The 60,948-nt window shown below is 38.5% G+C and overlaps 2 protein-coding genes and 3 long non-coding RNA genes across 9 annotated transcripts in view; 4 read left to right on the top strand and 1 right to left on the bottom strand.

Moving 5' to 3' along the window:
* Window positions 1-228: 228 nt before the first annotated feature.
* LOC145766369 (amyloid beta A4 precursor protein-binding family B member 1-interacting protein-like) lies at window positions 229-32,191 on the top strand. Its single transcript, XM_082578066.1, has 19 exons — window positions 229-366; window positions 481-586; window positions 934-1,026; window positions 4,376-4,455; window positions 7,724-7,891; window positions 7,993-8,070; window positions 10,501-10,660; window positions 11,164-11,285; window positions 20,107-20,175; window positions 20,949-21,104; window positions 23,713-23,820; window positions 24,223-24,321; window positions 24,961-25,054; window positions 28,620-28,762; window positions 29,141-29,236; window positions 29,505-29,568; window positions 29,677-30,041; window positions 30,369-30,469; window positions 31,001-32,191. Exons 1-19 carry the CDS (start codon window positions 301-303, stop codon window positions 31,050-31,052), a joined length of 2,220 nt encoding a protein of 739 aa, XP_082434192.1. The 5' UTR covers window positions 229-300; the 3' UTR covers window positions 31,053-32,191.
* A 13,107-nt stretch (window positions 32,192-45,298) lies between these two features.
* Window positions 45,299-49,124, top strand: LOC145767208 (uncharacterized). Of its 5 annotated transcripts, none has more exons than XM_082578986.1 (5): window positions 45,299-45,829; window positions 46,921-47,002; window positions 47,239-47,354; window positions 47,700-47,893; window positions 48,264-49,124. In XM_082578986.1, the coding sequence occupies exons 4-5, from the start codon at window positions 47,795-47,797 to the stop codon at window positions 48,468-48,470; spliced, it is 306 nt and encodes a 101-aa protein (XP_082435112.1). In that variant the 5' UTR covers window positions 45,299-45,829; window positions 46,921-47,002; window positions 47,239-47,354; window positions 47,700-47,794; the 3' UTR covers window positions 48,471-49,124. The 5 variants fall into 5 exon arrangements, 4 of the variants coding, with proteins under 4 accessions (XP_082435112.1, XP_082435111.1, XP_082435110.1 ...); XM_082578987.1 differs by lacking the exon at window positions 45,299-45,829 and adding an exon at window positions 46,694-46,715; XR_014288749.1 differs by lacking the exon at window positions 47,239-47,354 and having other exon boundaries at window positions 45,299-45,737.
* A 4,204-nt stretch (window positions 49,125-53,328) lies between these two features.
* LOC145767531 (uncharacterized) lies at window positions 53,329-59,995 on the bottom strand. Its single transcript, XR_014288799.1, has 2 exons — window positions 58,848-59,995; window positions 53,329-54,002 (listed from the first exon to the last, which is right to left on the bottom strand). It is a non-coding gene; the product is annotated as an uncharacterized LOC145767531 (long non-coding RNA).
* On the top strand, window positions 56,784-57,978 carry LOC145767532 (uncharacterized). The gene is made up of 2 exons (XR_014288800.1): window positions 56,784-56,897; window positions 57,744-57,978. It is a non-coding gene; the product is annotated as an uncharacterized LOC145767532 (long non-coding RNA).
* Window positions 59,996-60,806: 811 nt separating the features above from the next.
* Window positions 60,807-60,948, top strand: part of LOC145766143 (uncharacterized) — a 2,609-nt gene continuing 2,467 nt past the window's right edge. Inside the window, exon 1 of the long non-coding RNA XR_014288691.1 lies at window positions 60,807-60,948. This exon is cut by the window's right edge and continues 155 nt beyond it. This is a non-coding gene — a long non-coding RNA (uncharacterized LOC145766143).

Here is a 60,948-nt window from a genome sequence, read left to right as displayed (position 1 = left end):
GCAACTGTTTTTGTTGATTTACCGATGATTGCACATCTGGGTTAAGATAAAGTTCAATTAAGTTCACTTCAACTAGTTCAGTTAAGTTAAAAGTTCAACAGAGGTCTAATTTCTTTATCCTTATGTGTTTGTCATATGACATTGAAAATTTAAGCAGCTTTACTTTTGGTAACGTGTGGTTGTGTAACTTGCCTCATATTTTATTAGTTTTTTTTTGATTATTTTGTAAGTAAAAGATACTGCCATGCAACAAACTACACAAGTGTATTTGTATTGAAAGCAAATGAGAGTGTCGTCACAATGGACTCAGGGAACATTGATGATATGTTCTCGCAAATGCTTGGTGAACTGGATGATCTAACACAGGTTGGGATTCTTGCTTATTCTCGCTTTTTAAGATGTGATGTAAACATCAATGGGGTTACTCACCGTTCAGGAGGGTCTAATGATTCAGCTCAATAATGTGATGAATAATTTCAGCAATTGGATGCAGTCACCAATGTCCGGGTGCCGCAACCACCTCCCCCACCCCCTCCTTCAGCTAAGCCAGTTGTATTTACCGCTGAGCCAGACAACTTCTCTCCAGGTGAGCCATGGTTGTTCAATTGTTCATTGTTAAATACTTTGTTGGCAGTGCAACATATTTCTCAAACATGCATAGACCAACTGACAGAGATTTGAAATAATTCACAAGAAGCCTTAGTTGAGTTTTGTATACCAATCTGTGATGTCATTGTTGCTTTGTGTTTTACAATTATTACACTTGTGAGTTAAAAGTGACGTTCTAAGCAGTGATGTGTTCTGGAATTTAAAAATCTAAACTTGTTTTCTCTGATTCTTTGAAATTTGCTTTAAGCTTATTCATTTCTTTGGTCAAATAGCTTCTCACAGTATGAATTCCTATCAGTATGAATATATTCTGTAAATGATTAGATTTTGATGATGATGAAGAAGAAGATGTCGATCTGACGGCAATGCTGGATGATCTGTGCACATTTGAAGAGAAAATCGGCAATCAGGAAACAAGTAACTTTTTTATTGTCTGTTGAAGCATGAATAAATTTTGTTATAACATTGTTGAAAGTGAAGTACATGGTATATATTTGATTGTATGCAATATCTGATGAAGCTTGTAACAAAACCACTGGTAACAATCTTCACATTGAAAACCAATCGTTTGGTCCATCAAACTTTCTTTTGCCTCCTTGTGACTCTGATGACATCAACATACAGGGTCATCAATACCGTAATTAACGTTACAACTTCAAACAACTGTATTTAACAAATGGTAGACTATTTTTGAGTAATAAACATATAATATTATTGTCAAATAAATAAAAAGTTAGGAAAAACAAGTTTTACTCAATGTATCCGCCATTTGCGTCGGTGACAAGTCAGAGACGCTTCGAAAAGGACCTGCAAGAGTCACAAATAACTCTTTGAGGTATTTTGGTCCATTCTTTTTTGAGATTAGTCTTCAGCGCTTCCAAACTTTGGTGGTGTTTAGTCGAAACCTTGCTCTCCAGGTAGCCTAAGACCAGATGCTAAAGTCTAAGGGGTTCAGGTCTGGGGATGAAGGAGGCCATTCTTCCTTGGAAATGAAGAATGGTACATTGGCTGAAAGCCAGTTTTGCGTTCTCTTAGCTCCATGTGAAGGGGCAGAATCTTGTTGGAATGACCAATTACGTTTTTTGAAGTGTTTTTTTGCCCAAGGCAACAATGAACACTCAAGAATATCATTTCGATAGTTTTCTTGGTTCAATTTCACTCCTTGGTCCACAAAAATCAATGGACTGCGTCCTGATTTGTTGACTGCGGCCCATACCATCACTGATGCCGCCCCTTGACTCCAAGTGACTACCCAGTCCCACTGGACATCAAATTTCTTCTCATCGTTGAACACAAGGTTTGGCAGCGCGTGCCTCCTACTTTAATGCGTGAGAGCAGAATTCTGGCAACTGAACATGGTTCCATAGGCCATGCTGACCTCCTTTGCCAGTTTTTGGATGGATCTCTTGGGATTACTTTGCACCTTTTCTCTGCTTGCTTTTGTCAATTTTGAAGTTGTGGCGCTTCGTGGGTGACCTTGGCCTGGTGGATTTTTGACATTTCCAGTTTCTTTGCGCGTTTTGAGAGTTCTCCTTGCTTGCCCGATTTGAGTCCTTGTCCTTGCAAATATCACTTGTCCTTGCAAATATCACTCCTTGACTTGCCCGATTTGAAGAGCTCTGCAATCGCTATTCTTTTATTCAAATTTTCATTCATGGCCTATAAAATTTAGGCCTAAAAAATATAAAATCGAGAATTATTCAATTTATTAACATTGTAATGCTAAATAATGATGTTAAATACTGTTGTTTGAAGTTGTAACGTTAATTATTGATGACTCTGTGCATAGGCGCTGACTTTTATTTTTGCACGGGGTGGCGGATAGCACAATATGGCAAACTAATAACTTTCAAACTGCATGTTTTTGTTTGATTTTTACTAAGCGTGTTTCGTAGATGCAATTGTTATTTCACACCTGATTTGTAGCTCGACAATTTACAAAGCAACGTTAAAACAAAGCACAGGAGGTATGTCGTGAATTTTATTGTTACGTTGCTGCTCTGACACTTAACACTTGGCAAAAGTATTTTTGCGAACAGCAGCTCTGTCAATCCAACTGTTAATCAACTGGTCAAGTTGTAACCGTGAAGCTTCAGCTTGATAAACATTTACAATTAGGACGTGGTTCAATCGCTGTTGCGTCATGGTAGATCGCAAGTAGGTTTTTAGGCGCCTGAGTGCACTAAACGATCGCCTCGCAGGTGGTGGAAGGCAACGATAAGTATATTTTCACAATGCAGACCACGTTGGAAGCATTAATGAAATTTTTTCATTGCTTGCAAATAGATTAAGCAGTTGCGACATAGTTGCAAATCGGACAGAATGCTCTATCTTTGCATCTATCGTATTCTAGCCACGGGAAGTCGCTCTCCCACGATTTTTGATAGCTCCTCCCTTCAACAGCGATTATCCTGCTCGTGCTCGGTTCTTCCACCTCCCTGATAATGCTAACGCCTTTTGGCAGTGGCACACTTTCGTTTCGTTCAGGCGTTTGGTCACTTTCATGCTGGCTGAAATCCTGACTAGACGGTAGACGCAACAAAAAATGACTCAATGGAGGGCTGCAATTTTGAACGCTTTTTCAGTGGCATCTTTAAGCTGAATAAAACTGGAATGTCGGCGAAAACTTTTACTGGACGACTTTTCGTAATTTTTTCTATGATGTAATGTAACAAGCAACTCCTGTGTCAGACCAATAAATTCCCGCCTCACAGTTTGTCACGCATTGACACGGTGACGCAATATTACTGCATGAAGTAGATAACAAAGTAGAAATTAAAGCATGAAGTAGATGAGAGTACACTCCAATTGAAATCGGAAAATAATTCAAAATGCAAAATGTTGAGTAATTGAAAAAGGTTGCATTTATTATTGGGAATTGGCAGGGGGTGTAGCTTTCCTCGAATAGAATCATGTAAACGTGTAAATTTGCAGAACGTTAAAACTGGTACTTTACTAAGCGCACTTTTTAAATAAAACTCAAAAAGTTTCAAAAATTGCATTTTTTTAATGAAATTTGAAAATTGATATTCATTTAGGGGGTGGAGCTATCAATCATCGAGATAATTTTATTTCCAAGTATTTTATAGCTGGCATAATTTATAGCGATATTATGAGCAGTTTAAAAATTTTCAAAAAAGATTTTTGAAGGACGCAATGGAAAGATTGTATTTTATTGATTAATAAATCCTATTGTAAACCTAACAAATGTAACAATGACTTATGACAAGTAACAAATAAAACGATCGCAACAACAACAAGGAAAAAACTCGTAGCCACGTGTTGCGTAATCTTCACGTAGCTTGCTTGATGTTACGCGAGTATCATGCTTGTGACAAAAACAATCATTTTCTTCGCAATACTGTATTGGTTCACCTCTTCTTTACGTTGACTTGAAGCGAAAACCAATGATCAAAAAAAGATTTAAACGTCCGTTCAAATTACATTTATTAGCAGTAAGTAATGTAACCTAAACGGGGTGGCTGCCACCCCGCCACAGCGGTTCCGGGGTGGCGTGGCCACCCCGTAACCCCGTAAGTCGGCGCCAGTGACTCTGTGTGTCTTACTGTCTCCGGTGTTCTTCCTACTTTACAAACCTCTTTACAGGTCGATTGCACTGTGGAGTTTATCATGCATTAATGTTGTTGCCATGGCAATACTGTTGAGCAAAAATGGTTTGTCGGAAGAAAAACAAAGTTCCACTGAGAGTAGCGCTTCCTAGGTAACGTATTGTGCAAGGTATATAAATCATTGCGTTTTCTTTCAGGAAATGGATGCAGTGATGAGGCGATGTTTAATGCAGGCTATCGTAGACAATCACCTTCTCATCAAGACAACATCCTTGAGGTAGGAGTGGAGCTATCAAAGTAGATGGAAATACTCAACAGTCAACATTGTAATCATGATCATCACCTTGCTGTCATGTGATCAGTGGCGGCTGGTGAGTTCTAGAAATGGGGGTGCTACGAGCAGGCGAATCCCCGCTGCGTGTTTGCCGAAGACAAATACGTTAGTGGGGTGTCTGGGAGGTCTCCCCCCAAAAAATTGAAAAGCTACATTTGATTTGGTCCATTCTGAGCGTAGTTTCAGCTCTAAATTGTAACAAAAGTTTAAAATAAAACTGGGCTTATTTTGGTGTTTCGCAAATGTGCAATATTTTGAAGGGGACGATCAACTAACAAATGTGAATAACACGTTCTAAATTGTATTTAAGTGAAAACGCTTGTTTTTTTTCATTAGCCTACCTACTCGACAAAAAAATCTCTCGTGGCCTATGTCACTTTACATTTTGGATGTAGATATGTTGCTTATTGCATGACATAACTCAAGCAGTTTTCTCCAAGGATGGAAAGTAGACCTATCCTAAAAAGTATCAGTTTTTCTAGTGCCTCCCTATTTGCGTTCTTATGTTACTGAGACTCTCGTAATACAAATCAGCGAAAATGTAAACTTTTGGTTTATTGCGTAACACTCAAACTTTTTTTCGTAATACTTAAATTTCACAACGTAACACTTGCGTTCCACTTGGGATAGCATCCTGCTGAAATGTGCAGCACAACCTTTTGCTATTCGTTAGTATTGGCAATTTAAGAAAACTTGCGGCTCTTAGACGTCACAATCGAGTGTTTCTTTTATTGTAATCTTGTGCAAAATATCTCCGTAAACACGCAGTCGTATGGTTTCCAAATATTATTTACGCTTATAACAGTCAGCAATTACATTTTGGGCTGAAGAAACGATAAGATATTCGAGAAACTTTTGGTGAAAACTTTTATAGGGGTGCTGCAGCACAGCAGCACACACTAGCGATCCGCCCCTGATTGTGATCATATTGTGATTGCGAAGACAAACATGCAATATTCATGGCCGGAGGGACATACTGCTTGGTTATGATTTACACAACATTTTATGTTGTTTTGTTAGTGGAATAGAAGCAAGGCAGCTTTTCCCACGTTTTGGCATATAGATCTTTGGTAGTAATTTGTTTAAATCCCTGGAGATTGAAGCAAAAGCATTAATATTAAGCGTCATGTTGTAATTCGCCCACGGTAGCGATGAATTTATGTAGATTGCTTGAGTGATGCAGAGTAGAGCTGCCATTGTGCTGATATTCTGATCGACTTTGTCTTTCCAGTGTTTTGTGTCGCGTTCACCTTAGATTCGTTGTGTTGAGCGGAAGTTGCTTTTTTTTCTATTTTAGACTAAAAGTTTTTAAATAGTTTGTGTTTTGACGTTCCCGATATAACGGTTGTGTTATCGCGCGGTCGCCGGTCATGATGACGACTTTGCTTCAACAATCGTTGCTTTGTTTAGCTTCGCAGTGTTAGAATCCATCTTAACGAAAACCGGGTGAAATTATACTTTCCTAGAAACTAGATTGTATTGTATTGCTCCTCACGCTCCCACGTACTATGGTCAATGGCCATGTGGCGTTTGTACTTCCACCATAGCACCACTCTGTGCTGCATAACCAGTTTCCTTGCAAGCATTTGAACGACCGATTGATGCGTTTGTTGTGTTCTTCGAATAGTCACTGGGCGACGTTGGCGTGTATCGCAAACCTATAAATTGTTCTTTTAATTAGCGTGAGCGAGGCTAGAGAACTGCAAAGAAATTAAATGCAAGAAAAAAAATGTACTTTCGGTTGACCATTACTTCAAAGTTTTATTTTATTTAAGCAAGTGTGCGATTCGCAGTAGAAACTACACTTTTACGCCATGCAAGCTGTACTTTTGTGGGAATGTCTTTTAAGTAATGGTTTTTATTTTGTTTTTGCTTCATACAACCAGACACGACCAGACCCATAAAACTTGGTCAATCGTGCCACTACAACTCTATTGCAAACCGAGAAGTGAAGAACGTTTATTAAAACCGGAAATACAACACAAATACACTAAAAACGCTGATAAAGATGTAATCAAATAAAGTGGCAAACAATTCGGAACGTGGCAACATCCCTGGAACGTAATTTGAATGAACGTAGGTGGAGAGTTAACATGCATGTATTATGTAACGTAACTGAAACGAAACCCACGAATTTTTTGTGAAAGGTAAGATCTGTCAATCAACCTTTTGTAGCTGCAGCAGCATCTCTACAGCTGGGCTTTTAACTTTTTACTAAAACAAACATTTCTATCATCATCCAAATTTGTTTTTTTCCTCACTAGTGGGTGTGGTCAATTCTTTTCTTCCAGCGATTACTTTCCTTGTTCTGTCCATCGCTTTGTCTGCCTCATTCTTCACCTGTTCCTTTCATGTTCTTTTTGGACATCCCCGTTTCCTCATCTACCTTCGAAGTCAATGCCTTTCGAAGAAAACTTCCTTCCTCCTTAGTACATGTCCGATTGTCCATATCATCCTACTCCGTTTGTTGTTCAATAGTCTCCTTCATCTCAAGCACATTCATCAGTTCTGTCCTTTTCTCCCTTTTGGTTTTTACTCCTCACATTGCTCTCATCATTTCCCTTTCCGTTCTTGGAATAGCCAGTTCACTCTCTCTTAATATCTCTGTTTTGCTGCCGTACAATATTGCAGGCGCACACAACTCCAATAGACTTTTCCTTTCATTTTTGATGAAAACTTTTTTTGCATATAATATTTTTCCACATTCTCTGAACTTTGCCCAACCCAGCATTGCCCATCTTGTCACAGCTGCTTCGCACCTAACACTTCCATTTATTTGATCAAGCAAATAACAGAACTTGGTCACTGTTTCAGTTCCATAACAGAAACTTGCTTTGCAATCCTCAACTAAATCTTTTTCTTTGTCACATTTTCCACATATAATACAATTTGCCAATCTTGCTGTAGCTCTCCTTGTATTGACGCATCTTGCATATACTGTACCTACTTACTACACAGTACACACCTTGCATTGCATCGAATTTCTCATCACTCTCCACATATTGCCCAATGCGCATGGGTCGACTTTGCTCTGTACAGTTATACCTGCTTCTGCTCCACTCACTATCACTTTCGTTTTTTCTAAATTTACTTGCATTCCCTGACTCAAATGCTTCTTTCAATTTCTCAAACTTTTTTTAGTCCCTCTATACTATCACTGGTTAAGACCAGGTCATCTATGCAGTTATTAACTTGTTATGCTTCACTTTAGGTAAAGGAGGCTTTTCCTCCTCATGAGGTTGAAACAACATACCCCACTCTATGCCATGTCGCGGAAGATCGTAGCATCAGAGGTTGTTCTCTTGGTTCTGACGATGTTGAGCATCAGTTGATCCCTCGCAAGGAGTTCAGTCCCGAGGAGATGAACTTAATCGCCGTGGTGAGCTGTTCTGTGTCGGTTCATGTGATGTTGATTTCGTTGTTAGCTATGTGGCTTTAGTATTAGGAGCCTGATTGTGTTGTGACAGTTTGTGTTATTAGGAAGGGAAAGGTGATCATGATAAAGCAGAGAAGGTGAGAGTTGCTTTGGAAAAGATGAAGGAAGCCAGAGTTCAAAAGGTTTGTTTGCTTTTATGTCAAAATTAAACACAGCTTTCCCAAATATACTCTGTTGTTAAAACGACAACTAATCGTCACTTTCAAAAAGGAGAGATGCAACTTACTCCCGCGGTGTGTTTGCTGTATCATCGTAATGTTTTATCGCTTGACTTTTTCACTTGATATGAACAGAGATACAAAGTAGGCTGGCTCAAACTCTCGAAAAAAAATTTTTTTCTTTTAAATTTTTTGTCAGTTTGTAATATTGACATATTGTTCCTTTTGGTAAATGTATCTCCTATACTAAATTTCTCAAAAAAATATCAACGTTTGACCCTGGTTCACCTGGTTTGAATTTTTTTCAAAATATCGAATTTTCGCTTATCCCTGAAACTGCTCACTCGCTATCTTCTAATGCACTCTAGCATCTTAATGGACACAGTAAGAGGCAGTAACACAAACTTGTAGCAAGCAAAGTGGTTTAATTAGCAACTCCATGAACACTGACACGTGTATTACTCTCAAAATGTCGAATTCTACCACATTTCAGACATGATTTTCTTTGTGCACCGTTCACCGTAGTAAATGTCTACTGCTTTCAGTTTCTTGAATCATTTGACGATGTTTATCGATTTTCACAGGCCAACAAAAAATTTTTTTATATAAAGGCAGGACATGTGAGAGTTATTTTAAGGTATTTCGAGGCCCCTGATTCTGAAAATGCACTAAGTTTTCTCGAATTGGCTCTAGTTTTTGAGTTAGCCAAGATTCCAGCGACCACTTTTGATAACTAAATCTTTAACTACTACAGTAGGTGGTAGAAATGGTTTTGAGAAAAAAGCTTGACCTTGCTCCAAAACATTACTGAAGGTATTGAGGTTACTCTCAGTCATGCCCGTTTTCCTATTGTTTCAAGCAAATTACCACTTGAAACAAGAGAGGGCAAACAAAAAACAGAAATAGCAACGTCCACGCAATGACTGCCTTGCACACTTCATGTAAACATGATGTTCCAACTTCCTTCGAACATGTTCACCGTACAGAAGTATCAATTTTCATGGTGATTCCACGGCTCTCTTTATGCCATGGCACTCTGAACTTCTTAGCCTTGAGCCCAGAAACGGGTTTGAGTGCAATGTTTGCATACTTTAGGAGGAACCCAGAACTTGATCTTGATCACCCAGCTTCATGTCTTGTCAAAGTAATAATAATAATAATGCTTGTTTTTATATAGCGCTGTATCTATCGCAGAATGCGTTGCTCCTCTGCGTTGTCTCATGCAGTAAAATATATCTGGGTTGTTTGTACAGCATCCTACTTGTCAAAGGCATATTTTATTAGCCTATATGCCATTTATTTAGCCTATAGACCAGAAAAAAACTCCTTGCAGCAAAGACTTGGCCTTAGCAAAGGCTTAGAATAAAATTTCATTTGTATAGTCCTATGACTTTCTGGATATTTTTCTTGTGATGTAGGCCTACTGATTCACAACTGTTTTCATTGAATATTTTTGTCTCCCTTATGTTAAACATAGTTCATTTCAACCTTTGCTTGCGTTTTGAACTTTCGTGCAATATGAACCAATTGAACTAGACAAGTGCAATTATGACATCATAATGGTAAACAGGGCTGAAAATAAGTAATTTTCTAATTGAAAGCTTTTGAGTAACGATTTCAAAAATATTTTCATTGTCGAATGTCTCGAAAACTAGAGCCAATTCGAAAAAACTAAGTGCATTTTCGGGATCAGCGGCCCTGAAATACTCTAAAATAACTCTCATCTTTTGTGCCAAAAATTTCTGTTGGTCTATCATGTTATAGATTCACTGACTGCGAAAAGGCTGTAAAATCAACTAAAATGACACTAAAAGCATGCGCTATTAGTGACTCTCAGACTTGGAGTAGGGTGAAGATGTTCCATGTGGAAGTTAACAGAAGAAGTGACGTCAAAATCACGTGGTCAAATTTTGAGAAATCCCCCTCTTCAGATACTGCTAAACCACTTCGAAATTTACTAATTTTTCAGAAAAATTCAGAATTTCTCCTTGGGTGAACCAGGGTCAAAGGTCAAAACCCAACAAAAATTTTTGGTTTGCAAATATCAGTGAGCAAAATGGAACATCATTCCAAACTGACAAAAATTTTAAAGAACATCAAGGAAAATGAGCCACCCTAATACAAAGCTTAATATCTGTTCATGACATTTTGAATTCTTGGAATGAATCTTCTTGAACAAATTATTTTTCTTCAACTTGTCCGACTTATGTACGGAAACAATCGTTCCCCTTACATTACCACCACAAACATGCGGATTGGTGCATGCAGCACTGACATGTATCAAACGCTTACCAGTTGCGTTTGTGTGATGACCGGCGTGCTGGTGATGAGGGTTCTCATCGGCGCAGTGATGTGGAGTCTAGGGCGATGTGTGATTGTTATTGTTGTCGCCAGCTCGTGGTCAAAGTGTTTAACAAAGACGACAGCTCTAAGACGATGATGATTGACGAGAGGATGACGACGAGAACAGTTATGAAGCAGCTAATTGAGAAGAACCACTACGACTTTTCTCCTAACTGGGTCCTTATCGAAGAGATGCCAACATTGTGCTTAGGTACTGTACTCCTCTGTGTCTAATCTCAAGTTACTATTTTGCCAAAATGTTGAATTTTGGCTAGTTTGTCGGAATTATTGGATGTTTTGAACATTTTGTGGTCTTTATTGTTGTTCCGATGAGCCTCACATCTTACAGATATGTTGAAGTGACCTTAGGGATTGTAGATCATAGGGATGCGAAACTTCATCCGCTTTTGGCTTATCCGCAACACTAGAAGGGTTACGTTTTTTTGTAATTTACAAAATATTTTACTTTTTATGGGTTATATAAGAAGAGTGAAGTTGGTTTTAAAGTAATTTAAGGTTTTTAGTTGAAAGCAAGCCAGCAGTAAAGCGTAAAAAAAATGTTAAATTGGCAATTGACCCTTCTAATGTTGAAGGAACAACGGAGTTGCGCGTCCCGTAATGTACCGTCCCTAAAGTGACCTATGCTTCTCTGAAACGGATCAAAACTTATCCGTTTATTATTACAACTAACCTATTGGTGACGCATGATTCTAGAACGGATGTTCGAGGAGCACGAGAAACCATGCGAGATAATGAAGCACTGGACACGTGATTCCGTCAACCAGTTGCGCTTCGTTGAGCGGAAGGACAAGTACGCTTTGTTCAAGAATCCCCAGGTTTGTTGGGAGAGAGTTAGATTGTTGGGGGAGGGTTAGTGACTCATTCCTTCCATAGGTTTGCTTCTTGTCTGGTTTTTATCCGGTTCATCGTCGTCTGATGCAGCTGATTTTGTGCATAATGTTCGATCTTCTACCTTCATAACTTACAAACACAATTTCTATTTTCCCACTAAGTGTTCCTTTTTCTGGGTTCATAACTAAAAAGAGGATTTTCTGACTTTTCTTAGTTTTAAACGTTAGGTGAAGTATTTTTCAACCTTGTAATTTTTGTTCAGACTAAGTTTTGAATGTGAATTTGTAAATACAATCGCAAGATGAGTTGATTACAAATTGGTTGTGGTGTATTGTATGCAACGTTAAATTTTGGACTAGTTTTGAACAGACAAGCTTTAAGTGGTCGCTACTTTGAAATGGCATTTCTGCTTAATATTTAAAAAGGGATTTGTCAACACTTTTTTAACACACCCTCTTACCGGTCTGCTACTATTGGGAGAATCCGTTTCGGAGAATCCTATTCGGAGAAATCCCTATTCGGAGACAGCTTTTTTCGGAGAATTGTAAAATCACAGTGGCATTTATGTAATATGTGTATTGAAAGGAATTAGCTTACAATAGAGAAATGAATGATCATTCAATAGTTGAGGATTCGAATATGTACTAAGTTTGCATACTGGCGGCGACGCAGGATACATGTCAATTTTATGTGAGCAAGCATTTTAATTTAATAGTTCAAAAATAAATTTAATTAACTTTTTATTTTTCGCTAAATTTCAATTCAATTTATTTTTCTTTGTCGGAATGCAAAAAAGACGATATTGTGGAATAAAATACAAAATTCTCTAAATAAACAGTTTAAGGCGTCGTTGGATTTTCAAAAAAATCTCCGAAAAGGGTTGTCTCCGAATCGGGATTTCTCCGAATCGGATTCTCTGAAACGGGCCATTCCACCCTCTTACTGGCATAGGGATATGACATAGCCTAGTAATTGAAAGTCCCATTTTTTCTGAATCCCTGCCTTTTGTAAATGAACATTTTTAAGTTCATATGAATAAAATATTTAATTGAAAAAAATGACTTTTAAAATTACCTAGTTTGCAAGAGAAGACTTTGGTTTTACTTCATCCGTCTGTTTAATGAAGGGTTGCCTAAAGTTTTGTAGCCACGGGCCACACTTCGCTATTTGTGAGTCTTGGCCGGCTGCATTACATGTTTTACTCACTTTTTCCTTGAAATTCGGCCTTAGATTTAACATTGTGTTATATTATAGGGTAGCCAATCACGAAAAGTTATTAGTCATACAGTCAACCTCACTTCATTGGCCCATGTTTAATCGCATCACTCACTTAATCAGACCGTTTTTTGCTAGTCACAAATTTAAGTCGATTTTTCTAATAGGTTTATAATAGTTAATCGATCTTTTCTAAATAGGTTTATAGTAGAGATGTACCGATACCAATATTTTGGCCGATACCGATACCGATATCACTTTTTTAGGCCGATACCGATACTGATACCGATATTTTGGCCGATACTTTGGTGTTACAAAAAGAAGCAATTTTGGTATTTGCAAGGAAATATATCAAATGCTAAGTTTTACCTTATTTGCATAAAACTATTAAAAAAAACTTTGAATTGGCATAATTTATTAAAGATTCAAGAATCCAATCTCAACCGCATTGTTGTGTCATAATAGTAGGTTTTAGTAATGGAAGGCCACCGTAATTGAGGATTGGGGTATAAGGGAAGAAACATTACATCATAATTGAGGTTTCTGAAAAATTAATAAAATGTTTGGGCAAACTCTCCAAATAGGCTATCATAATTGATAATAAGATGTAAAATGTAAAGTTTGGCGCTTGTCGTTTGGTTGAAAAGCTTTTGCCAGGCCAAGACTACCCAGGTAGCAAAAATGCGCAATTCTGCATCGCTCCCACCCCGCCAAACGCTCAAAAAACCTGTGCAACTCGGCTGCCCCCAGCAAGCCGGCTCCACCAGTCGGCAATTCAACTTCCACCCTTAGCCGCAACAAAATCACCAAGCCCAAACAATGTCGCAGCTGAATAAGTAGGCCCAAAAAGAAAGCAATGGGACCACAAATCCTCAAAAAACCAATCAAAATGGTCCCGTTGCGCCCAAGATGACAACCTCATTGCGAAGAAAGGAGCGTCCCCCCCCGGCCACCAGCACAAGGCTGAGCACTCACCAGCACAGCGAGCTGCCGCAACCCGCCAACCACAACGGTGCAGCTTCCACACTAGCCATTTTCTACACAAAACGGCTGCCGAGAAACATATAGTTGGTTAGGTTGTCTAAATGGCTAGTGTGGAAGCTACACCGTTATGGCCAGCGAATCGCAACAGCCCGCTGCACCAGTAAGCGCCCAGCCCCGTGCCGACAGCAGGGAAGGACACTTCCCCCCACAATGAGGCCGCCATCCCAGGCGCAACAAGACCACTTATTGATTAGTTCAGTGAGGATTCGCAGTCCCACCCCGAGCCCGCCCAATCCGCCACGATATTGTTCAAGCCTGGTGAGTCCACCACAACGAAAGGCGGAAACCAAACCACAAACTGACAGAACCAGCCCACCAAAAATAACCAAGCCACACGGGTCCCTCAAACGTCCAGCAATGCAAAAACGATGCAAAACTACACATTCCCGCCACCTGGGTACTGGGTAGTCTTGGCCTGGTTTTATCCTCTGCTGAGAGTAAAAAAGAAACACAAATGAAAAACATTGGAGAAATTGAGTCTCCTTCACAACTTAAGAATCGAACAACACAAAACTGCTGAAACAAAACGTTTTGTTTGAGTGAAAGAATCACTGTAAGCAAACAATGCCAAAAGGTGCGCCCATGAAGTCATGGGAGTGTGAGGTATCAAAAAGTTGAACAGGTTGTTATTTTTCTACTTCAATGTGACGACATTGACGTTAGTGACTACTTTAAAAAATCTATATCTTTGCTTCTGCAGAAAATCCGCAGAAAACGCCTTTTTTTACACGTTTAGTATCGGCCACAGTATCGGCCAAATTTTGCCGATACCGATGCCGATACCGATACTAAAAAAATGGCCGATATCACCGATACCGATGCCGATACCGATATATCGGTACATCTCTAGTTTATAGTTAGCGTTTTTTGATTTTTGTACGTGTGTTTAGTGAGATTACACGTCAAGAGAGAGTTGATGTTGGACATTGTGCTATATTTTCGCAAAGGTATTAGTGACAAGGTTGCCAGATACTTTTTATATTTCCACTCCAATTGCATCTAAACAGTAGCCCAATCCATTTACAAGTTGAAACAAGCTCAACAGTAGCCTAAATTTGAAATTTTGCACAAACTAAGATCAAAACCGAAATTTTTAGCTAGAAGTGTATTTGTTTTGTAAAATGAAACCAAACCAAATCAACCGTCACACAACCCGCGACTGCTTTATCTTGTGCGGATTAAGGATCACAGAGATACGCAGGACAGAAGTTTAAGCTGCTTTAGAAGGAGGAGGAATGATAGCAAAAGGATTCCGTTATAACAAGCACGTAGTGAAATTTGTTCTCCCCACTTAAGCGGGGCTGATCTTATCTGCAACTCCAACTGCTTAACAAATTATGTATGATCATTACGTCAAATAAAACGTTTACAAACTAAAAGTCAAGCACGTAGGCTTGTCTGCGTTATTTTGACTCCTTAGTCTTGCAGGCTAAGATGAAATGCGGTGATGGTCTCTGAGATTGGCAAAGCTGGACCTAGTGAGAAATGATCAGAAAACGTATGCAAGTCGGAGAACTGAAAAGTAAGCTGAAAAGGATGTGTCTTAAATGGTTAGATCACGTGATAAGAAGAGACGAAGATTAATCGGCAGAAGAATGATACAATTGGATTTGTTAAAAGAAAGCGAGGAAGACCTAAAAGAAGATAGAAAGACTGTGTGACAGAAGATAGAAGTTGGAGAAGGAGGAAGATGTTGTTGACAGAGTGATGTGGAGGACTGCAATCTGCACCTGCGACCCCACTTGAAGTGGAAATAAAGCCAGAAGAAGAAGTCTTGCAGCCAGGCTAAAAAATACCACTATACTCTATTAGGCTACAAGTTTTGAAGTTTATATCGCTTCAGCTACAAAAATTCTCAAAAGTCCGAAAAATCTGTCCACAACAACTAAGTTTTCTTCATTATACGATATAATTTGAATAGCCTACATTATGAGCCCAAAACAGAGGTAGCAAGTATTGTTCCAGCGGCGCACTTTGGGCATCCTTTGTTTAATGCATCATTTTCGTTTGGAACTCCTTTTATTTTAAAGTTTCGAAAGTTAAAGCGAACTTGTAGATGGTATGGTTTAAATTGGAACCTATGGCGGATTCACTTCCATTTGTTGCTCACTCTTCATAATAAGCTCTTGTTTGTTTCCGTGCAAAAGCTATTGGTTGCATTAGCTTTATAGAGTTTATAGGTTGTACATTTTGTTTCTGTGCGCACACACAGACCATCGGAACATTAGTGAACTTGAGAAATACTTTACATAAATTATGCTCACCAGCGTTCAGTTACTAATTATTTTTCAAGGTTTTGTGGCTTATGGTTGCTGGACAACATAGTTGTGCAGTGAGTCTCTTTAATTCGTGTTTAGTTGGATTCTTTGCCGCAAAATTTCAAACTAAAAGTTGCAACGTTTGGTTGAAGTTTCTTTCGGTACCAGGAATGGATCAAAAATAGAACTAAATTCATCTTCAGGAAAATAGCATACCCGCGAAACGATCGTTTGTTGGTAGGCTATTTGACATAAATCAATATTGGTCTCCTAATAGATAAAACTTATGTAGTATAGGCTTACTGATAAGTATGAAAAATATTAGAGCTAGAGATGTACCGATACCAATATTTTGGCCGATACCGATATCACTTTTTTAGGCCGATAAGCAATTTTGGTATTTGCAAGTAATTATACCAAATGCTAAGTTTTACCTTATTTGCCCTAAATAGGCTGCCCCACCCCAAAATAAGGTAAAACTTAAAGCACAAGATCTTGTGCTAAAACACAAGCCGTGGCATCACCGCGACTGACACAGTGACAAATTAGTCTAAAACCAAAAAATCCCCTAAATTCAAAATTAGTTGTGTTCAAGTTTGGCGCTTACAGTAAATAAATTCCAAAATACGCCACAAAACCAACCAACTTTGGAAATATATAGAGGAGCAAGGGGAACTTCAAATGGGCAACATTAGGTGCCCAAAGGAGAATTATTACATCATTATGAGTGACAATGGACGGATTTGAAAGTCCTTGGCACTTGAAGATTCAAGAATCCAATCTCAACCGCATTGTTGTGTCATAATAGTAGGTTTTAGTAATGAAAGGCTACCGTGATTGAGGACTGGAGTATAAGGGAAGAAACATTACATCATAATTGGGGTTTCTGAAAAATTAATAAAGGGTTTGCGCAAACTCTCCAAATAGGCTATCATAATTGATAATAAGATGTAAAATGTAAACCAAGTCATTTGTGTAGTCGTACAAAAACTATTCAACAAGTAATGTGCAACCTAAGGGCGGTAGGCACTTTAACCTACTGACATAGGCGCCGACTCCGGAGGGGCGGCGCCCCCCGTGAATTTAGCTCGGGGTGGCTGCCCCACCGCAAATTATTTAAAAAAAAATCCTAAATCAAATGTTTCTAAGTTCAGATTTGCGTTAGTTTGACCTTCATTGCGGATCGTTCTCAATTAGAAGATCTACTTGTTGCAACAAGAGCGCTGCTCCTAAGATAACAAAAGAAACAGAAATACGGTAGCTGTTAAACGCCAGGATGGTGCCGTTGAAGCATAGTAACAATGATTGAAAAACGTTTTTCTTGATTTCTTTCGCTTTGTTTTTTCTTGGGAGTGTCAATAACGAGGTGCTGTTTGCTCAGTTTAGTATCTACGCGTATTAAGAGCTAAAGTTCAAAGTGACCAGCATATAATTCGAAGTAGCCTACAGGCCTCGAAATTCGTTTTAGTTGACGGCGGACAAATGTATCCGGTCTGAGCAGCTATCTCGGCGGACAATCAAGTCTCACGGCGGACACATCGTCATGCTTAATCACTTTATCTTGATAATAATTCTTCGCCATTTCAGAACTATAACTACGGTTTTAGAAGGCTTTTTAAAAATTCAGTAAAGTCACTCTGAAAGGCTTTCATCAGACCAACGACTTGCGCTTGAAGAGTCAAAGCGCCGTGTAGCTGGTCAATACGTCACATAACTGATTAACTTCCACCGAACGAGCTCGTGTGGCTTCTTGCGTCACAATGCTCTGGGCAGGAGTCGGAAAATTCTTACACCAATGCTACTATTTTCTGCTGTGCAAAGTTTCACAGTTTTTTTTCTTTAGGTTTATTTTTGCGTGTCATGTGAGCGAAAGTGAATTTTCCTTGGGTCTTTTCTTTCTTACTTTAATACCAAAACTTAACAAATTGTGTTGCATCTTGCTGTAATAGCCTACTCGTATAATCTAATTTAGTAACCAACCTTGCCGTAATATTACTCGGAGATCAAAGCCAGACATTGTGACGTAAGACTTGAACTAAATTGTGCGTGATTAGTGTAGAAATACCTGTACTCCTATCGATTCTTAGCGAAGAATTCACCTTTGTTACGCTGATTCAATGTCATCAATCGTTGAAGCAACGTAAAAATCGAAAGTTTTCCTCCTTGCATGGAAGCTAAGGGATACAGTATTCACATTTTTGTAGATGCGCGCTGGAAAATATATCATCACAACAATTGTTCGTGCTATGCAATGACGATTTGTATCGCTAGTTCCTGTGTTATTTCTCGGCGGACAAATATGACCGATCTAGATGGTACTTCCCGCGGACATCACATGCTGTGACGGCGGACATGTCCGCCGTGAATTTCGAGGTGTGAGCCTACATTATAAAGCTTGGCGATATACAATGGCAGATAGACGCAAACAAACATCAATGCTGACAAACAAACATCAGCATTTTGAATGTAAGCAATCAGTCGGCTAGAAAGTTTGCCCCCCCGGCAATTTTCAAAACCCGGCGCCTATGCATACTAATTTCCCATTGAACCACGAACCATCAACCAATCAGAAGCTACGCTGTTCATGACGTCATCAAGGTTGTGTTTCTCGGAACAAAGGAAAAATGCAACTTCCCACCACTGCTATTGCTCTTGTTTGTTGTGTAATTACCAAAAAAAGTTTAAAGTAATAATCAACTCTCTGACTGAATGCTGAAATGGTCACAATTGGACGGACAACCTAACATCTGATGGTTCGGGTTCGTTCAATTGGATATCAGTATGTCAAAGGTCCTACCCCTAAGGGCGCTTGTCGTTTGGTTGAGAAGCTTTTGTCAGGCCAAGACTACCCAGGTAGCAAAAATGTATAATTTTGCATCGTATTTACGTTGCTAAACGTTTAAAAAAAACTGTAACTTGGTTGTTTTTAGTAAGCTGGTTCTATTAGTTTGTGATTTATTTTCAACCTTTCGTTGTAATAAACTCATCAAGCTTAAACAATGTCAGAGTAAGTAGGCTGCGCAACGAACTCCCACAGCCACAGTTATCACCACTTGCTGCTGACAAGTCAAAGAACATCTATGTCTTTTGATGTTGCCTATTTGCGTTACACTTTTGTGTTTTTTTTACAGTGATACTTGCTCTTCGCTATTTCTGTTACGTTTAGATGATGTCACGTCATTATGCCGATTTGAGATATAATAATTTAATTCATGACGTTGTGTGGATAAAAATTTTTACAAGTTTCATACTCTGCACACAGTAAAAAAGAAACACAAATGATAAATATTGGAAAAATTGAGTCTCCTTACACAACTTAAGAATCGAACAACGCAAAACTGCTGAAACAAAACGTTTTGTTTAAGTGAAAGAATCACTGTAAGCAACCAATGTTAAAACGTGCGCGCAAGAAGTCATGGGAGTGTGAGGTATCAAAAATTTGAACGGGTTGTTATTTTTCTACATTAATGTGACGTTAATTACTACTTTAAAAAATTTATATCTTTGCTTCTGTAGAAAATCCGCAGCAAACGCCTTTTTTTATGTGTTTAGTATCGGCCAAATTTTGCCGATACCGATACTCAAAAAATGGTCGATATCACCGATACCGATATATCGGTACATCTCTAATTAGAGCTTTGCAAAAGTTGTCTGCACCATGTACAGTGTTAACAGGTGACGATGAGTTGCTCCAATAGTTACATTGTTATTTCATGTTTTTACGTTTACCCACAGACTTTCTAGGTTTGGTAAACTTTTGATCAAATTGTCTGTAAATTGAATATTCCAGCGTTTCTTAATATACAAACCTACTTTACTAGCCTTGGTTAAACTGTCAGAGTGGATACATACATTTCCGCTAGTTCTAATATTGTTGTAAACTTGTTCTTTAGTCAGTTTCGTAGAAGCCAAAGTTCAATTCGGCCTGCCATATTATTCAAAGGTTTGTGATAGGTTTGAGCCATTCGAAAATACTTTCATCCAGGATTCAATGCGTTAAACAGCCAGAGCTTAGTTGAGATCACCACAAGAAGAAACAAATAAGCTTCTCAGGCCTGGTTCGGAAGCGCCCACCGCTCTCTCTCATGCACAGTAACATAAAACCCACTATAAGTTCTTTGTAAAATATATATTTATAACGGAAGTGTTTTTAAAATGGCAGACTTTTTTGGATGTACTATAAATAGTTTTAGCGTGTCGTGAGCTAATAAAGTTTTGAGAACGACTGATTTAACATTTGGCTCGCACATTGTTTGGCTGCATTCAGTTAACGACTTGTTTGTTTCAGCACTACCTCCTGACGTCATCTGACCAGATGGATCTGATGCAGGAGCAGCAGAAGCAGACCATCATTAAGGTAAAGAGGATGGCTGCGTTTTGGATGTTTTGTTTTGAAGAGGAGGATGTTTTGTTTTCCATGACTGGATGGAATGTTGATCACTTGGTCGTTGCTTTTAGTCGATGATGATACATAATTAATACAAAATTTAGCTAAGTGAAAAATCCCCACTCTAAATGGCTTAGAATTTTTCAGCGAGTTTTCGACAACGCTATTTAATTCCTCAACAAATGAGAGTAAAATCAAGCCAGTGTTTCCATTTTTTTTTTCAGTGCCGTTGGGATGAGATAAATCAAATAGAATTGATTACCTGTATTTCAATTGCAAAACTTTTGTTTTTCGTTTTAGGAATTTTTTTCTAGATAGAATAACTTTTTGTGTTGATTTTCCAGCATTATCCACCAAGGGACAGATCTGTCGCTTCAAGATAATTTTGAAATTAAGCAGTTGTCATGTTTCTTAACAAATATCTTTGGACGTAAGGTGTTGTTGGACAGAATTACTTATTTTTGTACATGCTTCACAAAGATTCACAAATTAACCTTTCACAGTGGTGAATGATCCTGATTAAACGTGGCTGTGAGAATTTAATATAAGCCTACTATGTCAGAAACTGAGGGTGTCCACTGTCCATTTATTTCTATCTTTAGAGTACAAAATGTTCTACTGCAATAGGTTTATGAGTTAGGCAATTTTAATATAAAGATCCCAATACTGATTTCCCACTCAAAGCATCGTATTTTACTTCTCTACATTAATGTGAAATGCCATTGGTATGTTGTCGACCACAGGAGTTCTTCTCCGACAAAGGGGCTAGCCCGGGAGTGCCAGAAGTTGAGGGTTATCTTCAAATCAAGAACGGAAAGTCGTGGTCAAAGAAATACTGTGTCCTCCGTTCATCCGGAATCTACATCAGCAAGAGCGGTGAACCGAAGAAAGGGAAGAAGGTGCTTTGTGGATATTACGTCACTACACATGCTAGTTACAAGCGTGCATTATGATTTACGTACAACCATGGCTATCTGGAAGTGCGGCCTGCTTTGTCACATTTTGCAGATTTTGAGTGCTGTTACTATCTGACTGAAATGTTATGTGATTTTTTACTTTTTTCTGACTCGTAATGATATAAAAGCTTTTTGTTGCCTTGACGAAGCAGTACAAAGTGAGAAAGTAAGTTGAAAAACTTTAAATCAGACTCTTAGCAAACGGCTAACAACATAACTGAAATTTTCTGACTCAAACTGTTTTTGTTTTTCAATGCCTGTTGAAGTAAAAATCCAATTTGTGTCACTCGGGGAATTAGATGACATTAAAATGCAATTTTTAGAAAATTCCGGTGAGACAGTTACCAAAAGTCAGCAAAGTGTAACAAGTAAGGCCGTAGCTCAATCATGGGTCCCACTCGGCATAAAATCATAAAAAATCATAAAATTTATCATATTTTGAAACAACCATAAAATAGTCATAAAATTTTACCTCAGTCATAAAAAATCATAAAAATTGCAGCTCATTTGATTTGGTGATTTAAAAAAGTTAATTTTTAGTTATTTTTCCTGTGTATCATGATAAACGCCGTGTTGTTGCTTGGTTTCGTTTAGAGATGTACCGATATATCGGTATCGGTGATATCGGCCATTTTTTGAATATCGGTATCGGCAAAATTCGGCCGATACTAAACATGTAAATAAAAGGCGTTTGCTGCGGATTTTTATGCAGAAGAAAAGATATAGATTTTTTAAAGTAGTAACTAACGTCACATTAATGTAGAAAAATAACAACCTATTCAAATTTTTGATACCTCACACTCCCATGACTTCATGCGCGCACCTTTTGGCATTGTTTGCTTACAGTGATTTTTTCACTCAAACAAAACGTTTTGTTTCAGCAGTTTTGCGTTGTTCGATTCTCAAGTTGTGAAGGAGACTCAATTTTTCCAATATTTATCATTTGTAGTAGTAATAATTTTTATTGTTTATCATTTGTGTTTCTTTTTTACTCTCAGCAGAGGATAAAACAAGGCCAAGACTACCCAGATAGCAAAAATGTATAATTTTGCATCGTTTTTACGTTGCTAAACGTTTAAAAAACCCATGTAACTTGGTTGTTTTTAGTAAGCTGGTTCTATCAGTTTTTGATTTAATTTCCACATTTCCTGGTAATAAACTCACCAAGCTTAAACAATGTCATGGCAGAGTAAAAAAAAGGTAAAGGTGGGTCCCATACTTGATTCAAGCTTTGGGGGATGAGAAGATAAGGTTCTCATTGTACTAAGCCTTCGGCACTAACCATAACGCTGTAGCTTCCACGCTAGCCATTTAGACCATCCAATCAACTATATGTTTCTCGGCAGCCGTTTTGTAGCAAGAATTGACATCGACAAGAATTGAAATGGCTAGTGTGGACTGTGGAAGCTACACCATTGTAGTTAGCGAATTGCAACTGCTCGCTGTACTAGTGAGTGCTCAACCTTGTGCTGATAGCCGGGAAGAACGCTCCTTTCTTCACGATGATGTTGTCATATTAGGCGCAACAAGACCATTTTGAATAGTTTAGTGAGGATTCGTAGTCCCATTGCTTTCATTTTGAGTCTACTTATTCTGCCATGACATTGTTTAAGCTTGGTGAGTTTATTACCAGGAAAGGTGGAAATTAACTCACAAACTGATAGAACCAGATTACTAAAAACAACCAAGTTACACGGGTTTTTTAAACGTTTAGCAACGTAAAAACGATGCAAAATTATACATTTTTGCTACCTGGGTAGTCTTGGCCTGGCAAAAGCTTTTCAACCAAACGACAAGCGCCCTTAGGTTGCACATTACTTGTCGAATAGTTTTTGTACGACTACACAAATGACTTGGTTTACATTTTACATCTTATTATCAATTATGATAGCTTATTTGGAGAGTTTGCCCAAACACTTTATTAATTTTTCAGAAACCCAAATTATGATGTAATGTTTCATCCCTTATACCCCAGTCCTCAATTACGGTGGACGTTTATTACTAAAACCTTTGATATAATTCTTTGCAAATACCAAAATTGCTTCTTTTTGTAACACCAAAGTATCGACCAAAATATCGGTATCGGCCTAAAAAAGTGATATCGGTATCGGCCAAAATATTGGTATCGGTACATCTCTAGTTTCGTTTGCTTATGGTATATTAGTTAATAATCAAAATTGCTTGAAATCCCTCCCTTAAGTCGCTGGTATCTCGTCGGTAGTGTGGATTTATTCCAAACTTTTTTGGCAAATGTAACTTCAGTTAAGCAATATAATGTGGCCGGTGCAAAAGCATAAAAATAGCATAAAATAAGCAAAAAGATCATAAAAAAAAGCATAAAAAGGGCCAATTTTTGTCATAAAATCATAACAAAAATTAAGATTTGTGGAGTGGGACACCTGCTCAATGTAGCCATGGTACGTTGGTACAACCCTGTAATTTATTCAAGCCAGAAAGTTAATACTTTTTGTTAGTTTTACTGAAAAATTATTCTGTTTCTCTTTGTGGCTACTGTTTACGTAACTAATATGACGCCATGGTTTGTTTGCAGCTATCCGACTTGACGTGTTTGGTGATGTTCGAGCAGACCCTCCTCTACGTGGGGAGAGGGTGGAGGAAGAGGTTCAAGTCCCCCTGCGAGCATGGATTCGCCATCAAGGTTTGTTTCAGACCATGGCAATTTCAAACTTGAACTTCAACGACTGGAACTATTGCCATTGTCGCACTAATATGTACAGTGTACACTTAGTGTACAGTGTGGTATTACGCATTGTGGTTTAATGCTTTTATGTGCTTCAAACTTGGCACAAATATAAGTATTTATGGCAGAAGAAAATATCCTCCTTTTCTCAGCTGTTTGATCGCTTCTATGTCTGCATGATTAGTGACTGGTTATTCAGTGATCACTTATATTTTTAGTGGTATCTACTTTGCAATGTTCTGGAAGCATTCGGATATGAGCCACCCTGGCAGTGGTGGCAATGACGTCAGGCGCGACATAGCACGGTTGTTTGAACCGTGCTTATTAGGTTCGCTGTTGAAATGTTTGTACAATTTACAGCATCCGGCCATTCAGGTGAAGTCGAAGCACATTCGCTACCTCGCCTGTGAAGATTTCAAGTCATTGATGCGATGGACCGTTGGAGTCAGGCTCGCCCAGGTACGAATAAGACCAAAACATTGCCAGCTTGGTGGGTTACCATAGCAACGACAAACGATTATGCCGAGAACTTGGGTAGACGCTTTCACGTAGGACGATTTTCCGTGCGAACCAGCTGTAATGTTAAGCGCGAACCGGTAAGAAAGGTAAGACATTTCCCCTTATGAACTCATCTGATTGCAGTCATTAAAATCCTTCTTGCATTCAGTTCTCACAGAAGAAAAGGGAGCAATGTTAGGGATGGGAATTGAAACCACGTCATCGAAATGACTACTTCCCTAACCCTCAAACCGCTATGCCACGCTGCCGATAGCGAAACGTTCACTTGATTCACTTTCTATCAAAATTGTTTGGAAAAGAACGTTCACAATATCACTTTCTGATTCGCAAGGAAAGCTGCCCTACGTCTACCGAGGAATTGACGCTTCTTCGCACGACCAGTGGTGAACAATCGTGCGTCAGGTTATGCCCCATGCATGGTTGGACCGAGGATGATCGCTGTCCATTCGGTAGCAGTTATCAAAGCTGCACTAGGAAACAACAGCACTCATTGCGGCCAAGGTGTCTGGGACGTGCCCACCACCACAACACATGGTGGACGCCACGTAATCATCTAACTGCGGTAGCATTGTTACGCAGCATGGAGCCGCGTTGCTGGAGAACTACGAGATGACCAACGAAGAGGTGAAGTCAACATCAACCCTCTCCTTAGCAATGCGCCATGAACAAGCAGGTACCACCAGCTCACTAAATAATAATTTGCTAGTTCTGCTCTATCTCTACGATTTAACGTCTCCTGTTACAATACAGTGTTACAATGTTCTCTAATACGTCTCCAGGTATTGCGATTGGTATTTGTATTGTATTGCAAAGGTCGCAATAAGTGGAACGGAAGCGGAAATCACGAGAAAAATTGACCCATGTGGTGTATGTGGAAGAAGAGTGATGGCAAATACTGTTATATGTACGAAATGCAGGAAGTGGGTGCATAGAAGATGTGCAGAGATGAAGAGAGTGACATGCAGATCCGGAGATGGTTTTGAATGTGAAAGATGCAAGAAGATTGAAGAAGGAATGGTTGGTCCTGTTGAAAAGCTGAATGACAAAGTTGAATCAGTGAATGCCTTTTGGTCTAGGACAGTGCTACTCAAACGCCGGTACGCGTACCGGTGCCGGTACGCGAGCACTTGGCTGCTGGTACGCGGTCAGTTAGGAGAAGTTGTAAATTGAGTAATTTGTTTTATATTGATCAGAACGTCTATATAATAATTTTTTACACGAATTAAGCAGTTGGCTCCAGAATGTGCTTCAACGCATTGCTATATTCATAGGGAAAGTCTTGCAACCAAGAAATTGTCAACGAAGTTAAATGATGTGCTTTGCGAGGTCGTAAAAATTGTTAATTATATCAAAGGAAGTGCAGTTAATTCAAGACTATTTGCCCTTTTATGCGACGATATGCAAGCAGATCACAAGCAACTATTATTTCATTCTAGTGTGCGTTGGCTGTCGAGGGGAAAAGTTTTATCACGCGTCTATATGAGCTCCGAAACCAACTGGCAGTATTTTTGCGTGACAGAAAGCTAGATTGGGCGAAGCTATTTCTAGATGAACAATGGCTTGCTTTGCTAGCTTACATAACTGACATTTTCGTTATTATGAATGGCCTTTTAACACTTCAATGCAAGGAAAAAATGCTTCACTTTTTGCAACAGCAAATAAAATTGACGGCATGCAACGAAAGCTAAAAGCATGGAAGATTGGAGTCTCGAACAATTGTTACGATATGCTTCCTAAGTTAGCTACTGTTATTGACGATGCTGGAGACAATTTGGACGTAAAGGTGTTCAAGATACTGCCACAGAACATTTGTCAAATTTGGTGGAACGTATTCAACATTATTTTCCAGAACAAAAAGATCCACGAAGAGGAAATGAATGGATTCGAAACCCATTTGCACCAACTGTAAACGTAGAAGAGTTAAATATAAGTGTCGATTTAAAAGATAAATTGTTGGATCTATCTGCTGATGAAGGCTTGCGAAAATCTTTTGAATCAAACTCCCTTGCAAGCTTCTGCGTCAAAATAAAAGCAGAATATCCGAGACTGTGTACCATGGCTATTAAAACACTGCTTCCATTCCCTTCTACATATCTATGTGAAGCCGGCTTTTCTACCATGAGCTGTTTTAAAGACGTACTAAAGGACATTTTCAAACGGGAATTAAGCATTAAAATGCGTAAACTGAACATTCAAGAATACATTTCAAAAAAAATTACCGAAAAAATTTTGTTTTCAATGGCGCTGGTAAGGCCCAAAGTCCAATGTTTCATTTATTTTCATTTTTTTTTTCAAAATGACCAAAAAGTGCAAACACAGCTCGAGAATACGTCATAAAAGACAGCAATAACAAAAGCCACGTTACAACATCTGATGTTTTAACATCAGATCTGAGGTTTTGAGCAAACTGTCTGATGTTTTGACGTTGAAATCTGATGTTTTGATGTACATACATACATAGTAGGGTGTTTCATTTTTTCACCATTTTTGAAATTCAAAATGCCTGGGGTCGCATCTGGTGGTATTTGGGGTAAAAAGTTTACACCCCAATTTTATCCTTTAACTGTAGGACATAAATATCCTTAAATGTCCTACAGCCTACAGTTAAATCGCCGGCAGTAACAACTGTTGCGTGATCAGCTGATTGCTCGTCTTTTGTTACGAAGACTGTACAGTCGCACGCTTCGCTGCTCAGGCCCATTCTGGTGTTGAAAGCTCTGACAAAAGCACGCGCGCAATGGTGGTCAGACCGCAATGGGGCAAAATTTTATTGAAAATCGTTTTATGGTAGCAAGTTAAACACAAAGAACGTGGAAAATCGCCAAGTCAGGTTTTTCCTTTAGTATCCCTTTAAAGGGAAAACACAGAAACGCGTTGGATATCCATGCTTCTCTTTGAGTAGCATTGTCTTCCATTGAACCGCAATTGGATAAGCTGGTTGCAAATAAGCAAGCGCACACTTCGCATCAAAATTCGAAAGTCCATTAATAAAAGTGTTTTTTTTTTGTGTATTTGTTGCAAAAGTAATAATGACTTTGCTCTTGTCTCTTTTTCGCAAATTGACCGGGACGCCAAGAGATGGAAGGTGCTCAGCCGGTACACGGCATAAAAAAGTTTGAGTAGCATTGGTCTAGGAGATAGATTGAATGCCAGTGGTGGTTGCGAAGCGGCAGTGACTGCAAGAGTAAGATTTGGTTGAGTGAAATTCAGAGAGTGTCGAGAATTGTTATGTGGTAGATTTCCGTTGAAAATGAAAGAAAGAATTTATACTGGTTGCGTGAGATCTGGAATGCTGTACGGAAATGAGACATGTGCTTACGGGAAAACGAATTGGCGATTTTAAGAAGAACTGAGAGAGCGATGTGAGAGCAATGTGTGATGTGAAGCTGATGGACAAAAGAAATACCGAAGAACTTATGAACTTGATTGGGTTGAATGAGGATGTTGTTAAGTTGGCGAAAGCGAATGGAGTGAGGTGGTATGGGCATGTTTTGAGAAGGGATGAAGATGATGTTTTCAGAAGAGCACTGAAGTTGCAAGTGGAGGGTCGTAAAAAGCAAGAAAGACCCAAGAAAACGTGGAAAAGGCAAGTTGAAGAGGAAAGCAGCAAGGTGGGCTTGACAGGGCGCGTTAAACAGATGGATGTAGAGACAGGGTGTGAAGGCGATTGCGGCAATTTAAGGTGAATCCGGCCACCCTCGGTAATGGGGACATCATCGGATTAAAACTGAACTACTACACACTACACTACTGCGACGCCAACGAATGTCTCTCTGCCTAATGGCATTTTTCTATGCCACTCGGTCCTGAGGGTCGATCGAAACAGTAACCGCAGATCTTCCCGAATATTGTCGAGCCAACACTTCTTCGACGTCCATGGGAATAACTCTGGAGGATGTCCTAAGGACTTAATTTTTTGCCACACGACTTCTTCCATGCGTTGCACGTGGACATACCGACGCAGCCTTCTCCATCTCACGACACTTTCAAGCTGATTTATGAGCTGCACATTTACCGTAGTCGTGTAGATATCATTGGTTGAATTGCGTGTACATTCCCACAGATGTGTAGATGTGACATTGTTGCTTGACATGTTGGCGTAGATTTCCATCAGCATACTAACGAACTATGGCGATACAACGCTATCTATCGATCCCACGCCCTTATGTGGCTGTGCAACCCCTTCAACAGCCACGCCCCATTGAACCAACCTTGTCTAATTATTGTCTTCTCTCCAGACAACTTATCGCTTCGGTCTTCCGACTCTGGGGACAGCACCCGGCCCAGCACTCTCCCCCGGGGAAGGGGTGTCAAGAACATGTTCGAAGGGGCCTGGCAGCGGGCCCACCAGGCCGACAACACCGAGCGATCTTCAATTGAGGTAACCTTTGGCTGATACGTCATTCTTTCCTCTTTCAAAGTGTATCGTTTTTGTGGCGTAAGGCAACACTGCAATGGTCGTGACCAGATGTGTTTGTTCCTGTCGTCGGACCACTTGGCATGCGACAATTCAGCAAGTGCTTCAACTCAGCATGTACATTTCAGCTGCTGTCCGAGTCAGCAAATGAGATTTTCACTTAGCGTCGGACTTGATTGGTCATCCCTTACTAAACTGAATTTTCCGACTTGTGACAAAGACAGTGTCTCCTTGCTCAGTTTCATCACTTGGCTACTTCAGCAACTTGCTGAAATGTTGCTAGCTCAGTTGTCACTTGCTCAGTTCACAACTGCTGACTTGTAGGAGACTCGTTTCTTCCAGATGCTGAACATCGTCCGGCCAGGATTCAAATCGAGCACCAAGAAGTCGAACAATTGGTGGGACCTACGTGATGATGACGACAACACTTCGCATTCGGTGAGATGATGTATCTCTGACCTCATGGACAAATGATGGTTTGATTGGTATAATGTTTGATTTTGCGAAATTCTTTCATTGCTACAATGGTTGAACCACTCAGGGCTACCAGACGGAAAAATAAATGTCATTTACCATCTTTTTACGTTATTGTTTTGTTGAATGCAATTTGAAACTTCTGTTGGAAGTCATAGTTTCAATGATTCTTAAGAACAGACAAACTTAGTGGTATCATGGGGCAACACTGACTGACTTGCATGATCCACAGAACACAGCCGACAGCGATTCAACGTCCACGTCACGTTCTTTTGATGACCTTGCTTCTGGCACAAGTGAGCGCTATTGCTGCTGTTCTTGAAATGTTATTTCTACTTGCGTTATTTGATAATTTTATTTGTAATTGTGCGTTCAAAAGCTTTAATGACATTTTGTTGTTCTAGTTGGAAGCCACTTACTACCACCACCCAATGAAGACTCATTTCCCCTCCCTCCTCCGTCAAATACCGCATCCTATTCTTTTGAAGCAACAACATTTACGTCATTTGACGACCCCCTTCCTCCCCCTCCCCCTAGTGGCGTTGGATACATGATCCCCCCAAAGATCATAGCTGTTCCCTCACAACGTAACTACAACAATAGTAACAGTGCCCCTCCTGATGATATCCCCCTTCCCCCACCCCCACCTAGTGGCCCAGGGACCACTAATATTGCTCCACTTTCCTCGTACTACATCAGCAACAACGGAGCAGAAAAATTCTCCAAGGATGAGTTTCCTCCTCCTCCGCCATACCTCCTCGACCTTAAGGTGAGACTCCTGGACAGGTGCATCCCTCCAACATGGTACCACAGGTATCTTGAGCACAGCCTGTGTTGCGGTTTCGTAGGTTGCGTTCTCTGACACTCAGTTGCGACAGCTTTCGGACAGCGATGAAGAGCGTACTGGTTCAACGCCCGCCCTAAGTGAACACAAGGCACATCGATACTGATGCGACTTACGTTAATCGCAGTTGAAATGTATGGACATTGTTCAAACTAGACCAAACAGAATCTGACTACATGCCCAACGCTAAACCAACTAACCCCCCACTCGTCCTCGGGTGTCCTTGGACTTATTGTTGATTTTTTCCTTCAGGAGTCGATTGATGCGGTGACAGACGACAAGAAGAAGTCCGACCCTCCTCCTCCTAAAGCTAACAAGCTGATCAACTACATAAGGAAGCAGACTCTTAGCAGGTATCAACCCATGTAACGGTAGCTGCCTCATCACTCATCATCTCAGCTTTTCAATCTAAATAATTAAGTGATCATGGAGATGAGAGTTTAATAGAAGCCCCGTTCAATTATACAGGTAGGGTTGTTCTATGCACAGTCAATTCTGAATGCTTGTATGTTCGTCCATATTCAACACAACCAACTCTGTCATTGTCTTTGAAACGACCACTGATTGTTTGCTGATGGTAGTCACGAAGGGCAACAATGATGCAAACAACGTCGTCCTCAATCAATAATGTTGGCGGCCTACGCAGTGAATGAATGGTTCTGTATTAGATTTATCACATCTGTCCAAAAGCATTGTCATTCAAATAAACCACAGAAGGAGTTGGGTCATTTTAAATCCGCTCATCCGAAGCATTATTGGCTAGATTAGCAGACAATGAACAAGACACCATGTGACCAAAGCTGTGAAAAACTTTCACAGGAAGAGCTCGCTCGCAGGAGGCAGTCACTTGTCATGATTTGCAAAACGTGCGTTTCTTGTTTCAGGAAGAAGAGCGGAAAGCGAAAAGTTCCTCCACCTCCTCGGAGAAAGCGCTAAGGATGTCGCTGTGACGTCATAACGGTTACGTCTTTGAGCGAGGTGTCGTGGATACCACAGAAGACCTACGTTAGATCCCTATCAGCCCAGGCGCGTGCCTCATCATGCTTTTAGATGAAATGATCGACAGAGAAAGCGTGAACACCACGTTAATTACTATAATTGCTAAGTTTCCTGATCAAAGTGAATCTCTCCACAGTTTCCACGTTCGTGCTTACATAAAATGCAATACATCTTGTTTCTTTTCAGTTCATATTTTGTAGCTTCGATGCTAACGTTGCATTATGTTGTTGCCACTGTCATCATCATCATGCGTCACCACTTGTGTGCACTGTGCATGACTCATGCGGCCCTTGTTCATGCCGCACCCGATGCATGGTGATGTCATAACCTTCATTGCGTCGGCCTGATGACGTTGTTTTCTACTGTTACGTCATGAAGAAACGCTGCAATTCCAGTGATCATTGAAATTACTCTTAAAATTTACTTGAATATAACGACATGAGCCATTGAACAGATGTTGGAATGATGACGCCTCTCCTGCGCTCTTGCTCTTTTTAACGGGGAGCGATGAATGGTGCGGGAGCTACAACCCAATCGTGTGTTTGTTGCCAACTTTGCGCTTGTACACCGATAGCATCTAGTACCGACTGCCCTCGCCCTGGTTGCTGTCTTGTTCTGCTTTGTGTTGTTGCAAAGTGAAACTTTGCGGAATTGAACGATGACGTCATATGCTGACATGTGGAAGCTTCCTATTGAGAAGCAGGTGACGTTGTTGTGGCGTTACCAGCGTCACATTTCAAGCGCCGCTGTTGACGAAATCGAAGACATGTGGCTCTGTACACTATCCCCTGCCGGCGGCGTGGAACGCGGTGTTGCCCGTAACTACGCCGTCAGGTGATGCTTTTTGCATTTTTTTATCATGCGTTGTTGATGTCATCGAAGTTCGAAGAATTCCAAGCGAAATAGTTTACTTTCTGCGGTTTCCTAATTTGTTGTTGGTGCTCCCATCTCATCGTTTCTAAAGGAATGCCTACTTGAACCCGCCATCTCACCTGGAGCGGATGGGATGACTGCCTGGTGCTCACTGCTTGACCACGCAAATGTCAAACTTTTGTTTTCAATAAAATGCTCGCTTTAGAAAAACCTTTTTTGGAATGATCTTTTAGGCTACCTCCAGAACAGTGGATTGGCTCGCTTTCCAACTATGCGATTCTGGTTTGACTCCCGGTCTTAGCTGGGTCTTAAAAAACACCCGTCGCCTCTACCCAGATTGCAGTAAATTCTTGAAAGACGGCCAAGAGAACGGAACTGGCCACCCTTCTCGTTATTGCTGAAAGCTTAGTACAATGGCCTAAGGCGGAAGAGGTGAATCGGCCATATTTTAGAATAACGTGTCTAAAATTGCACAAATGTCAGATAGTGAGCTGAAATTTCCCTGATGTGTTAAAAATACATTTGTGTATTAAAGGATGTGATACCATAACTGATAAGAGCAAGATTGAGAATTATTCTAGTTGAAAGATTTGTAGCCTATTAACATATCTGCAAACAAAAGACCTTTGGAGGTGAATTGGCCAATAAGGTTGGTTGACCAGACAAAGTAGCCTACAAAATGTTTTTCGTAATTTAACAAAATTTTACAGTAAGTTACATTAGTTTACATCATTTAAATGTCATAAAAACACTACAAGTGATGAAAACCCTTAAGAAACAACCTCAATCGTCTTTGCAATATTGTTGTTATTATATTAACCACAATCGATGCCAAAACAAGTTTCACATGCCCGAAGCCATAGCATCTTTTCACATATAAGCTACGTGGGCAATTGCCCACCTAGTCCCTTCGCTTGCCCCCCTAGTTTAAGACTAGGTGGGCAATTTTTAAGACTTAATTTTTCTTTAAATTTGATCCTAGTTTTATCTTAAAACAGCAAATCTGTAGTTTTTTTTCTACATTCTTATGGAACACTTCATAGTCCGGCAGCCCGTGACGTTTTTGTAACATCATAAGGTACAAAAGGTTTGAGTGTTTTATCAACCTTGCCCCACTGTGGAATGTTCAGAAACCCACATCCGAGGTTTCACTGCTGGGGCGTTTGGGGGCTACGGCCCGGTGAAAAACCCATTTTGGGGGTCAAAAAACATCATAAGGTACAAGAACAAAACCTACGCCAGAGTTTATGCCTTCACTTGTAGACTTTGGAACAAGTCGATCTGGGTGCCCCAGGTGGGGCATTCCCGAATAAGGGGCCCCCAAAGTTGGGGCAAAATACGTAAAAATAACATCATAAGGTACAAAGATGGAACTTATTTCATCAGTTAGGGCATGTTCCACTAAGTACGAAACAACTTTTCTTATGGCCCCAAGGTGGGGCTTAACCTTATTTTGGGGGTATAACCCCTAAAATTCACAAAATTAACATCATAAGGTACATGGATAAAACCAAGCGTAGGTGATAGTACCTCACTTACGGACTTCAGAACATTAAAATTTGGTCGCCCCAGGTGGGGCATTCCCAAATAAGGGGCCCCCAAAGTTGGGGCAAAATACGTAAAAATAACATCATAAGGTACAAAGATGGAACTTGCATCATCAGTTAGGGCATGTTCCACTGAGTTCGAAACAACTTTTCTTATGGCCCCAAGGTGGGGCTTAACCTCATTTTGGGAGTATAATCCCTAAAATTAACATCATAAGGTACATGAATGAAACCAAGTGTAGGTGATAGTACCTCACTTACGGATTTCAGAACATTCAAATTTGGTCGCCCCAGGTGGGGCATTCCTAAATAAGGAGCTCCCAAAGTTGGATCAAAATACGTAGCCTACCGGTAAAAATAACATGATAAGGTGCAAAGATGGAACTTGTATCATCAGTTGGGGCATGTTCCACTGAGTTTGAAACAACTTTTCTTATGGCTCTAAGGTGGGGCTTAACCTCATTTTGGGGTATAACCCCTAAAATTCACAAAATTAACATCATAAGGTATAAAACCAAGTGTCTCTCGTATATATTTCAAAACGCCTGCAAATATTTTGGAAAATCAACGAAGCATGTAAGATATAATATCTACACAGCATAACATTTGCTTATTAGGTTAAAATTTATCACTATGAAAATACATATTGTACGCAGGGGTGGATTGGCGGCTAATCGTTAGCCTTCTGGGAATTCGAGAACGTTCCCGGTTGGCCGGTCAGAGGGTCACTGTCCTGTTTTATGTGCAAAAGAAAATTTTATTTGAAATATAATAGTCGTAGCGCTATATCCTTATTCTTTGTTTGAATAACACTGACAATGATTGAAGTTACAAATCGAAGCTTGCTATACAAATACGTACAATGTCTAACTTTATAGCCTACATCATATTACCGGTTCCAAGACTTTTTCTGAAATGAAATAAATTGTTTGTGAAACGAGCATTTTTATGCTAAATCTATTTTGATAGAAGTGGACCGTTATTATTTTTAAATTTCCGGGCTAATTCAATTTGCTAATCCGCCCCTGATTGTACGTAGGCCTACCTACATTTAAGTTTCTCTCAGACTAAACACTGAACAGAAACAAATCACATTATGTGGTCTCATTTAAACAACTGAGAGCACTTCTCGAATAACATGTGATTTGTGCTAAAAGAAATGGAAAAATTGCTCGCTACAAAATAACGAAACCTGGAACGGCGTGCGAAAGAAACGTTAAATTATACACTAGTAGAACGAAAAGATGCACATTAAACTATTTAAAAACGTATGCCCTGTTCATCAAGTCAAAGGGCTTCTTGAAAAAGCATGCCTCCTGCATAATCTCTCTCGGGTAGGCTATGCATCATTGGCCCCGGTTTGCAGCCATGTGAAAAGATCAATCCTGACACTTTGTTCTATGTGGTTTCGTGAGTTCTGGTGGTAACCGTAAAATTAATACAAGTTCAAATCATACTCTATCCCCATGTTTACAAGAATAAAAGTAAAAAGTTGCTTATGTAGGCTATAGCCTACAGTTTATTTATGCTTGAGGTGGAGAAAGGCAAAAACATCTATTCATTAAGGGTCTGCAGGTTCGTTGTCAGAAAAGTCGCATTCATCCGTTTCTGTTGTTTCATCATCTGATTCTGTTCCGTCTTGGTCCAAACCCTTCTCACTTTGCAGAACGTTGTCCAGCGTGGACGGAACTGGATCTCCGTGAAACCAAACCAGTGAATTTACCATCTTCCAAACGCCAGCCGCTTTCAACTGGTTTCTGGAAAAAGCTTCCTTTTTCAGCAGCATGATTCCAAATGCCACAATTGTAATTCGCTCTGAGTATTTTCTGATGGAGCACAGTTTTGCACGGGGGAAAGTTGCTTCCATCTGAACCTTTCAGTCGTCGCAATGGATTGGAACCTTTCGGTTTGTATGTCTCAATGAATTTTTTAAATCGTAATTCATCAACGCAATGACCACTTTTACATCCATACATCTGGCACACAAATTTTTCAATGCCTTTTTCATTGTTTTCATCAAGATTTTTCAAATATCCCAAAGCAGCAAAGGCATGTTGAGCATGCACATTTTTCTTCAATATATTAAGGGGTCGAGCCTTCCCTTTACCCGAAAAAGCAGCTGTATGATCACAGCCTGTAAAGCAATGAAAACCGGGAAGCGACCGAAGCATGTCTGGAGATAAAGTACTGCCAAGCTTTGATACATCAATATATCTCAAAGTGTTGTTTGTCTTTACACCAACTTCCATCCGTATGTTACGTTTTTTTGTACAAACGACAAATTTCCCAACAATATAATCAGAACATTCGTGTCATTAGAGCGAACTACCACATTTTTCACATCTTGGCATGCGGTGACGATGTGGTACATTAGGCACGTATCTGCTTCTTCGTGGTAGCATAACAAGGACTTCTCTTCACCACACAACATTTTTTCACCATCTTTTCGATAAACATAACATTTTTCATCAAGTGTAGCATAAAAGAACCTTAAATCGAGGAAGCTGGAATACTCATCTGATTTTCAAGAATTAACAAGAAAATGCACCAATGCTTGCTTGAAGTTGTCATTCCTCATTGCGGCTGCCAAATTAGCAGGTCGTTTTATGGCCTCTCCTTCGATGACGTATTGCTGATCGCGAAAGCCATGAATTGCTCGCCGATCTCGCTCGGCATCTTTCATGGACGGCGATACAGTTCTATCGAAAACAACGTGTACTGTTTTCCCACTGTGTCTGCACAATTTCTTCAAAGTCGTCTTTGCAACACCTCCGAACGTCATCGGCAAATCTCCAAGAGTGTGAAGAAGAAACATACCATCGATTTCAAAAGTCTTCAAAAGCATTGACTTTTGGGTTTATTTTATCGTTGCATCCATATGGCACAAAGACAGTTTTACTGGTGTGAGGGGGTAAGACAGCATCAATTCCACGTCTACCTTGTGATCTACTGCTAAACATAAGTTAGAAGCCTTCCCATCAAATTGCGTTCCATTCTCAACTGAGAATATTTACCTTCGCGGGTTATGCTTTTCACAACGGCAGCTTCAGAAGCAAAGTTGCAGATTTTGTTTCTACGTGTTGGCTTGTTGGAGGTGCTAGCGTCCAGGTGGCATTGACTTATAAATTTGTTTCTATCTTCAGTTCCTTTTTAAAAAACATTCAAAAGAAAATTTGAAGTGGCAGGAGCGACTGCTTTTCCTGTGCTAATATTGAATAGAAAGAATACATCGAAGCTTGCACTAAATGGATTAACTGTACTTATTTTTTGCATTAGTTTATCCAAATGTCTGCGGTCTCTATCGATGCTTGAAGGACGAAGGTCAAATGATGCTTCCTCTGCTGATGTCATCCCCAGATCTTCATAGAAGTGATGAAGGATCGATCGGCTCATAAACTGGGTAAGTGCCCATCTCTGTCTGGCACCAATTGAATTGGTAAAAGACGTAATCCCAGTGAGTCGATTGGTGGATTCTGCATTGATTGTTTGCTCCAAAGTTTGATCAACAGCACATCCGCAGAAGTTTATTTGAGTTTATTTTACGGACAAGATGCCTTATTCAAACAGATCACTTATTCCAAGGTGAGTTTCTTCCATTTTTAGCATGTTATCCTGCAGTCGCAAAATCCATCTTGCACAATTTGGTTGGTTAAAAATGAAGAACACGCTTGACATCTCTCCTATGCAGTGCACAAACAACTGATGATTTGCAGAATGAATGCTCCGAGCAAAGAGGAGGTACGTCTTGACAAGTTTTAAGTATCCATACCAGTACTGGGCAGTCTTGCCATTTTCTCCTGTTTCGGTTTTCCTTTAAAATTCTTGGTAGGAACTCAAAAAGTCTTTAACATCGTCATCCAAAAGCCAATCGTTGACTTGGATGGACGAATACATAAACGACGTAGTTCTTCGTCCAGATTTTCAGGAGCAGGGCATTGTAACAAGAATTGATTAAAATGCAAGATTTCTAATGCTGTTCCGAAAAGAACGTGTATTCGTTTGCACTTATTGTAATGAGTACCACGCAGAAATCCGTTAAGGGATCCTTCGGCAAGAATACCAGCTTCTGTTAGGATGTATGGACCACCTGAACCATCCAAGTACTTACCCATAGCTTTAAAGGACGCCATGCAAATGTAGAAACCACCCAGTAATATGAACAAGCGGTCACATTTCGGACTTTCTTGCTCTTGAATGGTGAGGGCATGTTTTGCAATGGCCAGATCGTATGTAACACACAGGTACTCTTGCTACCACATGTACGTATGCTACTGTACACTACAGTCTTCAACCGGTGAAATATTAAATTATAGTTGCTTATTAAGGAATTATGACTTTCGCACCCGGTATCAGTCTTTGTGCTAGGAAAAATCCTCAGGTGAAGCAAAAAAATTTTTGACGTTTTGCAAACACTTGGTTCCATCCAAATAGGCTACAACCTTGAATTTGGGGTTGTATATCCTAAAATGAGGTTAAGCCCCACCTTGGAGCCACAAGAAAAGTTTTTTCGAACTCGGGGGAACGCGTCCTAACTGATGATAAAAGTTCCATCTTTGCACCTTATCATGTTATTTTTACGTATTTTGTCCCAGCTTTGGGGCTCCTTATTCGGGAATGCCCCACCTGGGGCGACCAAATTTTAATGTTCTGAAATCCGTAAGTGAGGTACTATCACCTACACTTGGTTTCATCCATGTACCTTATGATGTTAATTTTGTGAATTTTAGGGATTATACCCCCAAAATGAGGTTAAGCCCCACCTTGGGGCCATAAGAAAAGTTGTTTCGTACTCAGTGGAACATGCCCTAACTGATGAAATAAGTTCCATCTTTGTACCTTATGATGTTATTTTTACGTATTTTGCCCCAACTTTGGGGGCCTCTTATTCGAGAATGCCCCACCTGGGGCGACCAAATTTTAATGCTCTGAAGTCCGTAAGTGAGGTACTATCACCTACACTTGGTTTTATCCATGTACCTTATGATGTTAATTTTTTGAATTTATGGGTTAATACCCCCAAAATAAGGTTAAGCCCCACCTTGAGGCCATAAAAAAAGTTGTTTCGTACTCAGTGGAACATGCCCTAACTGATGAAATAAGTTCCATCTTTGTACCTTATGATGTTATTTTTACGTATTTTGCCCCAACTTTGGGGGCCCCTTATTCGGGAATGCCCCACCTGGGGCACCCAGATCGACTTGTTCCAAAGTCTACAAGTGAAGGCATAAACTCTGGCGTAGGTTTTGTTCTTGTACCTTATGATGTTTTTTTGACCCCCAAAATGGTTTTTTTACCGGGCCGTAGCTCCCAAACGCCACAGCAGTGAAACCTCGGATGTGGGTTTCTGAACATCCCACAGTGGGGCAAGGTTGATAAAACACTCAAACTTTTTGTACCTTATGATGTTACAAAAACGTCACGGGCTGCCGAACTATCACTTGTGCTATGTATCAGCGCTACCGAACGTGGGAATTTGTTGTATTTCATTGCAGTTATTTTTATATATTTATGCTATAGCAACATAGGGTGGCATCACTAGATGCCTACATCATTTTTTAGGAACGAAACCTGCCTGCCAACGCAACTACTTCGTGATTCTCACAGAGAGAGAGAGAGAGAGAAACCTTTTATTTTGTCTGTTGCGAGAAAAGTATACGGTACAAAATATAGACAATGCAAATAAAATAGCACCATAACTAGAATCTACAACAGACAGGAAGCAGCGAAAGACTATATTAGTCATCGAGTCAGCTGCTTCCCGTGTTTTTAATGTGACAAATGTCAAACATCGGCATTACGTTGAAACCAAGATATGCGTTAAAACAGGATAAGCTTAAGTTCCGTAAAAGATGAAAACAAAAAGTTGTTTACTGCTGCGACAGTCAAGTGAATTCCTGTGATTTTATTCAAATATCAAAAAATATCATGCCCTACAAAAGTAGTAAGTTATGAGAAAAAAAAACAAAAAACTATGCATAAACAACAACTTCTAACTGCTAGCATAAAAGATGAAACAGAAACACTAAAAGTAGGCCTAATCATAGTATATAACTTTAAACCTTAACAAAATCAGTCAGTTTATAGGCCGACTTGAATACAGTTAATAAGATGACAGCCGTTAATAAATAGTAATTAGCACCAGTTTGTGAGTAGTAGGCCTAGGTCTACGTAGTATCAACAATGTTCAATCCGAAAAATTTGCGATAACACTCGTCAATGTTGTGGCAATAAAAACAGTCACAGACAAAGTTTTTTCATATAATAAATTTTACATTTTTTTGTGAAAGTTTTTATACTCGTAGCCCCTACTACTTCTGAAGGTAAATCATTCCATATTTTTGGGCCTAAGAATTTCAAACTGCCTTGGCCTTTTCTTGAGCTGACACTACGTAAGTGAAAGTTATTTTTTTGAGAAGCTCTCGTGCCATGGCAATGTACTTCAGTAATTTCCTTAAAGTAAGGTTCAAAGTAGCTTGGCAATAGCATATTTTTAAATTTAAAGACAAATTTAGAAATTTCTAATTGATGCAAGTTAGTGATGGGAAGTATGTCAAGATCTTGGTACAATAGTGAAAGTTTTGCTCTTCTGTTGCTAAAGGTTATTGTGCGAATGATTCGATTTTGCATTGTCGAAATTTTCTTGAGCAGTTTTTGTGTGCTTGAACCCCAGCATAAAATGCCATATTGTATTATTGAGCGTGCAAGAGCATAGTACAGCGTTAACATGCTTTGTTTGTTTGTGTAGTTTCTAATTTTATAAAATATTCCAGATATTTTTGCCAATCTCCCAGATAGATCTTCAATGTGATAATTCCAACTCAGTTTGTCATCAAGAAATATGCCAAGATATTTGATGTTGTTTGTTTTTTGAATTTTTGTGTTGTTTAAGACTACATTTAGTTTTGAAGTTGACCCTCCTTTTCGTTCAAGTAACATGTAAAATGTCTTGGAGTAGTTGATACATAATTTGTTTGCATTGAACCAATCAGTGATACGCTGCATCTCAATTTCAGTGTTTTGCTGCAATTGCAAAATAGATGTTGCTGAAGTAAAAAAAACAGTGTCATCAGCAAATAGCTGAGAATCGAAAGTTGTTATCAGAGGCAAATCATTTATGTAAAGCAGAAAAAGCAATGGTCCAAGTATAGATCCTTGAGGAACACCACATGTGATATTTTCATGCTTTGATTTGAAGCCATCAGCAGAAACATATTGTTGGCGGTTGTGTAAGTAAGATTTTATAAGGCCTCCCATTAAACCTCTCAGGCCATAAAAAATTCACAGCTTTTACCATTAATGACTTATAGACCCAGGAAGCCAACTTGAGAGTGTAACCCTACCCCTATGTCATCAACACAACAAACAGTGTAGGCTACCAGCTTCATTTTTGTAATCAAATATCGATTTCGCTTTTAAAGCATCTTCAGTTTGATATTGTCAAAAGCAAAATAATAATAAAAAATTCTTCAAAGGGTAAAAGTTTAGATATTATGACGTAACAATGCATGTTGCGCCACCATGGAAACAATGAAACAAATTATATGATCTATTACTACGTAATTACTAATGAAGAAATGTAAAATTAAATAGCATGAAAACCAAAAGAGTCTACAACTTTTATGAAATGAAGTAAAAGATAACTAATAAGTTTCTACACTGTACATTCGATATTCAAGAAATTGACAAAATTAATGGATGCTCCAAAACAATTACGCAGGCAAATAATAATAAAACAACTAACTAATCAATGAATTCGAAATTAATGGTTGTCTATTAGGGTGCCACAGGCGCCCCTCAAAAATTAAAATTGCGTCCGATACACCTGAACTTTTTTTTATATGTGACACTTAGTAAAAAAAGCATGTGTGAGAAATTTCAATAAGTTTTGATAAAATTTGGACGTGCAGATTAGGTTTAAAGTTGTTAAAGGTAAATTTTCACAATTTCAATAGTAAAACCCTCTCTAGATCATCAAAACTCAGACATTTCTTCTCAGTTACGGAGTATTTGAACTTCGAACACTTTCTGGTGAACTTACTTACTAATTTACAATCGTACAGACCATGTGTCAATTGTATATGTTCAACAATTTATGAAAAATGCCTAAAAATATGAGGTTTTATGCATTATAAAAAAGGATCCATGTAAAGAAAATGCCTATTGAGATGAAATTACTACAGCATTTGAAGAATCAAAAGTAGGCTACATTCATTAACTAATCGTTTTTGTTTATTGAAAACTTTTTGGTCTTTGAAGATCAAAATCTCAGCTATGTTTGTACGGAACTTGGACTCAAAAACAAAAATTTGGATCTTTACACACTAAACATAGTCAGTAAAAACGTAACACAGAAAGATAAACACAAAGCACAATGCTTAGAGTCCAGACATCCACTACTTAACAACAAAATCACAATAGCGTAAAATTTATGGAGGCCTACATTTATTTTAACGCTTGCAATAATAGTGAAATGGTAAGGTAAAATGGCAATTAATAACACACAACTATCTAGTATCTAATTACAAAGTAAAATGCAGCATAATAGGCTACTGGTATGCTATGACAGGCTGCAAATAATGCTGATTGCAATGTTATGTAAGCTGACAACACTTTATGGACTTATAGCCTACAGTCAGTACTTTGACAATTACATGGTTAAAAACCATGTGCCCTCAGACTGTAGTTGTCGAGTACGTTGATTAGGTAATACCTTCCTCGCATTTTTGACTACTTGGAGAATGTTTTGGTAGCGTTCTTCAAGGTTTGAAGTTGACAAGAAGTCATGGGCCAACTTGACGCCTCGCTCAGCGGCATCATTAACGACTCTGAAAGCATCAACTTTCTTTTTCGCCTCAACATATGTAAACCACCATGGTACATAGAAATAAACTGTAAATTGTAGAAACCTCTTTAACTTTTCGAGTTGAGATGCTTTCATGATGGCATTTTTTTGGGGCAATTTATGAATTTCGTCTTGTAAGAGCACAATTTTCAGTGAATATATAAGTTTGCTCATCCACCTGGCTCTGTGTAATGCACCAGGTCTTTGGAGAGACACATCCTTACTGGTAGGTGGCTCAAGTTTAAGTACAATTGATACAAAGTCAAAAGTTCTAATTAGTCGCTTCTTAAAAATTTGGATGATTCTGGATGGAGCTTCATCTGATTTATCAGCTCAGACAATTCTTCCCGCTTGCTGGCAAGCACATCAATTTCCTCGTGCGATTTTGATGTATGAAAACAACCTGATGCGCTATCAGAAAGAGTTTGAAAATTGCTTTTAAAGCGTTGAAATATGGAAATGTTGGGTCCACTGCTGCTTTCTATTTTGAGTTCTTCCCAAACATGCGTCAGTATTATCTCCCCAATATGATGCCTGCATGCTGCCCAAAGTAGGCCTTTTCCAAGATGATCTTGTATTTGGATACAGGCAGTGCTGTATTTGAGGGTATACGGCGGTATACGCAGTATACTCTCTGCTTTTTCGAGCAATTATGGTATACCCTCTGGTTTTCCAAAGAGAGTGCATATGCTATCCTTACTGATTCTTGACAACTACTAACTAACTACTTAACCATTTGAGGACCAACGGTACCTGGGTGTACCATGAACTTAATTCCGTACTCGTATAACTTTGATGTTGATAATTCATGTTATGGTAGAATAAAGACTATTTTGTAAGTTGTGTATTATTTATCATTTTGGAAAATCTGACAGTATACCCTGTGCTTTTTTTACGAATACAGCACTGGATACAGGCCGCAGTTTTGTGGCCCGTATTGCTACTTGTGGTGTCAAACACCATTGCAGCAAGACATGCAGTACAGTTCCAATTGTTTAACAATTCCATGCTTGCATTGGCTATTTGCTTTCCGTTTGAATCGGATGTTTGTGCAGGCAAATAAGGAACACCAAGCAGTTTTGAGCCTCCAATACCTAATATAATATCGGAAGCCTTTATTCCAAGACCCTGGGTGAGGTCAAGCCAGCTATGTTGATTCAATGTTGTAAGATGGTGAATCAATGTAACAGGCGCGGAGCTGTCATGCTTGACCTCAATTGAGATCTTGACATACTGGCACTGGTCTCCTAACCTAATTCTTCAATTTACCTTGTTTCAATGTGGAGAAAAAGATGAGAAATAGCAAAAAAACTGATGTTCAAACTAGGGAAATCCCCTTATTTCACTGTATTTCAGTTTAGACTTTCGTTTTCAATCTGCACATCCAATTTTTGTCCAATCTCAATCAAACTTTGCAAAGTGCCTTAATATGTGAAATGTCACACCCGAAAAAAAGTTCAGGTGATTTCGGCCACATGAGGGCGCCTGTGGCACCCTATTGTCTATGCATAGTGGTATTATTGAGATTAAGCTAAAAAATTAACCAGAGCAATTTTATGAAGTGCACAGCAAACAAATGTGCTATAGTAGGCCTACAAGTGTTTTTCATTTAAATTTAGGCAAAAACATTTTTTGAGTATTTATTTTGGCATCTAACAATTGATACCAGAATTCTTCTTTTTGGTCAAGTTTTATTGGGTTTGGTTCTTCCACAAACGTGACTTCAAAACAGTCTGATAATTGAAGATTTCTTAGTGAAGTATAAGTATGTATTTTTTGGTAATGTTGTAATAGGGCCATTTTGTCTGATGAGTTTCCGCAGTTACATGAATTCCAAATGGAACGATGTTTGTTCCAACGTGAAGAAAATGAATTTTTTGTTTCTTCAACATACTGCTCTTTGCAAATTTTGCAAGTAGCTACGTAAATTCCAAACCTCTTACATGTCAAATTCTGTTTAAGACGAAAAAGTTTTCCTGATTGCGATGTAAGACTGGTAAGACCATAGATATCTTACATATAGATATGCAACTCAGTGGTGCGTAACGATGTTTGAATGCTAACAGCGTACGTAGCTATGGCTGTATGCATTTACTTCAAACTTGGCACAGCAAAACAACTTTATTTTTAATATTTTTTTTTGGTTTTTGTTTAAATAAAACTTTCTTCGTTTTCAAGTTGATATGCTTGTATGGATTGCTTGTGATGACGTCACATTCTCGTTCCGCATGGACTGCTTTATGGAGATTCTGGCAATTGAAAACAAATCACAGTCACAGACCAGGGTGGCCAATTTGGCTTTTTTGAAGCCAGATTTTAAGAATCTGGCTGTTTTTCAACTCCCTTGGCTTAATTTTTTTAAATAAAAAAAGCCAGAAAAATTATGCTTTTTCTGGCTTTTTTTCATGTTTCATCGATTTTTTGTCAACTTAATAAAAAGCCAACATAATTTTGGCTTTTTTGGCTTAATTTTGCCTTTCCCGTTTTTTTTAGAAAAAAAATTCAGTCAGCGTCAGTTGGAGCAGTAATTTGTAACTTATATTTGGTTGTAGTGTCCGACCGAATGTCGTTTTGAAGCCGAAACTACAAAATTTTCTAGTTGCTTATCTTTTCATTAACTATGTTTCTGCGTTGTCGCTGAAGTCAAAGTTCGGTGGGACACTATTTGGTTGTGCACTTTTTATATGTGTATGTTTAATGAATACTAATTGGCTTTTTTTTTGGCTGTTTCAGCTATTTTATACTGGCTTTTTCAGCTATTTTCTTCTGGCTTTTTTTAGGCTTTTTTTGTGACTAGGTCTGGCTTTTTTTGGTGAAGACAGGTTGGCAACCCTGTCACAGACTACTGTAACTTTCTGGCAGCTGCATCAAAATCAAGGGACAGCATCAAAACACGGTGTCTATCGCTGTCAATTCTTGCTACAAATCGGCTGCCGAGAAACATATCATTGATTGGAAAGTCTGAATGGCTTGCGTGGAAGCTACACCGTTATGGTTAGCGAATCGCAGCTGCTCGCTGTACTAGCGAGTGCTCAGCCTTGTGCTGATAGCCGGGAAGAACGCCCCTCTCTTCACATAGCATACAGTTCGTTATCGTTACGGCGTCAGCTTAAGGTTTGCAATAGGCTCGTCTAAGTTACAACCACTTGAGAAGTGCACCTTTTTGCAGTAGCTTGGTTGCTGTATTTCAATATAAATAGGCTATGCCAAATTACTGTGTTCCTGGATGTGCTTATTCAAGTGCACACAAACGTTCACTGTTTTCTATAAGGCGTCCAGATCTTGGCAGGACTGCAGAAGAAATAAAGCATCAATCCGATTTGACAAAGTTTATTTTGTCCATACGGGATGCAAGCAAAGGTGATAGAATCAAAGAACTTCTTCATAAAGAAACATGAGCCACAAAGTTGTGAGCTGTATCTTAATGTCGTAGTTCAAGAATTTTTTTCTAGGTATTTCAACTTGCTGTGTGCTATCAAGGTAGGCTACAGTCTATGATTGCTGTTGATTTTATGCTTCTATACTTAGTTTTGATAAAAAATGCAATGATGCATTACATGTAAAATTTAATTTGCTTATGTATGGATATAGGTGCTGCAACGAAAGTCTCCAGTCAAACGCAAGGCTTTACCTGTAAGTGTTCGACATTCAACTTTACACAATCTGGAATCTTCTTATTCCAAACTGGGTCATTCCAGCCCAACTCAACCAACATTAATAAAAGTTCCATGGGCACCGTCTCAGATTTTGCTCAAAATTGCACCAAACGTACCTCTATGGGAGCAATAAAAAATCCCCAAGTTTCAGATGAAAATTCCAAGCAGCTTAGATTTTATGGCCGTTTAAACTTTACGGGCCTCATCCCTTTTTTCGTAACAGTGGACGCCGCGTTCATTTTCAATGGTTTTTGAAGGCACATATCTTCATTTCTATGCATGCAATATGCCTGAAAATTGGTATTATGGGTATTTCTGGGCTGCTCTTTCAGAATCTGCTGTCATAGTTGGACTAGGATGTGTTGATAAAAAGTTACAGGCATCTCAAAATTAGATTTTTGTTGGTCAAAATGTATGTAAAAAAATTTAAACTGCGAAAACTTTGGCATATATGTTGCCACATGCAAACTGTGTAAAGAGCAATATGTTGGCCAAACTATTAATTCATTTTCAAAAAGATGGACAGGTCACCGAACAATGTGAAAAAACTACTCTAAAAACTTGAATAACACAAAGGCATCCCTACTACAACACTACTCCAAACACTACTCGAAATTCGTGGATACAACAAATCTTTCAATTGCATGTTTATTTTGGAATAAATTTGCTTCCATTTGACATGGTTAGCTCCTGCATACCTACCATACTAATTGAAATCTGAAAAGCAGTTTTGGCCTAATTTTTAGTGCAGAAATAGGGATAGCAATCTTCTGACCTGTCAGTTTTTGATTTTAAACAAACATTTGCCTGTTTATTTTGAAATTGGTGTTTCGGGTTATTTTACCAAAAATTCGTGGCTAGGGAAATCACCATATACTTTATTTCAGATAGATGGATTCTACATAGAAAAGCAAATTCATTGCATTTTCTTTGTAATAAATCAGAAAAGAAAGCAGAACCTAACATCAGGTATCAACATCATACATTTTTGTGGTATGGTGAAAGATAAAAACTTTCACAAAGTCAAAACTTGCTTGATACGTTCTATTTTGCTAGGAGCATATTTTGCATTGTGGACATGGTGCTGTAAAAAATGCTGTTGTTATTATCATTACAAAGACTTGGGTGATTGGTTATGGTTTGATACAATTAACTTCCATATGAAACCTAACTGCTTGGTTACTGATAAGCATATTTTTCTGCAGTGTGTCAATTAATGAAAATCTGGAGACAAAGTATGTGGCATACAGTGGTTAGAGATGTCCTGATTTGTCTCAGTTGAACACAGATTTATGTCACTCCACATTATTTGAATATCTTAGTAAGTGGTTACTCACAAGCACTGGTTACAAAAAAATTCCACCTGCTTGATTTAGCAATTATTTCTGTCAATGATGGGTAGCATGTGTGCATCTCAAATTGATACAGCTTTGGCTGCTAAGCCAGATATGTTCTTGAGCAACAGTCATGTTTACTCTGATAGAAACACAATGTGGTTTTGCAATATTTTATGAAAAATATTATTTCATCATGACTTATTATTTCATTGACTGTGTTGTAAAAAGCGCTATGAACTTCCTACTACTACTTCAACATTAACTTGGCAAAGAAGCATTACCAGCCTACTGTACTCTTATGTTTAGTTTAAGCTTGTTTCTTTGTTTAGAATGAAGTATCCGCTCATCCTGGTGAGGAGAAGCGATCAGTGCTTGCAAAATCAATCTTGGAAGGGTTAATCTTTACTACCCTGAACATGGTTGCATGGTGCATGGCGCTTTCTTAATCGTGGATACGAATATGTTTCCATGGGCATTGGGCATCCTTACTCAAGACGTGCTGGAGGAAACGTTTGGTAATCTGGTAAGCAATTTTGTCCGCCCCGTTAGCTCAGTGGTTACGCGCCCGGCTCAAGACTACGCCTCGCTGGTTCGACTCACCGGGTGTGCGTTTGAACAACACATTTCAGCACTGCTCTCTATTCAGCGGCACCTAGTGAATGGAATAGTTCCCCGGCAACAAGACTTCAACAATCGGAAAACTTCACTCTGCCAATCTCGGTAACTGGCCCTGCGTCAATAGCCTTTACAAGTATGCGAAACTACCAAGAATAACCTATCACGGCTTTGTCAGTCCCAGGATAAAGATTCAAAAACCAACCAAACCAATTTTCTATGGAAACATTCGGCACTTTCCAAATTGATACGACACATGAATTTTGTTTTATTCACAGAGAGCATCAAACCGACGATGCAATAATCCCGACATCAATCAAGTAACTAGTAATATCACTGCTTTATCTCATCGAAAATCGGTAAAGCAAATTCACGGTGGAAACACCACTTTCGGCAAGAAGAACGCGTGGACTGAGGTTTGCAATGAACCTTTAAAAAGAAGAAAAGCGAAGAACACTCAAAACAGCACTGAATTCCAAAAATGAAACAATTACATTGTGTCACAAAAAAATGTGGCATATCGGGAACTGATATATGAATATCCATTCCAGATTTAATTTTGGCGGCTTACCTGTTTCTCTTACATCTATTCCTGACACGGAAGTTGTTTCTTTGGAATCCTCTTCGAAATCTGCAACGGCATCAAAATTTTTTAACCGAATGAATGCAGCATCGCTTTGTTGTAGTCCAAATATACTTGCTGCATCACCTACTACGTGAGCGTATTTTGAGTACAGCATGTTGTTGTGGTTTGTCCAATATTCGTCTAGTAATTGTTTTATGAATGCCAGTGGTGGGTTTCGGTAGTATGATATTTATTCCGCGGTTTTCTGCCAGTGCAATTGCTTTGTGAAGAAGGTTGTTAGCGTCTTCGTTCGTAGCCACCTTTTGTATAGCCTACTTCTTACTTTATGCTTAGCAGTTTGATGTTGCCTCAGTTCTTAAACTGTAGCAAATGTAGCGTGACATGACTTGCATGAAATGTTATGATGCTGAACTTCAGCGAAACAGGTCTCCACTTCTTGTAATGATAGCATTTCCCATTCTTGCCACATTTTAACCACTATTGTTTGGCGAAATCTATTAGCGTATAACTTACAAATCGAATCTTACAACTTTCTAATAAACAAAAGGAAACTTGCAAATGATTTATTGAAAGCTAGCAAATTATGAACTTCAAAAGTGTTCATCTACAGAAGTATTTTTGGTTGAAGACATGTTTTGGTTGCACAGTAGCTGTTTCAAGCAAATGTCTTTACCCGGTTGGGGGAACGAGAACTTTCCGTCAAAGTAGAGACCTTTTTTGGAGCTGTAGTTCCAGGACAAGCTGAAGTTTTCAATTAATCTACTGAGTGTTACCAAAATGAAAGTTACTGCTGGCTACCGAAAGCTGTGCTATAGCATTTGGTAGCCTAGTTATGGTGTGTACCAAACATTAAAATTGTCTTGGTTTGGCGGTTGGATACGTGATGCTAATGAAGCTGTCTCAGCAGGGGGGCGGATGCCCCCTGCCCTCAAATTTTCTCTGGATGGGGGTAATGGTGCCCTTTTAAGGTCATGTAAGCTACTGCACATTTTGCAATATAGGCTAACAACTTCTGCTATTCGCTTTTAGCCTAATTATAGGGCCTATAGCCTACAGTAGGCACACACAAATTATCCCGTGGACACATTTTATACTTTGCAGCAGATTGTGATGCTATGAACGTGAAATTTACCTTTCGTTTCTTCTTGTTCAAGCTATTTCAATCATTCATCTGTCTCACATTTCAACTTCCATGGCTAATAGCGGGAAAACGAACGAGTTGCCCAGCATTATCGCTACCGTATATCTCATCCTAAAATCGTTCCTGCGCCCCTCTGTCTCAGGTTTGTAAACTGCCTATAACAAGCTTTAATGAGACACTGGAGATAAGCTTAGGCCTAAATGATAGTTCCAACGATCATGAAACAGAAGTTGCATAGCCTACGTGAAGAAAGATTATTGTCTTGATTTTTCATAGTAGGCTATTCTGTGAAAACTTGAAATATACACCAAACAAAATATTCCAAAGAAGTTCAAAAGCCGCCACTACTTAGTCTCGCCAAGCCCAACCGTACAATAATAGCCTACCATAGGTACGCTAGCCAAGCTGGTAACCTTGATTGTGTCCATAAAGTCAGTCGAGCGTGACGATAATTCTACGATTGCTGAGTTGCATATCTATATGAAAGATATCTAATGGTAACACTGTGTGTTCAGTTTAGTTGTTTTTATTTTTGACCATCATATCAAAACAATACATGTCAGCATTGCAAACGTCGAGAAAAGGGTAGAAGCGACAAAACGCGAACGTTAAAACGTGCTTGAGACCGAAGTTACCCAGCAAACATTGATTGCTGGGTCAGCGTTGGCTATATGCTGGGTATGTTGGTACAAGGCTGGCAATTTTGTCGAACATTGCCAACATTACGCCAACAATTTCAATACTTCTTATTATGCGTTCAGAAAGGTCTTAAAGATTTTATTTCAGGTTTATTTGTTTTAAACTTTAAAAATACTAACACAAACCTCTTTTCATGTGGTATTGCTTCAAAACACAGTTGTGTGGTTGGCTAACATCGATCAGAAGCATTGCCAGCGTTGTGCCAATTCATAACAATTTCGGTGTTTTCTTCAAAATTATGTAAATATATACCATCATTTTGCTACAATTTTACATTTTAATGATAGGCTATCAATGCTGTTATTATTTTCTGATACCGTACAAGTATACTATGAATATTTAAGACCAGGGTTGGTCAGAAGGGTAGCCAACAGTTTGCCAACAAAGTAGTTTCATTTTAGTTTGTTTATGCCAAACTGAGCAGAGGTCTAGAAGAAGGTAGGAGCAACAAAACGCGAACGCGATAACGTGCTTGATACCCAAACAGCTTAAACTTTCCATTAGCCCTACACGCTTCCACAAAATAAACAATTGCAACGTCGGCTATATGCTGGATGTGAGGGCACAAGATTGGCAATTATGTCCAACATGTTGCCAACAATACGCCATCAGTTTCAATAACTTATTTCTTATCATGCGTTCAAAAAGGTCTCAAAGATTTTATTTCAGGTTTATTTGTTTTAATCTTTTAAATTACTAACACAAACCTCTTTTCATGTGGTATTGCTTCAAAACACAGTTGTGTGGTTGGCTAACATCGGTCAGAAGCATTGCCAGCGTTGTGCCAATTCATAACAATTTCGGTGTTTTCTTTAAAATTATGCAAATGTATACCATGATTTTGCTACAATTTTACATTTTTATAATAGGCTATCAATGCTGTTATTATTTTCTGATACCGTACAAGTATACTCAGTGGCGTACGCAGGATTTTCTCAAGGGGGGGGGGGGGGCATTTAGAGTAGCGTAGCCAGGAATTTTGAAAGGGGGGGTTTTGACGGCCGGTGGGCGAAGCCCGACGGCGTTTTCGCTTAAGACGACACCCAGCGGCGGGGGGTCTGGGGGGCCTCCCCAGAAAATTTTGAAATATTACTTTGAATTTGGTGCATTCTGAGAGCATTTTCAACAAAAATGTGGGTATGAATATTCCTGTGAAATGGTGCTGTCAGGTGGCATAGCAAAAGGATAAGATCATGTTTTCTTCGGCATTTTTCGGAAATAAAGCTAAGTCTCTATGTTTTCTTGTTGTTAATTCCTGGCTGAGATGTTTGAATGTTTGGTATTGGCAAAACTCGTTCTTTTAATGCAGTTTTGTTTAAAATTAGGCAAGTTTTTTTTAGACTGAAACCATCATTCCCAAGCATAAAGAAACTGAAAACATCATTCTCAATATCGTGACGTCACACGCGTTCCAAAGTAGAGTTGTAACCCCCAAGGCCCAACCGCCCCCCCCCCCCCCCCCTTTGGCTATGCCACTGGCCATTGATATCCCAGACGTCTTCATGATATCCTAGTATGGTTTTAGTTTAGACTTTATCCATTTCTCTCTCACTAATCACTATAATAGGCTTACAGAACACTATGCTACATTGGCATACCTGGAGTGGGGTAGGTGGATTGGGCCATGTATTTCGTATTGGCTTAGTCTATAAAACAACATTGTTACAGTAGGCTAATTGCTTTGACAGAGCAATGCAAAACATATTAAATGCCTTAATCAACGTCGTTAACTACTAAAAAATTTTTAAGGGGGGGGGGGGCATGGCCCAATGCCTCCCCCCCCCTGCGTACGCCACTGAATATACTATGAATACAGTATTTAAGACCAGGGTTGGTCAGAAGTGTAGCCAGGGATATGAGTGTAGCCAACAGTTTGCCAAGTTTGTTTATGCCAAATGGAGCAGAGGTCTAGAAAAAGGTAGGAGCAACAAAACGCGAACGCGATAACGTGCTTGATACCGAACCAGTTTAAAGTTTCCATTCGCCCTACACGTTTCTACAAAATAAACAATTGCAACGTTGGCTACTTCATTTCAGTTTCACTTGATTTATTCTTTGAAAATATTAATAGCCAACAATAAAATGACTCTTTAACTAAATGACTCATGTGGTTTAGTGGAAAAACACAGTTTCTTTAGCATACCGTATTCTTGTACCAACAACGCCATGATAAAAATCGTTTGTTCATATTCAATTGCTTCAGATAATTTAGTGCAATAAATGTCTTGTGATTCAGAGGACACTTCCAGAAAGTTTAGGTTTTGGCGCCTCCAATACCCAACTAGCATAATCTGTTCTTTTTACATTGATTCAACGTCTGCAGACGTTGGTAAGGTATAACTAACAAGCGATAAACTTAAAAACGTGGTTGCTAATTCGAGTTGCCAGGTCTTCATTTTTTTCTTGTGTTCAACAAAAGCTTTTTTAATTTTCAAGTTTAACTATACTAAAATGTGTTGTAATATTTTTGAAAACATTTTTTCAGGACTAACCTCAAAATTTGCGTGCAGTTCAAGAAAATTTAAAACAACTTGTAAGCTTAATCGAATTCACTTGTTGATGTTTGGTAGCGCTCGACGCAGCAGCATGATTGTGGTGATCATGTGATCATTGAGTTGCGGCTGCACTGCCGCCGCGCTGCTGACCTGTCTGCAGACGCTGAATCAATGTAAAAAAAATCGATTGATGCGCTATCACTTATTGATTGTGTTCTGAGAGCAGTCTCGCTCACTGTCTGATTTTGACCACGTGTATGAGATTCTCGTGTCGCCAACAAAGGGGCGTCTTTACTTTAAATGTAGCAAAGCTTGCACAATAGGCCAGCTTCAGGAGCAGTCATGTTGCGTCGAAATCTCTCCTCAATTTCTTGAAGCGAGATTTTACAATTCAATTCAATTTATTTTTCTTTGTCAGAACGCAAAAAGAAATGATATTGTAAAAAAGAAATACAGTAACAAAACCAACAAAAGGAAAAGGTGGCAAAACCTTAATGGTTTAAGACGTGCATAAAAAGATCTAATATTGCGGTATTTGCATCGATAAGTATAGTTAAGCACGGCCACCAAACCTGATACTGTAAAACAAGTAGCCTAGATGAATTAGTTAAGAATCAGTCGCCTCCTCGTTGCTGAAACAATTGAAGCGCCAATTCTTAAAGCAATGAGAACACGACTGAACCTAACAACATCACAAAAACAAACTAACACACACATATTGTAATTAGGTAATGGACTATCAAAACATGGATTATTTACAGATTTTATACAGAAATAAAGTGTTCGCAGCAACGATATTAAGTAGCCTATAGATTGCAGAACAAATACACAATATGGCAGCTCATTATCAAGATAAAATAGTTAAAAAAGCTTTGTTTTTTAAGTTAATTTCTTGCACATGTAAAAGCATAAGAAGCATGATGGTATATATAGCAGCGTGTTTTTGGTATTGCCAATAAGAGTTGAATCATCTTTTATAGCATCAGTGAGGGATGGAGTGTTTTTGGTATCGCTAATGAGAGGTGGAGACTCTTTGGTAGTGCCGATGAAGGATGTAGTAGTGTCTGAGTTGTTTCAAGTATCTTTTCCAACCAACCTAAACAATAATCTTACAAAAGTCAATCCATTCTCTGAACGAACATAATAGCTTATAATAATTAGGGGGTAGTTACAGTTAGATGCAAGCTTGTAGTAAATATAGTAATATTGTAGGATAAATTTACAAAAGTGGCATTTGGCAAGGCATGCTATACCAGGATTTGGTGCAACAATCAGTAACACAGTCAGAATTAAAGAGTTACAGCATAGGTTGATTTTCAGAACGCAAGTGCTTTTTCAGGTTACTGCAAAATATTGAAAAGGTTTCAGTTTCGGTGATGGTTTTCGGGAGATTGTTCCACACTTTAACTCCACTAAACTGAATGGATTGTTGAGTCAGTTTTTTGGAGAAGTAGGGGAGGAAAAAGTGATTGTTGCTTCTGGTTGATATTGAGTGCAAATTGTTATTAAGTTGAAATAGAGAATTAAAGCACTGGGGTAAGTGATTGTGTTTGAGTTTGAACATAAATTTTGCAGTTTCTACTGTGTATAGTTCGTCAATTGTGAAGAAATTATGGGATTTAGAGTGATTTGATTCATGCTTTGCAATCATTTTGATAAATTTGTTGCAAATCTTTTGAAGTTTATTTAAAACAGTTACATGACCATGCTTCCATACACTTATGCAATACCGGAGATTGCTTTCAATTAAGGAATGGTAAAGGCAATCAAATTGTTGGTGTTTAAGTAGGACTTAACCTTGCAGATCACTCCAAAGTTTTTGCGAAGTTTTTGCAGTAAGGATAGCATGTGGGGTTTCCATGATAAGTCTTCGCTCAACAGTATGCCCAGAAAACTAATAGTGTTGACACGTTCAATGGGTTGATTGCATATAGACAGTGTGTAAGGGAGGTTTGAAAGTTTATTGGTGTTATTGAATAACATGTATTTTGTTTTTTTTACATTTAGTGATAGCTTATTTGCTGCTAACCAATTTGTTACTCCTGTCATTTCCTCATTCGCCATTTCGAAAAGTTTGTCATAATTTTTACTGCAAAAGAATAAATTGGTATCGTCAGCAAACATTATAGATTCAGAGTGTACTAAACATCTCGAAAAATCATTAACATAGATTAAAAATAATAGTGGTCCAAGGATCGATCCTTGTGGTATTCCATAACATATTTCTTGTTTAGCAGACATTGAGTGAGATACTTCTACAACTTGAAATCTGTTTTGTAAGTAACTTCTGAACCAGTCATGGGCTATTCCCCTAATACCAAAATAGTAAAGTTTGTTTAGCAGAATGTGGTGATCGATAGTATCAAATGCTTTGGACAGGTCCAAAAATATACCTAGTGTTGTTTCTTTTCTTTCAATTGCATTTGAAATTTTATCAACAAGGTGTAATGCTGCATGACTTGTTGAGTGATTTTGTCTGAAACCAAACTGCTGACCATAGAAGAAGTTATTGCCTTCTAGAAAATTGTATATTCTACTGTAGGGGAGAACCTCCTACAGTGCCCAGTTTTTTTACATTTTCATAAATTTTGAAAAAAGTTGCAGAGAAACATTGAACTTTTGATTTTTATTCTATAGTTTGAGGTTTTCTCTATTTTTGGCCTATTTGTCTAAGTTCTGGGATTACTAATTTTCGTTCGGTAGCCATTTAAAAACTTGCTTTCAAAAGTGGGCACTGTAGGGTATCGGTCCCATACAATGCCCATGGGGAGTACCTACAGTGCCCACTTTACAAAACATCACATTATTGTACTGCTTAAAAGGTCATATCCTACTTATCTTGTGCTGTAATATTCTGGTTGCAGCAACCACCACACACAAATGTTGAATTCAAGCCATATAGCCTAAAATGAACAACACTAATCAACAATAAAGGAAGCAGACGAACAAATAAAAAAATCTTCTAACCATTTTTTTCCAGCCATGTTATTTGCCTTCCACGCTTCTGGTATTTTTTTTTTCATATATTGTACGTGACAAGTTCGTATGCCAACTTTCTAACATTCTTAGTGGAAAACCAAAATGGTGCTTTGCAGACTCTATTTGATAGGCACAAAGTTTCTTTTCTTCTTGGTCATTAAAAATCTTGTTTACGGAGTAGTTTTGCTTGAAATTGTTCATGGTAATATTCTCTAGATCTCCTTAACACTTAGCTAAATAACGCCGCATTGTTCTACGAAAAATGCCGAACTCCTCAGATACAAATTTTTTTGCTCTTCCTTTTAGAATCACCTCCATGCATGCTTTCTTCATGACATTTTCTAGATATTCTCTAACAAGCTTCTTTGTAGGCTACTGGACATTTTGAAAATAAGATACGGTATAGAAGATTAATAACTTATTGTCTGGACAAAAACAATAAACGTAAACCTATCTGAAGATTGTTGCTCAATATCAACAAAAAAAAAACATAGATTTAACAGTGCCCACCCCTGGGCACTGTAGGCTCTGTCACCGATGGGCACTGTTGGGGCCGTCGTCATTTTGGACAAAATTTGCTGCAATATTTATGAACTACATTATTACAAGCATTAAGCAGTATCAAAGCTTGCCTACATTAACTAACTATCCACAGTGTAACTGACAATGCTATAACATGAGCAATGAAGTCACATGCACAGTTTCATTGTTTCCAAAAAAAAGTTTCTATTTTCCTCAAAAAATGACTTCTGTTCTCACTTGCCAAGTACTTCACATTGCATCTTCATGTTACATGTGAGAAATCATTGGGCACGTGGACATCTAAAAATGAATTCGGGCGCGCAATTAATGATGCATTGTGGGTAAAATTTGAATATGGGCACTGTAGGAACCTGGGCACTGTAGGAGGTTTTCCCCTACATTATTTTCTCAAGTACTTTTGAAATTGATGGTAATAAACTGATTGGTCGATAATTACTGCAGTCTTCTGCTTTCCCTTTTTTAAATACAGGTATTACTTTTGATGTTTTGAATGATGATATGAATTTGCCATTGGTTAAGGATAGGTTAAATATATGTGCAAGTGCAGTAAGTATATTGTCTGGGGAAGCTTTTATAATTTTTGTTGGTATTTCATCAATGCCACAACTTAGTTTGGATTGAAAGGAAGAGAGAATTTGCTTAATTTCAAGAGTGGTGGTGGGCTGTAAAAAAATTGATTTACTAATAGGATTGGAAAGGTAATCTGAAAATTGTGAAGTTGTGTTTGGGATTTTATCAACTAGCTTTGATGCAATTGAAGAAAAATATTTATTAAAGTAGTCAGCTTTATCTTTGTTGTGAACTAAGATTTTATCTCCAGCAACCAGACGGGACCATTTATTGCACTTGCTTTTCCCTAATAGCTGATTTAAAACACTCCAGGTGCTTTTAAGATCATTTTTGTGTTTTAACAGAGTAATTTTGAAATGATTTTGCTTTTTGAGTTTCAGTGATCTAACATAAAAGTTTCTCAGAGCATTGTACCGGGATTTATTTATTTCAGATGATTTTCTAATATATTTTTTATATGCAAGTTGTTTTTTTCTATGAAGTTCACAGAGTTCAGCATCATACCAACATTGGGTTTTCATGTGTTTTACTGATTTGACAGGAAAACTATTTTTAAATAATTCGGAGTAATTGTTAAAAAACCTATTATAAGCTGCATCAGCGTTAGTTTCTTCCATAATATTTTTAGTGTTAAACTCTGATAGTCTTTCAACAAAATTACAGATGTTTGTGTTACTAAAGCACCTTCTCTCTTTGAAGTGGGAAAATTCTTGAATTAAACCTAATTGGGAGCATTGTATTACAGGCAGATGGTCAGCAATGCAGTCGACTATTATACCAGCATTTGTTTTGGCATTATAGACATTTGTCCATATGTGATCAATAGCTGTGGAACTGGATGAAGTAATTCTAGTTGGTTTAGTTATCAATGGGTGGAAGCTGTATTCAAACATTGCATCAACATAGTTACTAGTGTGACAGTTGTTATGGTCTAATAGATTGTAATTAAAATCTCCCATAATAAAACATTGTGCATTTGATTTTGATATTGTTTTTATAGTTAGAAGGAGTGTCTGCAGAAAATCAGAGTTGACAGCACAAAGTGATTGAGGGGATCTATAAATAGTACCGCAAGTTAACTTTTTCTTGTTCACAAATAAATCAACAAAAAGAGATTCAAACTTTTTTTTATTCATAATAGTCAAGTCATTTCTTACAGAAAACATAAGATTATCTTTAATGTACAGTGCTACTCCTCCGCCCTTTTGTTTGCATCTGCTGTTTGCAAGAAAAACATACCCTGCTAGGGAGGTAAATTCACCAATCTGATTTATTTTTAGCCATGTTTCATTGATGGATATTATATGTGGTTTAACTTTCATTGAGGTTACAAGGGCTTGAAGTTTAGAGAAATTGTTTGGGTTGGATAGAGATCTAATGTTTAGATGCATAGTTATCAGGGATTCGTTTATTTGCATGTTTGCTAATAATGAGCTTGCTTCAGCTGAACTGATATACACATCATTGACTTCAAAATGTAGATCTGGTTCATCATTACTGGCAATTTCATTTGCATTTGAGGATGAAAAAAGCTTGTTAAGTACTGAAGGTTCATTGGAAGGGAAGGGGAAGGAAGGGGTTGAGGAGCTGTGTGTATGAACAATTCTGAGAAATTAGTATCATCACAGTTTAAAAAGGGTAAAGAGTTTTGCAGACAATTTCTGCATAAGTAAGAATGATCAAGTTTTTTACATGTACCAGTGGGCATTCTTATATTACTGGTAGTGCATATAAAGTGATAAGAAAAGCCACACATGCTGCAAAAGGTGGATTTCTGGTTGCTGCGAACAACCTTACTACATATGTTACATTTGGGTTTAAGCATAACAAATAAGGAACAAGGACTTACCTGTATAGCTGTGAAAAAACAAACCAAACTAAATGCAGAAAATGTAGCCTACTGGTTTACTGCCAGAAGCACTATTATTGTGCTATTGCTATTTTGGGAATAAATTGATCAAAAGGACAATAATAAAATGTACTAATGTCAGTTGACAGAAAACATATTTCTCTGATTGTCAGACTTGTAGTCCATGTACTACTTTGCAACCGTTTTTCTTCAGGGACCTTTAAGAATTTCATTTGTTAACTTAAACAGTTACAACATTTTTTCTGTCAAATTATTTTCAGTTGCAAATTCTTGGCAAATTTTGAAGTGAGTGCAATTACATCAATGGTCACTAATTCATACATGGACCCCAATATAAAGTTAATTTTACTAGTTTATTTATCAATATGTCATTATCAGAGAAAGAACAATGCTTCTATTTACAATTTAAACTGATAGGTTATTATAGGGATGTAGCTAAAATCAAGTTTATTTTATTTACTTAACTCTTCAATATCCTTTGTTGAGTGAACTTGGTGCTTTTTTTCCTTAACATAGGCGAAAATGTTTCCATTGATCGTGTAGACCAGGGGTTCCCAAACTTTCTGTTCATCGGTACCCTTTGGTCAATTTATAGATTCGCTCGTGTACCCCCAATATTTTTATGCCTTTAGTGAAGCATTGATTTGTTGGAAAAACATGCCACCTTTATCCAAACGTTGTTTCTTAAACACTGATGCCCTATGCTTGAAAAATTAAGATCCTTGTCTTTGAATTCCGGATGAGCTCTTTCCAAATGCCGAGTGAAAAGACTTGGTTTCATCGAATCCTTTCCCAATGATTTTTGACAAAGTACACATAGGCTACTGGTATATCCAAACCATTGTTTATCGTAAATGTAAACCCCAACTTTAAGTAGGTTTCTGAATATTTTCTTTTTTTGACACTCATTGTTTAGCTTTTTAGAAAGTTTGAAAATTGACAAAGATTTCAAGTAAAACAATAAAAGTTTTTGAACTCAGCAGCGCGATTAGCTAATCGTTAAGCGAATTTGTATTGCACACTGAACCTAAAAACAAATGAAGACCTGAATTAAAGAACTGGCTACATTAAAGTTTTTGAAAAAAAGAAAATTGAAGTTTTGAAAAATATTGCAAACTTGTTTCAATCTCATGTTAAATCTTCTACATTCTACTATTCCACTGGGGTGAAAATGTGACTTACAAAGGATTTCTTAATCTCAGGTCTCCAAATTATTAGCATCATCAGGTGATAAAAAATATTTTAAGGCAGATTAAAAGTTATGGAAAGAATATCCTTATACTTAATCTAATGTACCCCTTGAAAAGTCGAAATGTACCCCTGGGGGTACATGTACCCCAGTTTGGGAACCCCTGGTGTAGACATTACTTTTCCCAAGTTTCTCTTTTGCCTGGTTAACCAATAAAAGTCTTTTTTTAGTTAAGAGATTCAGTGATTGCCATTCCTGTACCTTTCAATTTTGTTTTTGACTTAAATATCATGTCACGAATAGACCGCCTGGTAAATTTTACAATCATAGGTTGTTTTTTAGACCTTTGGGACAGTGGATTTACTTTCAACGATCCGGCAAATCGTTTTTTCTCCTCCCGCGGTGCATAGAACAATACTGCAGGCACAATAATTGTTGTGAAAACTCCATTATGACGTCACTACTTAAACTTTGACTGGGCAATATGACGCATTGAAGTGAAATAGGCAACAAAGCTTTAGAATGCGGCGATGTGTTATATCAACGTGAGGAGATGCAATTTAGCAGAAGAACTTGTTTTTTTTTATGAAGGAAGACAAAGGCCATGACTTAATCCTTTGCTAAAGGGATTATGGCGTCACTCGATTCACTTCGACTGTTCAAGCATGGCGGTTGTGCGCAATACACAATTACGTTGGGAGCCGAAAGCACAATGTTTATTGTGAACAGCGCTAAGAGGAATTTTCGCTTCTTGCATCGAAAATACAAAAAATCGAATTCAATTGAGATCATCATCAGTCGTTATCTCCGCCTGCGGCAGATTGCGCATCAACATGGCTTATTTGCTTCCAAGAGTGGCGATTTTGAGCCAACTCGCCCAGTGTCGTCAAG

This window comes from Aplidium turbinatum, chromosome 3, assembly GCF_918807975.1.
Source record: "Aplidium turbinatum chromosome 3, kaAplTurb1.1, whole genome shotgun sequence".
Taxonomy (NCBI): Eukaryota; Metazoa; Chordata; class Ascidiacea; order Aplousobranchia; family Polyclinidae; genus Aplidium; species Aplidium turbinatum.
The sequence above is the reverse complement of the archived record's forward strand: the minus strand, read 5'-3'. Positions and strand labels throughout refer to the sequence as shown.

Excerpts from the sequence above, each read along its gene's own strand:
- LOC145767208 (XM_082578985.1), top strand. The coding sequence starts at position 47,795 with ATGGTGCATGGCGCTTTCTTAATCGTGGATACGAATATGTTTCCATGG. Across the intron at positions 47,894-48,263 it reads AGGAAACGTTTGGTAATCTG|AGAGCATCAAACCGACGATG; the intron begins GTAAGCAATTTT and ends TTTTATTCACAG.
- LOC145766369 (XM_082578066.1), top strand. The coding sequence starts at position 301 with ATGGACTCAGGGAACATTGATGATATGTTCTCGCAAATGCTTGGTGAA. Across the intron at positions 24,322-24,960 it reads TTGGAGTCAGGCTCGCCCAG|CATGGAGCCGCGTTGCTGGA; the intron begins GTACGAATAAGA and ends ATTGTTACGCAG. Across the intron at positions 29,569-29,676 it reads TGACCTTGCTTCTGGCACAA|TTGGAAGCCACTTACTACCA; the intron begins GTGAGCGCTATT and ends TTGTTGTTCTAG.